Source organism: Ruditapes philippinarum, unplaced genomic scaffold (assembly GCF_026571515.1).
Source record: "Ruditapes philippinarum isolate M1 unplaced genomic scaffold, ASM2657151v2 ctg1784_1_1_1_1, whole genome shotgun sequence".
Taxonomy (NCBI): Eukaryota; Metazoa; Mollusca; class Bivalvia; order Venerida; family Veneridae; genus Ruditapes; species Ruditapes philippinarum.
Window position 1 is genome coordinate 82,075 of NW_026859934.1, and position 72,089 is coordinate 154,163.

At 33.1% G+C, this 72,089-nt stretch overlaps 4 protein-coding genes across 4 annotated transcripts; all 4 read right to left on the reverse strand.

Annotated features, from left to right (window-relative positions):
• Positions 1-30,002: 30,002 nt before the first annotated feature.
• On the reverse strand, positions 30,003-34,377 carry LOC132758348 (interferon-gamma-inducible GTPase 10-like). Its single transcript, XM_060749963.1, has 2 exons — positions 34,249-34,377; positions 30,003-30,674 (listed from the first exon to the last, which is right to left on the reverse strand). Exons 1-2 carry the CDS (start codon positions 34,375-34,377, stop codon positions 30,003-30,005), a joined length of 801 nt encoding a protein of 266 aa, XP_060605946.1.
• A 114-nt stretch (positions 34,378-34,491) lies between these two features.
• On the reverse strand, positions 34,492-34,971 carry LOC132758349 (interferon-gamma-inducible GTPase 10-like). Its single transcript, XM_060749964.1, has one exon. It carries the CDS (start codon positions 34,969-34,971, stop codon positions 34,492-34,494), a length of 480 nt encoding a protein of 159 aa, XP_060605947.1.
• A 21-nt stretch (positions 34,972-34,992) lies between these two features.
• On the reverse strand, positions 34,993-35,322 carry LOC132758350 (interferon-inducible GTPase 1-like). Its single transcript, XM_060749965.1, has one exon. It carries the CDS (start codon positions 35,320-35,322, stop codon positions 34,993-34,995), a length of 330 nt encoding a protein of 109 aa, XP_060605948.1.
• Positions 35,323-67,398: 32,076 nt separating this feature from the next.
• Positions 67,399-68,634, reverse strand: LOC132758351 (interferon-inducible GTPase 5-like). Its single transcript, XM_060749966.1, has one exon. The coding sequence runs from the start codon at positions 68,632-68,634 to the stop codon at positions 67,399-67,401; it is 1,236 nt and encodes a 411-aa protein (XP_060605949.1).
• Between the last annotated feature and the right edge of the window lie 3,455 nt (positions 68,635-72,089).

A 72,089-nucleotide genomic window follows, 5' to 3' on the forward strand; every position in this document is an offset into this window, starting at 1 on the left:
ATAAAATCCTTTAGTTAACAACATAAAACACAAACGCATTTATTATTTATGTCCCTTTTTATTAAATACAGTTTTGAGTAATATTAAAAATAACAACTGCAATAAATCGTTATGAAGCGCTAAACCACTGAAAAGCAAAACACTGTGGTACCATTGCTATTAATTTGAACCTTCTATATATAAGATCTTTTAAGTTCGGTGTCATTAATTCACTTTATTGCGTTAATTAAAATAAAAATGTAAGTCCGATTCATGACAATATACTTGTCAGCCGCCTGGCATATTGTTTGTTTTGCATTTCATTAATTTAACTAACGTTTACTTACAAAATCTAGAAAACATTATACTTTTTTATGAAAGGTACAAAGTCGCAAAATAATTAAATTTTTTAAAAAAGATAATGAACAAAAACACTGCATAACATATTACAAACAACAAACAGTAGAAAGTTCAATTTTATTGTAATAGACCAACCTTACCCCCTCTGGGTAATCTTAACCACCCCCACATCACATATCCGCCTTGGGTATTTTTGTGCCGGGGGAATTGAGATTTGCCCTTGTCCCTCCGTGCGTGCGTGCGTGCCTGCGAACGTTCTCATGTTGTGTCACATAAAGGTCTACAAGTGCTTGAGCAAGAGTCAACAAAATTACAGAAATGTTGATTAGCATGTGAAGTTATGCACTCGGGGTTTCGCTTGTGGATTAAGTCAGTTTTCTCAGAGTTATTGCCCTTGACAATCTAAAACTTGACAATTTTCAATTTATGTCGTGCGTAGCTTAAAGTCATGAAACTTCACAGGAATGTTGGCCAGCATGTGAAATTGCGCACCTAGGGGTTCGCTTGTGGATTTATTCAGAATATGTAGAGTCATTGCCCTTGACTTAGTATGTAATTTCGAACTTGTGTCGTGCGTAGCTTAAAAAGTTTTTGACCTAGAGTCATGAGACTTTCCAGAAATGTTGCTCAACATGTGTAAATGTGCAACTAGGGCTCCGCTTGTATATTTATTCAGAATTTGTGGAGAAATTACTATTTTCTTAGTAAAAACCATTCCAAAACTTTATGTAATGTGTACCGTTAAAAGTGTTTGAACTAGAAGCCACAAACTTTACATGAATGTTGATCAACATGTCAAGCTGTGTATTTTGCGTTTTGCGTGTGATTAATTCAGTCTTGTTGGAGTTCTTGCCCTCGACCTTTTATAAATTTGCAATTTTCAAAAAGTATTTGACCTGGATTCCTGAAAGTTTACAGGAATGTTGTTCTGCATGTGTAGTTAGGCACCTAGACTTTGCTTGTGGTTTTATTTAGTGTTTGCCCTTGACTTAGTAATGATTTACAATTAGCGATATTTGCCCTAGATCGGCCAATCATAGCAGGATTATCCTACATTATGATTATCCTGCTTCACTAGATGTACAGTAAACTGTTGTTTTCAGTCCTGATACCGATGTATTTGTGCATCTTATACCCCATTTATTACAGTATGAAAATATGCACAGAGACCTTACTAGATACAATTATTGTACGTACAGATTACAGCGCATTGACATCAGAATAGTACATATTTTCTGTGTATTGATAAAAACAAGGTTTTATCAGGTTTTATCTAGAGCATCTGATTAATACGCAGATTCAGTCCTTCCCATTTATATTCTAAAGCTGCGGCATTTCAAGTTGTTGACCTTCTAAATGAAAATCATAATTGCATCTCCCTTCATGCTGATCCTTTGCAAAAGCGGGTCAAGTCAAAAGGTTGTCCCAACTAATTATACCTTTTAACTTCATTAATTTTGCTGTTTTTATCACTTATTTATTTGGTGTTTATCAGTGAAACAAAAAGTTCCTCCACTTTATCCCCAAAACTCTGAATATTTCAAAAACATAAAGACAGACCTCTTCAATCCATAGCTAATTATTGTGTTTCATTTGGCTATAAAGAGTGATGTTCCCTTGCATAAGTATGACTACATCTCAGATGTTCCAGATATGACCGTTTGCAACATTGGTTTGATTACCGGCCGATTGTGATTTTCGAGAAAGATATGTTCGTCCAACTAATCAAATCATCTGTTACGAAGATGTTTTTGACAATCTTTAGATCAGTCATTATTTTTATTGTAGGTTACCTATCTAAAATGCGTTGTCTTCCTATTGGTGGCTGCCAGATCTTACGTCGTAGAATAATTTAGAACAATTTCAAGTACATGTACTGCGCAAGTAATTGCTAGATGTTCTACTAGGGTCGGGATTAAGATCAGGATCAAATTTAAAAACTTTAAATATTGTCCACTGTTTATCCTCAAAGATTAAACGAATTTTGGATTGAAATATCATATTTATGAAATTTTAGAATCAATGTATTGTTATTTAACAAGATACGGCCATTTTACAGTTGGATCCATATATTAATATTGATCCAAACCTTGATCCTTATTTTGATACGATAATGTTTTATTTGTTTTGTTATTTGTCGATTTTATGCCAAATATACGTTGCTTCTTTGCAAATAAGATTTTCATTTGCATTTTGTTTATGTACCATTTAAATTTAGCAAAATACCATGAAAAACAGTTGTATAAAACAATGAAAATAAAAAACAGGATTATATGATCCTGATCCTGATCTTTGAGTTGTGAGCACGTGACCAGAAGGTTCGGGTGCTGATTAAATTTGTTAAATTACAACTTGGCATTTAAATTTTATCTGACAAATGTTTGTTTTTTATTTTTCATTTATGCTGCCAGTCTGGTAGCCATTATGGATTTCTTTAATCGCCAGCACTAAAACATATTTACTTGACTATTTAACATATCTCTGCTTCTTGCAATGACCATCCAACCTATACTAATTTGTATAGATTTAATGCAATTTGAGTCATATAAGACGGAAATGTAGGTCATTTTCGTAGGTCATTTTCGTCATATTAGTATCATATTTAATCAGTAATAAACAACAACTAGTCTTTTTATCTACAAGACACATATTTATGTAAATATTTAATGATATTATTGCCTTTTCTGTTTACAAAACAACACAGTTTATATCAAAATCTAAATTTTAAAAAAATGGCGGCCATTTGAATTTAGTGGCCATTTTGACAAATAGATACATTAATATTTTGTGGAAACAATTAAAAAAATTCGTCTAAAATTCACTTAAATTCGACCAATCTTTAAAAATTATTTGGTTGAAAAATAAAAGGCAATTTCAATTGTTTTTTATTGGAAAATTGTGCTAGGATAATTCATATTGACCCGTGACTCCGTCGGGCAGCAAGTTGTAATTGATTTCTCATAAGTAAATCTTCAAAAAAACATCTGTCCCATAAAATATCCAAGGGAGTAACAGTTCCAATTTCTAACATGAAACCAATATTGCGAAGCAGTTAACGACACAAATAAAATGATATATAATATAATATAATATGATATGATATGATATAATATAATATAATATAATATAATATAGTATAATATAATATATGTAATAGTTAGACATGTAATACATGTAGTTTGATACCACTCCCTCCTAAATTTTATTTACGACAGACTTTGTGCCGACAGCTGTTGCATCAATCGTTGGTTGACAGCTAATGCGTCAGACACAAATGCATTTAATATTGACCTCAAAACAGCAACAGTACTGCCGTAAGATATTGTTGCACCAATAACGCTCCCAATTATAGGAATAGCAATTGAAGATATCGACTCAGCAACCTCTGATAAGGCCAGTGTGGAAACAAAGGCAGCGAGCGTCTTTGCAGACGCTCCCAACAAATGACTGCGAAGATTCAAGTCTGCTTTTAGATACTCAACAGTTGTATCCAGTGACCGTGCATTTTGCAGAAAGGATTCGTCATCAAGACCAAGCTGTTTTCTGTAAAAACAAATTTCTCCAAAAACGGTTGCTGTATCAAGAACAAGACCCACTCCTGGCAAAGGTATTGCTCCACCTATTGCTGAACCTATTGCTACTATCATAATTCGTTTTTGAAGAACAGTTTTCTTTCGATAAATAAGACTTTTAGTAAGATTTGTCATTGTTAATGTCATTGCCTCTTGTTTCCATATTGGCACTTCATTAATCATTGTTTCGTTGAGGTCTGGAAAGTCATAATCCAGCGGAAAGTGGTTGTCGATAAGGAAAACCCTGACGCCTTCAAAACCTGCATTTGCAACATGCTTTGCCATTGCTTGTCGTACCTTACTGACTGTGTCATCTTTACAAATTCCAGGGTTATCACGTCCATCATTTGTGACATCGATACTCATTTTTGTACGGATGAAAAAGAATTTTTTTCCAAGCTTTTGAACCTCATTTGCTAACCAAACATCATTTTCAGTGAAACGGCTGGCTGTTATGATGAGAAAATAATCATACTTATCAAAACCGACTTTTTGCAAATAACCATTTTTCGGAAATTTCAGTGTACCGACTCCAGGAAGATCCCAAAGAGCAATATTGTTATTTTTCGGATGCATGTACTTCGTTGGTTCTTCAGTTGTTTCATCTACACCAACTGCAGCCGCACCTTCAGAATTTGCTTTGAGTCCTCTGAAACTGTTAATAAATGATGACTTGCCAACCCCAGTATATCCTGTAACAGCAATGTTCACTGGAACATTTTTCCACTTGTCTATGTCTTCATCAACTTTTTTTTTCAATTCTGACATTCCACCATTGTCAAAAGCTATTTTGTAGTTTTTAAACTCATCTGGATCTAATTCTTCGAGATCTTTGATGGCTGGTGGCAAAGGCTTACTTTTAGATGCACCCATTTTGTTGGTAGTTTCAGTACAGCCTGAAATATTCATTAAGAAAACATAATATTATGTTAACAGTTTGTTGTATATTATTTATGAAAATTAAATGATGCAAATATACATGTATATGTCACTTGTAATAAGGTATTTCAATAATGTTATTTTAATCGTTTAACAAAGAAAACCAACCAACTTTTTCTTCAATACAATACAATACATAATACATACATACATACATACATACATACATACAATAATTAATAATAATAACAACTGCTTACCATAACCATATTGATGAACGATAAGGGCTTTTTGTACCATTTTCGGATCTGCTTCCTGGGTTTTACCAGTACTGATGACAAATATGAGGGTTATTTTTACCGCTCGGTCCTCTGAAATACTAAATTACGACCATGGAACCCCTTGAGGTTTATTGATGTTCATTCACTCAGGATCCCAAAATTAAAATGTAATCCTTTTAAATATCATTATTTAAACTGTTTGCACTGCTTTTACATAGTGCATTGTCTTCAATTATAAGTTACACCAGTCTTTCACAAAGGTCTTACTACTGGCAAATAATCTTTCTTTTGCATTCAGGTTTCTTACTGCAGATTTTCCCAATAAAATAGCCAAATAAACTGGAAAAGATAACAAGGTCAAACTGGGCAATAATATATAATTAGAAAAGTTATAACGGACTAACGCCAAGCTTTGTATTTAAGGTTTGCAAGTTACTTTACACATAATTTTGTATCATGTTACCATTGTTTTCGGGGAATTGTAGATATTTAGAAAAGGATGATCCCTCTTAAGAGCAACTACAGATAATAAGTGAACATTGCAGATTAGTTTCATTTAGTCCGTAAATGAGAGATTTTGTTTAGTACAGCATCTCTTCTACGCACTATTGGATCTAATATATTAGATATAAGTTATTGGAAACAATGATCAACTGTTTCTTTTACAGTTTCTTCGAAAATGAAAATGACAAGGGGGCAATGTAGGCATTAACTTGGTCACTTGTCTCCCATGCTCTAAATGACAATGATAGATACTGCACAGCAAAAGCGGACACAATGTTAGGAATGTTAGTCGGGCAATAGGTAAAAATTTAGGTTAACTAAAAAACTGGCTAACTGAAAGTTTTTGTCCAAATGCATATTGTGCCTTAATAAGAATACAATATATCCTAAAATAATAAACACGGTAGGGAATCACGTGACTTTTACGGTTACGCGTACAGACAATATGGCGGCCTAAAAACCTCGCTTCACATGTGTTTTGCAGGTAATTCTTTATTATATCCCTTTTACTTACATACGAGACATGTTGCAGCCTACGCAGAATAAAGAATTGTTGCCGCCTATACCTTATTTTCCACCCCTGTGCTCATAGCTTTTACAAACACTCAAAACTTCAACAGAAATTTTCAATGTTGACAATTATTTTTCGGGTAACATTCACGCAAATTTTGTATTTTTTATGAATTTGATTAAACTACGTCGAGTTAGCAAAGAGAAAATGTTCATAGAATTTCTTTATTTGAAAATGTAAATATTAGGCATGTTAAATGTTGACTTATCATTTTCTATTCCATTACACGAGAGAAAAATGATTTGGGTAACTTCCACGCATACTTTTATTGTTGATAACTCCCACGCAATATTTTATGTACAAGCAATATCTATGCAAGTAATAGCCTAGATATTGATTGAAAATAATCATGATTGATGCATTTAGCCTTAAACGTTCATAAATTTTTGAATAATATTTAAAATATCGCCAATAGGTCCTTGATAGAATGAACCAAGCAAGCACATCAACGTTGAACAACGTTAAATTTTGATCAGATTTCAACGTTGAAATAACGTTGGATTTATGCTCGAACTTGAAAGTTTAAAAAACGTTGAAATTCAACGTTGGCACAACATTTCAACGTACTTTAATTCCAATATAAAGCAAAGTACTGTAACAGAGTTTAACAAAAAAAATCAAGACACTATTAAATACTTCAGCTATTTTATTTCAAAAATACAGTTGAAGTTTAGCTTAAATTCAAACGATTCAAGAAGCCCATTTAGTTGAACAATTTAGCTACAATCTGTTCCAGTCTACCACTAGTACTTCTTCTAGATCTCTCTATGTATGTCTTAAGTGTTTCATGATGGTGTTTGAATACTTCTTTTGCTTCTGCAAATAAAATAAGAAGTTACTAGTTAAAACTGACTTGATCAATCTCAAATAATATATATAATTAATCAACTTAGTGATTTGTTTGATCTTAAATGTATTGTATGCAGCATTTTGTAAACAACAAATATGTAAATTTTACATTAATAACGTTTCAAAAGTATTCTGAAAAATAATATATTATTAACACAGGATAAATATCCAGTAGATGAAATATTTATACATGTACTTTGTAAAGAAATGTAAAATATAAATATATTAAATATAATTTCAATTTAACAAATCTGACAGTTCTTTTCGTGTTAAATTTATGGTATACAAGCTACAGCTGCAATACTCTCAATTTCAGCCAGGACCAGGATCTAGAATATAAAAATAGATTTATTATTCCCTATAGATTTACGGCAATTAAACTTAAAATTTAACACTCACTTTCGCTATTTAACCTCAAACAGGTTAATCAATAATTGTTTTGATAATTAATGCAATGGATATAATGTATTTTTCAAACCAATTCACACTTAATTTTACTATCACTAAGATGTAAATACAGCTAGATTGACCAATCGTCTTGGGCGTAAATTATATAGGCCGAACAACACTTGTTACAATAATATGATAAATAAATTTCAAAAAGGCATGACGTGTAAAATCATAAATTGCCAAGGACATCAATTCTTTCGCGTAAGGCCTACCAAACCCAAATCATTCAATTAGGTCGCGTTTTAATACAAAAGTCTAAAATATTAGATATTGTTTTGTATTTCTGTTTTTATTTGTATAATTACAGTTGTCATTTTCCATATTTTACAGATATGGAAGGTTCCATCTCGGACATTGTTTGTGATAAATGTGGGAAACATTTCATTCACGGATAGGTCTCAATTATTGACCACACGGCACAGGATCTCATAAATGTTGTTGTAAAACATTTTATAGTCCAGCAAATCGGAAACGTTACGGGTTTTACTGTCAATATTAAGATGACATTCAAACATAAGTCCTCTAGATTTTATTACCTAGTTTGTAAAATAAAAGACCCATTCTAATAATCTTTAGGTTATTTTCTTTTTTGCTTTAGATTAAAAAAACACAACATATTAATGTTAAACACAGACACTAATTTGAAAAAAAGTTGGTTACATAAAAGAACAAGTGATAAAATGATTTGAATGTCTTTAAAATCTTAATATTACGAATAACAGTAAAATGCCATACCTGTGACATTTCGATTTGCCACAACAAATGCAAGGTCCTGTGCCGAGTAGCCAGTTTGTGTGGTCATTAAGACAAATGTTTTCCAACATTATCCACAAACAATATCCGAGCTGGAACTGTCCATATCTGCAAACTATGAAAAATGACAACTGTAATTGTGCTTAAACTGAAATCGACCTTCTTATATTTGAGACTTTTATTTTAATTTCTGTGATTAATTCATCTGTATCGAAACTTCATTTAATATATTCACGTGAGTATGTATTCTGCTATCCATAGGGGTTCTATCCATGACCTTTTGGCGGTATTTTAAATGTTATTCAAAATTCTATAAACGTTTAAGGCTAAATGCATCAATCATGATTTTTTTCAATCAATATCTAGGCTATTACCTGCATAGATATTGCTTGTACATAAAATATTGCGTGGGGGTTATCAACAATAAAAGTACGCGTGGGAGTTATCCAAATCATTTCCAAATCATTTTTCACTCGTGTAATGGAATAGAAAATGACCAGTCAACATTTAACATGCCTAATATTTACATTTTTGAATAAAGAAATTCTATGAACATTTTCTCTTTGCTAACTCGACGTAGTTTAATCAAATTCATGAAAAATACAAAATTTGCGTGAATGTTACCCGAAAAATAATTGTCAACATTGAAAATTTCTGTTGAATTTTTGAGTGTTTGTAAAAGCTATGAGAACAGGGGTGGAAAATAAGGTATAGGCGGCAACAATTTTTTATTTCGCGTAGGCTGCAACAGGTCTCGTATGTAAGTAAAAGGGATATAATAAAGAATTACCTGAAAAACACATGTGAAGCGAGGTTTTTAGGCCGCCATATTGTCTGTACGCGTAACCGTAAAAGTCACGTGATTCCCTACCCTGATAAAGGTATAGCAATTTTTAGCACAATCCAAGAAAATTACTTTGAGAGTCAAGATAATTTATGCCAAAGTTAATATCAAATCCTTTACTATGTAAGTAAGTAAAGTTCCTGTCGATAGCTCCTGTAAATGTTGTAAAAATTGATGCAGAAGTTTTAGAGAAGAAACGCAAAAAGGCTGCAATGAGAGACGGACAATCTTAAACCAGTAAACCTCCCGATTTTTGACATTTATTAATAATCCTAGGTTTTTAGACACTTAACATAACTAGTGATGTCATGTGTTTCAAGTATTTGCGATGTCTTTATTGATTGTTCAATAATATAATGTAGTTGTTGCTGATAAGATTCTTTCAAAGCTAGTGTGTGAGTTTTCTTAATTGTTTCACATTTGTGTTTGTTTCTTTTTACGGCGAAACTTAACTGTAATATGTTTTGATCAGCACTAACTTTATTTTGATTCATTTTTCTGTCATTTTAAATCTCACTTGTTTTAAACATAAATAAGCATCTATCTGCCTACACAGTGCAGTGTAAGGTTTCGACAATATGTTATAATGATTAATGAAAAAATATTCAAGGCTGGCAGGATCCATAAAACACATTATTAATATAGCTTGCTTTGATAAGGAGACATATGTTAGATATATATTCATAAATTGTGTTGGTTTACACATTTAAACATAAATTGTACATGATTTACGTCATTTTGATATTGATGAACGTTTATACACATGCAAAACATGTGTACAAACGAAAAGGGAATATCTATTACAAAGGTTTGCAAAATAATATTTGCTTTAGGTTGCAGATAAAGGCAGATCATTATATTGAAAACAATTTATCACAAAGTCTTCATATTTCTTATACTGATTAGTCATAATTAGTGATGACCCCTATTGATTTTGGGGACACTAAGACAAAGGTCAAAGTCACGGATACCCTGAAAGTCGGAATGGTTTCCGCTTATTATCTTTAAAACTATTTATTACAAAGTCTTCATATTTCACATAATGAATAGTCATGTAGTAGATTACCCATATTGATTTAAGGATCACTAGTTCAAAGGTGGAGTCACAGCAGCCTTAAATGTAAGAATTGTTTCCGTTCATTACCTTGAAAACTTTTAATTACAAAGTCTTCATACCTCACATATTGATTAGTCATAATGGGGTCACAAGTTCCAAGGTCAAAGTCAATATATATCACACATTGATTGGTTATAACTCTTAGCCTTAGGTCATTTTTGTGATAACTGAACACTTCCATGAACACATTTATGGCAAGTTTCTATAACAAAATTAGTATGAGAATCAATGGCTATAAATGGGGTACAATTGTAATTCGACATTTCTGGTTTAAACTTTATCCTTAATAATAAGAATGTGAGTCTATGTTCAAAAGTTACGCATCACAGATAAAGCCCATATTAAGATTACTATAAAAAGAGGGGAGTTGTCGTATTAGACTTCATGCACTATATAATATAAAATAAATTAAAAAATTTTAAAAAAAAGCCCAAATTTACACCCCCTTTTTAAATTTAAATGGATTCAGCCAACTTTTAAACTTTTAAAAATAGGAATATGGAAACTCAGTGTGGGCAAAAATTTAAACAGGATCCTCGTAAATTTTGCCCAAAAATATGTCGTTTTTTTGGGGCCCCCGAAGAGTTTTTGGATTTTGCCCTTTTTTGCAAATTTTTTAAATTTTTACATTTTAATATTTAAAGGAAATTGTTGCATTGTCGCCCCTTTTTGCATTAAACGTATTTTGCTTTTACCCCATATTTTTTGATACTGAATGATAATTTACAAAATGCAATTGCAAAGCTTGGGAATAAATGAACAGGAAAGTAAATTGTCGAAACTGCAACTGTTGTTTTAGTTGTATGGTATCATATTTTGTAATCTTCAATGTTGTTGATGTGCACGTAACACATTGTAACAACAAAACGTGACAATGCAACTGGGGCAAAAATGTATCAAAATAAATATTCGACAACTCAACAATGCAAAAATTAGCGAAAATGCAAACATGGGAAAACACGAAAACACAAAAAAGTTGGACTGTTAACATGTCAAATTGAAGGTTCCATGATAACCACAATATGAACAAAACTGCAGAATTTATGAATTCGAAATTTCACCATTTCATGTTTAAATAAGAGTTCTTTTTTTAGCCGGTACCGGAGGGTGTGGATGATCATGAACAGGCTTATTTTAACCAAGCCAGTTACATTTGTTTTAACATCTCTGGCGTCCTCGAGAGATTCTGTCTTCCTCTGTTAAAACGTTTTATTGTCTTAAAGTTCGTGTTTTCGCATTTTCACCGTATTAAATAGTTGAGAAAGCGTACAAATTAAATTCCATGGCGTAAATCAGACGCAATAAATATTTCTTACTAATATGACTTTGTTGTCAATAATTATTTTACACCAATGCAGCTTTTATTAAACATTTTGCTTTTTAAAGCTACAAGTGCCCGCACTAAACAAACACAACATTGCTTATATAATCAGATACTGGTATTGACAACAAAGAGGGGGACGCACATGACCAATTTTTGAAATATTTGAAGTGTTGACATATGAATGATTTTTAAAAACGATACATACAGGGCTGGGAATCAAAACTGCGTCGTATCCTACAAAATGTAAACAAACGCCGCCATCTTGGAACGAAAAACGTATGTTTTTGTTTATAACTCTTTTTGTTGGAAATGACTGAAAACCAGATATATGTATTAACACGCTACACTATTTTCCGCTTCGTTCGGTATATATAGCTTGCACAACTATTTTGTAAAACAAAAGTTATAGCGAACTTGCAACTCGAAGCGGGCCAGAATTTTTATGAAAATGTGTGGATACGACGCAGTTCATATTGCTTTATCTATCGTTTTTTCCTTCAAATCAATTATATATTTGTTTCAGAGTTCACCATAAACTTCGAAACATAATTTTGCATCATTTACTAAAATTTCATTAAAAAGAAATGTTTATTTTCTAAGAAAATAATGATTTTTACGAAATGATACGACGCAGTTGAAAATAAAATATGATACGACGCAGTTGTATTTTTGGCAGTCTTTTCAACAGGCAATATATTTCTATTTTATGGAATAATCACTTGCGCTAGATAAAAAAACCAGATCATTTGCGGTGTATAGCAATGTTCTGCTGTATTTGATTATTTAGAATACATTGTGTCATGTCCAATATAACATTTAATTTGAAAGTTTACATTGTGCAAGCTACTTTTCAGTTAAACATGGACATGTTACCTAATTGATCAAAATATTTGAAATAATTTCTTATATTTTCCTGTAAATTCAATATTATTCCTAATTTTTTTCGCAAAAAAATGTAGAAATCTATTAACTTGAATTCATGTTGGCTAGCTACGCTCTAAGTTAATTGTGGTTCTGCATGTTCTGGGTACTGACTGCTTTTTGTGGTTTGTTTTCAAACTTTCACTCTACACATTAGCTTAATTAGGGGCGAGGACCTCAGGTGCGCCTTTGTGCATTATTTCAGGCAAAATGTTGCAGAGAACCATCGACATTTTGAAACTAGCTTGATAGGTTTTCCACACGAAAGAATAAAAAGTCCATGGTGGTTTTCGAATTCATAGCAGTTCAGTTCAAGTGATTTTAATTCAGTAAACATAAACAGCTCCGCCTCGGTCGTACACACAGGTCTGTTTTTGTTTTTTCAACAAAATTTGTTAATGTCAGCTGTACAAATAAGCAGCTTTTTATTAACTTCTGGCGTGAAGTTTTAAGATTATAAATATTTGAATTAATTATAAAGAGAATAACATTTAAATTTCTTATTTCGGTATGACTAGCAGAGAAATTTTCAATGTAAACAGGGGGTAATCCTCTGTGAAGTCATTTTCTGAAAACTTTTGTTTAAGTTTTCAGGCAATTCATCATCAAATAAAAATCACACTTTAGTATGAAGGTATGTTAAGATGCAATGTCTTTAGTCTGTTGAAAATTCGATGCGATAATCTGACCTTCATTTTCTGTTCAATATTGTGAAAACTTTTTTAATACTGTTGAAAGATCATGTCTGCCTATATCTGTATCAAATTTATCGGTGCACAGCGTAAAATACATTTGCAAAACGGACACCTTCTTTACAAAATAATTTGTAGTTGTATCATAATTATGTAACTCGATTTTGAAAATTTAAAGTTTTTAATGGAGAAGAATGATACTTAAGTGCAAATATAGAAAATATATTCCGTAGACCTTTCCTCATCGGAGATAAAGAAATGCAATACGACAAAATCAGCGGCGCTGAACATAAAATGACTAAACGGAACGCTTAACCTACTTGCAAAAATATATTGTAGCTTAACCATTTATAATATAATTCTAAAAATTTAATGTTCAGTTCCGAATAATAAAGCTCATCTGTTCTCACCGATTATTAAGAAAATGAATACAATAAAATCGGCACGTAAAAGGCATAAGTAATAACGGAAATGACGGAAATTATTGCTAATTACAAGTAACAAAGGTAGGCATGCAATGTGCGCATAGCTCTCTTCCGATAGCAAGAGACCTTTTCAAAATTTGTAATTCTTTCTCTTTTTTTTTTTAAAGAAAAGGTCATTCCTGATTAATACAGGGTCCAGGAATACACTGGAATATTGAATTTTGTATAAAAAAAATAGTAATCACTCCCATTTCGAACTCACGGGAACAATTTTAGAAGCATGCTAAGGCAACACTGGAACATGTTGTCATATGGGTGTGCGATCACGTGTTTCAATGTATATGATACAGCTTTTCGGAATTTGTAGATCTATGCTTATGATAGGTACTAAAATGCGACCGAAAAATGCAGCCTTAGTAGAATTGCATTTCATTTCCATTTTTATGGAACTAATGAGTGACCTCTGCTTTGACTTAAGTTGTAAACAAGAAATGTTATTAGCATACCTAGCACATCATTTAAATAGTTTAACCAATATGCAACCTGCAATGAAAATACAACTGCGTCGTATCATATTTTATTTTCAACTGCGTCGTATCATTTCGTAAAAATCATTATTTTCTTGGAAAATATACATCTCTCTTTAATGAAAGATTAGTAAATGATGCAAAATTATGTTTTGAAGTTTATGGTGAACTCTGAAAACGAGTATATAATTGATTTGAAGGTAAAAACGATAGATAAAGCAATATGAACTGCGTCGTATCCACATAATTTCATAAAAATTCTGCTCCGCTTCGAGTTGCAAGTTCGCTATAACTTTTGTTTTACAAAATAGTTGTGCAAGCAACATATACCGAACGAAGCGGAAAATAGTGTAGCGTGTTAATACATATATCTGGTTTTCAGTCATTTCAAACAAAAAGAGTTATAAACAAAAACATACATTTTTCGTTCCAAGATGGCGGCGTTTGTTTACATTTTGTAGGATACGACGCAGTTTTGATTCCCAGCCCTGACATAATAACTGCAATGTCAACAAATAAATATGTATGGCTTCTAGTGAGTTTCTATCGTGATTGAGATATATTAATGCAGGGACAGAACAGAACGAGCTAGCAATATACAAATATATAAATATTATTGAAGTTATGACTTGATTCCGATTATTTCTGAACAACTCGTATTTTTGTGAGATACAAGTTTGTCTGATATGTCTAATTATGTATATAGTGTTTAATCTTTTGCAATAAAGTAATATAATCTAGAATTATTTAAATTAACATTTTGAATTGATTAACTTGAAATAAAAGAATTAAAAATAGAACTAAATATATCAGTTGTCATCACTTACCAATAAAATGCGTCCACTTTTTTAATCTTCCTTTAAATTATGTGAATTGTTAATGCACTGAAGATGAAATATAAATTTCAAATATAAACGTATTATCCAGTAGCACGATGTATTTATACACCTGTCTTTACATCCCATAATGCAACAATTTAAGTTTACTGGCAGGAGTGTAGCTACCCTACATTTAAATTTATCACACGGTGTCTATAAGATATGTTTCTGAAATAAGATTTTAATCTAGAATGAAATTGAAAGAAATAGTGCAACCTACGAGACGAGTGAATGTAATTTCTTGGTCTTCTGAAGGCTTATTAACTACTTTAAACTGAGAGTTTTATGATCATAAATAAGCAAATTCCTCCTTGTCAGAGTGTGGAGAAGGTACATGCAATTTATTTAATAAAAATGATATTTGCACGTCAGTCAGGTAATACTTTTACTATATCGCACTGAAATCACGGGATTTATACAGTCTACGCAAAGTGAAATCCCTTAGTCGCCCATATTTTATTTCAATATATTCCACCACTAAATATAATGGTTTTATCTATATACTTAACAATGTTTTATAAAGCATCAGGCTAATGTTACAGCGCCTTACTCCAACCTTGAATGTCCAGTACAGTATATGAGCAAGGTGTTAGGTTACCTATCTTATGACCAAACACTGCCGAGTCCATGCGTTGGGTAATATTTAACACTGATTCCTATACTGCTCTCTTTTCAGAATGTAAAAATTAAAAATATTGGTTATACATTCATATGATACATATTTAGATGCTGATTATTCTCCAGTACTTATTGTCTTTTTCACCTGTTACTCTTTGAAGACGTTTTACATCCTTTACTTCTGATAGTTGCTTTAATAATCATATTGTGCATAAATGAACTTTCAGTGATGGTTTGTGTGTATCACATGTTTCATGAGAAAGGTAAAACATGCAGATTAAACTGAATGCCAAACCAGTCATCATAAGTTCGTTCAAACTTAACGCAAATTGGCAATTATTTCTAACATTTATAGCTCTTGTTTATCTATGTATATATGTGAACATTATGTTTAACGCCGATAATGCAGCCGTGAGTAACTTATCAGAATGAACTTCGTAGCGAACACATCCTATATCTAGAACCCACAACTATGTCACATTATGTTATATTGTCTCTGTTGTTATATATTAAATGTTCACTTTAAGGGTTTCTCATTTTCTTGAATTGTCTCTCTGGTGATGCAGATCCTTACCTGGATCAGCTAATTCAAGATAAAATTCAAGTATTTCCTTTGAACATGAATCAAGAGTAGATTAAATACGAAGTTCCTCTCATTTTTTATGCATTACAATGTTATGAGCGTTTTATTTAGCATTAACTAGACACGCTTGTTGCAGAAGTTAAGGTCCTTTATATCCATTTCTATCTTTCTTTAAAACGTAGTTAAATAGTTCTACACCGAACAGTGAATTGGTCTTTGAAGGCTTCCATAATCAAGAAAGGAAAGATCGATTATACAGTCAGGGAGGAATGCTTGTATACCAAAAGCCTCTAGAAGATCTTGAAGGATCGGACATTTAACATCTCTGATTCTATGTAAGGTACGAATTTTACGGCCTATAAATGGCACAAACAACGCTGATGTGGCGATAAAATAGAGAAAAGTAGAATCACTGAAGAAAGCCGAATAATTATGTATTTGTAATGTGGCAACTTAAGGAATGAATAAAGATGGAGTTGTAAGAAGGAATCACTTTAAATGAGCATGAACGTTTGAATAATCAGGGGTATCTAAATGCTGTCGAGCATGTTTTACTGACTGTAGTATTATTGTTGATTCTAATAATTGTTCAAGTACTATTATACCTAAAGAATTTCCCATTAAACGTGATATTGTATATCTTCAGAAACCATTTAGCCTTTAAAATTGTAAAAATGTGAAAAACCTCAATATGTTGGTCAAACTCAGCAAAAATGAATAGTCTCAAATTTGATATTAAACAAATTCCTGACACAATATATAATGTATCTGAACATTTTAAATTACAAGGGCATCCTATTAAAGATGTTTCAATAATGCCAATTAATAAAGTGAAAAACAATTCAAAAGATTATTAAATAAACTTCATAGATGTATTTTGGTACATTAAATCTTGATGGCATGACTGTTAAAATTATTTTTATTTATTTTGTAGACAACAAATTCTTTATTTTTCTATTTTTTTACTAATATGTAGTGAATGCTGGTTTTCCATTTTTACATTGCGTTTACAAATGTGCATGTTATTTGGAAGAGTTTGCAGTTTGGTTAATAATGTTAAGGCCATGCATTCATAATAAACTATGCGTTCATTTGTCATTTCATTCCATATTAATGAGTTACAATGAAGAACTCACATATTATAATTGTGTAAATATACAGCGAACGGTTTAGTGTTGCAAACTACTAGAACTGTATTTCAGTCACAGGACAATGGGTTTTGGACAGGAGATTTCCCAATTTGGTACTGCTACTGTCCGCGTCATGTATAACCGCGTGAATCAAAAACAAAATTTTTCAACAGAGACTAAATAAAATGAAAAAAGTGAAGAAACGAAGACAACAACAACAAAAAAACAACACATGAATATCAAGGAATTATTGAAGGGTAGAAAAGCCTTTCGTATGTTTTTTCAAAACCAGATATTATACAATAAGCAAACTCAACCGAAATCAGAATTAGAAATGTGTCGTCACGCCACAGATGCCCCCGCATGAACCAAAATTTGAGATGTTATAATATTTAGTTCCAAATTTGTTTGCACGAACTATTTTTTTTTCATTTCAAGTTCAAAGCCCTTAAAACTATTCAATGTAAACACAAACCATTTTCATACAAAGTTTAAAGCACTGTAACTATTCAGTTTTAACCGTTTGTAAATTGTATATTGCATATTTGTAGCCAAAATAATGACTACATACATTTCCACAAAGTATGAGTGCTGAAACTGAAAATTCAAATGTTTTTTCCAACATTCAAGAGGATAACTTTGTCCAAAATCATTGAACCACGACCAAATTCAAACTTGAACTACTTATTCCTTAGTTGTATCTATATGTCAAATTTGAGTTGAATGTGTATAACCATTGGGGAGATTGAACGGAAACTATAAATTTCTGATTTTTTCAAGGTTCAAGAGGCATAACTCTGCCAAAAATCATCAAACTATGACCAAATTCGAACTTGAACAGTGTATTCTAATGACATATCCATATGTTAAATTTGAGTTGAATGTGTAATACCGTTGGGGAGATAATGAACGGAAACTGAAAATTTCATATTATTTTCAAAGTGATAGGGGCATTACTCTGCCAAAAATCATTAAACATGACCAAATTAAAACTTGACCTGCGCATTCTTTCGACGTATCCATATGTCAAATTTCAGATGAATGTGTAATACCGTTGGGGAGATAATGATCGGAAACTGAAAAATTTCATAATATTTTCAAGGTTCAAGAGGCATAACTCTGCCAAAAATCATCGAACTATGACCAAATTAGAACTTGAAAAGTGTATTCTGATGACATATCCATATGTTAAATTTGAGTTGAATGTGTAATACCGTTGGGGAGATAATGAACGGAAACTGAAAATTTCATATTATTTTCAAAGTGATAGGGGCATTATTCTGCCAAAAATCATCAAACATGACCAAATTAAAACTTGACCTGCGCATTCTTTCGACGTATCCATATGTCAAATTTGAGTTGAATGTGTAATACCGTTGGGGAGATAATGATCGGAAACTGAAAATTTCATAATATTTTCAAAGTATAAGGAACATAACTCTGCCAAAAATCATAAATCCATGACCAAATTCGGACTTGACATGCACATTTCTTTAACGTACCATTACGTCAAATTAGAGTTGAATGTGTAGTACCGTTGGGGAGATAATGAACGGAAACTGAAAATTTCATATTATTTTCAAAGTGATAGTGGCATTACTCTGCCAAAAATCATCAAACATGACCAAATTAAAATTTGACCTGCGCATTCTTTCGACGTATCCATATGTCAAATTTCAGATGAATGTGTAATACCGTTGGGGAGATAATGAACGGAAATTGAAATTTTCATGAAGGAGCATAACTCTGAAAATCATCGGGCAATGACCAAACTCGAACTTGACCTGTATTTTTCATGATATATCCATCTGTCAAATTTGAGTAAAATGTGTACAACCGTTACTAAGATAATGAACGGAAACATATGATCACGGAATGACGGAACAGGGTAACACTATCTGCCCCATCAATTTTATGGCGGGGCATAAAAATCATTTCTTTCTTATACGCTACGCATGATGATATGGATTGTATAGTTTCATATGTATAGTTTCAGAACCCCAAATGTCGTTTTAACCGAAACATATTTATAGTTGGTGATAACTTGTACATGATATTAAGGCAAAGGATCGATAAACATCTAAGTTATCAGCATTTCTATCTGATATTCCCTTGTCAAATACTTAGAGGCAGGTTTTGTACATGTAACTTAATATCGTATGAGATGTCTGTCGAGTGAATTTAAGTGTTATCAAGCTGGACTATTAAAAGATTGTCAACATTTAACAAATATATCCACAATTAAATGTTTTGTAAACGCTCCAACACCATACTTATAAACACTTACATTTTTGGTAAAAAAAAATAAATTTGCTTATCCTTCAATAATTTGGTTAAGAATTAACTAAACTTATAAATTTACTGGTTTATGATTACTAAACTGGTATCGCTACTTATCATATTACTATTTCTTAGCTCAATTGTAAAAGTCGTCATCTCATGACAGTGCTTTCAATTACAACCAATTTAAAATTTCCGGGGTCTGCTAGTGTATATATACTCAATACGTCGTGTACTTGATTTATTTGAGAAACACTCAAACATGTTTACAAATGTCTTTAAAAAGTTCATTCAATCAACAATTTGATTAATAAACTTCCCGAGTAGCGGTCTGTCACTCGTCCAAACACCCAAATCACTTATGTTGTAATATGTATGTTATACTATCTACAAAGTCAAATCAACACTAGTTAAAATCACACAAATAGTATTTTGATAAATTTGTTAATTTAGATACTTTATGAATGTCATTTCAAAACCAGATCAAGCATAAAAACAACAGTGACTTACCTAAAAGGCTTTTTAATTTCTTTGTTTAAATGAGAATATTAATTTTTATTGCTATTATTTCATAACATATGTAGTTAAATATGTGTGCATTCGTATGATATTTTAAGGTTTATATAAGGTGGACAATTCATTTGAATATCTTTAAAACCAAAGCACTGCTTATTCATTTATGAGTTGCAAGCAGAACAGAGCACATAATTTTTTCTTAAGTAAAGTACCAGGAAACAGGTATACACCTCGTCAATTCGGTGCAAATAAAGTCGAAATTATGTCATTCTGTTAAACTCAGACTTAAGTCAAGAAAAGGAAGGACTAAAAACAAGGAAGCATAATAATATTAACACTTTTACTGAGGGATCAGACACGTCAGAAATACGACAATCAGGAATGATAATATGACTAAGAATGCAAACAAAGTATACAATAGAAAGTAAAATAGAGAAAAACAGAATATCTAAAGAAAGTCCAACACAACAAAATTGAAAATTTTGCAGGCTCGGTTTGATTGAGCCTGTTCATGGACGGTACTGGAAATTGCAAGTTACCGTCCACGTCCCCTAGCACCGGCTTAAGCAGAATTCAACATATAACACGAAAATGGTGAAATTTTGAATTTAGAAACATCCGCAGATGTGTTCATACGGCGGTTATCATGGAACCTTCAATGTGACACGTTCGTGCCATTCCATGAAAAGCGGCGTATGGTCCCCAAGTAAAAGAATGTTTTTGCCCTAAACGAGAAAACAATGGGCATATTAATGAGCAAAGCATAAGTGAATACAACAATTCCGCACATCAATAATTAAGCATCATAATTGAAAAAAAACACTTCAAACATCACATTATTAAACAAAACATTAGACATATCAAAACACAAATACTATATTCACATTCCAACATTTAACCTAACAAGCAATCATAAAAATGGGTGGGAGGGAGTGGCGAAATTGAAGAACAACTAAGAAACGACTGGTTACTAAACGTGTCTGACAAAAACTGTGCAGATTACGCGCAATGTTGAATATTTATAGACGGCGTAGGAATACAAAAATTCAATAAACCAAAACAGTTAACCCAGGTAAATACAAATGACGTCATCAACTCTTAATATAGATAGGGAAAATCCTACGCCAATCCATAATTAAAAGATTTTCTATGAAGAAAATGCTATAAATTATGTCATTCTGTTAAACTCAGACTTAAGTCAAGAAAAGGAAGGACTAAAACAAGGAAGCATAATAATATTAACACTTTTACTGAGGGATCAGACACGTCAGAAATACAACAATCAGGAATGATAATATGACTAAAGAATTAGAAAGTAAGTCATATTAATGAGCAAAGCATAAGTGAATAAAACAATTCCGCCAAACCCAGCCAAACACAAAACTAAGCAGCAAAAAGTATATATAAGCTTGCAAATAAAATTAAAAAACAAAGCAAATAAAAAAGCAATTTTCATTCCACAAACACAAGCACAAAAGAAATTTCACGTGACATTATCTCCCATCAACATAAGAAATGACATTTGAATGTCACAGTTAGTATAAATTAATAGTAAATAAATCCAAGCAAAGGTGCAGGATAAATCAAGTTCCATAATTTAAATTAATTCAACTAGAAGATAATGCCACTTTTAAAAAGCACAATTATAACAAAAATAATTCTAAATAAACTTACAAGATATCTGTCTGATAAATTATCCTAAAATGTATAAAACATATTATGTCATAACATAAGTTCAGAACATTGATCAGACAATGGAAGCCATGGTGACAAACAAATAAATGTTAAAATACTGACATAAAGAAAAGATGTCATGTAGAAGATCAAAGGTCAAGAGCATAACTACTACCCCTTAAAACCTTTGAAAACATGTGACTAAAATAGCCTGCATGCCAACATTCATTTGCCAGACCACACTTACATATAATTAATAATTAAAAAATAAGAATAAAATAAATTGAAATTTAAACACATTTAGCTACTAGTATATACAACTAATATCATGTGCGCCGCCTTTTGACCTCTTTAAATGACAATATCTACTTTACATGGCAAACTTGCCCTTAACAATATGTGATACGGTGATTATGAAAAAACTTTTGAGAACATCTGTTCCAGCAAAATTAAGATGAAGTCCCCCATCCCTAACAGCATAAAGATTCCTTTTGGGGCTACCCTTAAAGAGGAACGGTCTATATGACTAAACAAACTGACAATTTTTTTCTTTACATTTTAGTTGCAATCTTTCATTTACCAATTTAACATTTTCATTAGTGACATCAAAATCGACAGGTCTAGGTAAAATACTAGATACTATGATATGCGCAGAAGGGTTGTGTATCCAAATAACATTAAGTGATTCATTTGTTAAACTAATTATATCATCAACTGAAAACTTTTCTCTCGAGTTAATATTATTGGTTCCGGCGTGTAAAATAATATACGGGACTTTAAAACCAGAACTAGGAACCGCATCTATTTGGATCAATCATGTCATTTGCAAAGTGGTAACCTCTAAACGGGAAAAAATGGTAGTGAACCATAATCCCTTTAATATATTGCTTTGGCAAAATTGAAATCACTCAAGAATTGTGAACTAAGTACCCTTCTGTAATGAAAAGAGAATGGTACATTAGTTAAATTTTAAAAAAAGTAATTTTTAAATGATAGGTGATCAAATTTTCTGAATTAAAAAGTGGTTCAAACATATTCGAATATAAATGTACTTTAAACTTCCACAATTTCTAAATAAGACAAAAGCATCTGATTTTTCCAGTCAACCATTAAAATTTTAAATACCTTTCAGGGGGAAAATAATTAGAACAAAAAAAATAATGTAGCAAAAACCCCTTCTAAAGGAATGAGTGGAAAATAAATCTGGATTTAACCCAATATTTTCAAAAATACAAAGACATAATTTCTTTTGGAACAGATAATACGATATATACGACCCATCTTTTAAAGAGAAAAATAAATCATTTGTCATAAAATTTTAAACTGTCATTAATTCATAAGCATAAAACTGGACATAACTCTGATTTCTTTCAATCTAAGAAATGGACTGATTACCTCTCTTCTGCTAATTGAATGGGTTTTCGACCAATTAAAATGCCCTTAAAATGTAATTACCAAATATTTGATACCAGTGGTGCTTAAATATTCTAACTTGACAATATCTGATGAATTTGTAGGAACTAAATTAGATTTCCTGGCCGCTTAAAAGAAAGCAAATAAAAATAAACACCAGTAAACTATATTATCTTGTTTCTGAAAAATCTAGAGAAGCATGTATGCTGCGTAAAATGTCTAAAGTAATGGGTTCTGCACGATTTACAAGAGTAGGTGCAAAAACGGATTAGTTCCCCTTAAAGATAAATTTAGCAAAATGAAATTTATATGATTTAATATATAGATAACAATAACAAATGTAAAGTTTTTAACACCCGAAATATAATTTCGAATGCTTCCACTGAATATGAAAAATGTTACTGAGAATTGTGGGATATAACGCAAACGTTTAAGTGGAATGCTGGTAAAAAAAACGTAAATCTAAAAGTAAATAAAAACATCAAGAAACCTTCCCCATTTGTAATTTTTAAATTTTTAATTAAGCTTCTTTCCGCAAAAAGCTGGATGGAAAAAGGGAAGTTTAAGTTCCTGCCAGCAAATCTTTAATCTCTAAAATAGAAAATAAGAAAGTACCAAGTTAATTTAACACCACTTAAAATGAACCTCATTTACAAAAACATTCAACTGGGGGAAAAATGAGAAACCTGAAAAAAACTCAGAAAAATACAATCATCCAAAGCCCCTACTTTGAAAAATCAGCTATACGGTTTTTATCACTAAATGAGAAAGTGAAAATTTTAACTGAAAAACATATACTGGGTGCAATGAAACAAAATTTCCCCTAAAAAATTTTTGTTAAAAGCAATTTCGAATTTTTCCTGGGTTAATAACAATTTCAAAACCCGCCAATTTTTAAAAAAAATATAAAACCTTTTTTTTATATAATTTAGGCCCCATAACTTTAAGATACCAAAAAAAGTCAACATTCTAAAAAAATAAAACTTAAATTTTTGAGCCAAAAAGAAAAATGGGGAAAAAAAGTAAAGAAAAAACCCTTTTTTCCAAAATTTCTCCCCAAAACCCGTTTAACAAAATCTGAACCCAAAAAAAACTATCTATCTGAAAATTCTCCCGTAATTTCAAATTCAATTTATAGAATAGGCAAAAAATTCATTCCACCAACATAAATCCTTTTTGAACTTCTACAAAGGAATTAAGAAAACCTAAATTACTAACCATCAAGCAATAACAATTCACCGCAAAACCAATTCAGTATTCGGTTTAACAAAAATCTTAACACTTGAACAGAAACGCAAGCCCCCCACATATTCATTTACCCAAGCAGTTTTTGAAATATAATTTGGGAAAATGCTGGAATCTCAAAATCTAAACCAATGATTTGGACCAAAAAACCTTAAATTTACTTGAGCCCTTTCCTTAGTAACCTCCATGTCATAGTATCACATTAGGAATAAGACAAAACCTAAAAAAGTCAATTATCTTTTGAAAGGGACCTTGCTTATCCACAGCTCCTCTATCCAAATCCTTATTAAAAACTCTCCGTAACAAACCAAAAAAGGCGAATTGGCAGATGATTGATTTTCAACACCGCCAATATCATCCAAAAATAATTTCGTTCTCAAACAGGCCCAAACCGGCAATTACAACATCATAAAGGCAAAGGCATTTGTCACTCTCTGACAAATATGAGCTGATTGACTAAGTCCCATGGCTAGAAACAGTATCAAAAAAGATGTGTTCTTCCAAGCAAAACCTAATAAATTGTATGCCGAGGGACCAAAATACTACTAATTTGCCTATAAGCTCTCCTTAAATCTAACTTATACATTAAACAACCATGACCTTTTGGCTAAATCAAAGGCAAAAATCATCAATCTTAGGAAAAAAACAAGATCAACCTTTTCTCCAAGATACCAATCTTTTGACACAAATCATTCACCCCTGTTCCATCTTTTGGATAACTTTAAATCCAAAAATTACCCCCTTTTATTATTGATTTGACTTAACGGAGATACTACCATACCATCCGCAAAAGGACCAGACGAAAATAATGCAATAATTGCACCATGAGACGCTTCTTTTTCAAAAGATATTTAATTATGTGGTCTGGAAAAAGTATTAGCACCAGAATGATTTTTAAAACTAACAGCTTTAGAAAATAATAATGATTTATTTTCCAACTCTAACTCAATAGGAAATCCAAATCTAAGCAAGTCACAAACTTGCATATCGAAATAACGAACCAACATTCGTTTCATGAACTCAACATCAATTTTCTCATTGACTGAAATTTTACATAATTCAAAATTAAAATTTTCATGAAGCTTTAAACCTGTTCATAAAACATGAACTTTATTAACAGTGCTATCACTTAAAACTTCAGTGAAGCACAAATCCTGCTACTTTTCTTATGATTGCTTATAACATCAAACTATGGCTTACATTGGAAACCTTAACCTTGATATTTAAAACAGAATGCTTACAAAATTCTGGCAAGAAAATATCAACTATCCCTAAATCTAATTCATCTTTAGACTCAGAAATATTTACCGTACACAACCCATTAGAAAGTCAATCTTGAAAATGCGGACAAGAACTTGAACATTCCGGATGAGCTAATTCTTTCCTATCAGTTTGCCAACAGGTGGCACATACATGTTTACAGAACTTATTTCTGCCATTTAATGTCATTGAATGTGAAGATTTGTAGCTATTTCTTTGATATTTGTTACAAAAGAAAACTTAAGATTCATCACCAGAACTAACAAAAGTTTTATCATTTGGCATAGTATATTCAGGCCTAGGTTTAAAATGATAATTTGAGTTCTGTGTTCCTGAAGCAAAAAGTTTAGATTTAACTTTTCTATCATGTCTAGCTAAAGCTTCTGACTCGACATATTGAAAATCATCATCCCAAGTACTATGGCCTAACTAGATTTCTCTGAGAATAGCAGCATATACTGCTTTAATGGCTGAGAAGTCAGAAGAACTGTTCAAATACATTAATTTCTTGAGTAAATATAAACGACCCTCTTTTTCAGTTTTACCAGTTCTTGATGACATGACAATTTCCAACTCATCTGCTTTGAATAGATTAAATTCAATATTTTCAAAACAAACATTTTTGGAAACAAAATAAAAAGTTTGAATGCGGAAATCTTTGTTTTTGACCATGTCTGAAAACTTGGAAGTGATCTCTGATTTAGTGACCTGTTTCTTAACAGTCTTAGATTTTTTCTTTTTAGAATCTAAACAAAATTCTTCTGCATCAGAGGACGAAAAGGAAAACTAGATTCATCTTCGTACTCCGTACTAGTCTCTGATTCTGTCATTTCAACAAATCCCAATTGTGCTAATGTTTTCTTTGCCTTTCTCTGCAAATCAGTCATTTTGCGTAAAGAATCAATGTTCATACCTTTCTGATTCGAAGGACTGTCAAAGGCAGCTGCAATGCTAATCTTCTTACCAGTACCGATCTTCTTACTCACTTTATCCTTGGAGATGGACGCTGAACCCAGGGGATTTATCGTACATGTACTACTTGCGCCTAAACTTTCGGATTTCACTCGTGATTTCAGAATGGGTGGGGAGAGTGTTTCTACCTCTGACTCTGTAGATAATGACTTTTCTAACGATGAGACAAATGCTTCTCTTTCCAAAAGCTGCTTTCTCAAAATGTTTAACTCTCTCTATTCCTCTAAACGTCTTTGCTACTCGTCTAACTCATTTAAACGAGCTAACATTGCCTTTTTCTCCAAATTTACGGGTTTTCCTGTTTGTTTACTAGCTGACGGTGACTTGGTAAATTTCACTTCGTCTGACTTATCCGCATCGGAGGTTGACAGGATTTTCTCACTGTTCGTTTTCGTCTTTATTGGTTTCGTGCCCAATTCTTTGTCTTCAATTTTAGGATCATTTTCAACCACCACCTTCACTCCTTCCTCAGCTAACATCTTATAATCAACTTTCTCCTTGTTTCTACTAGAAATTCTCTGCGAATTCATTCGGCGGGATATTCCCAATTCCTAGAGTTCCTTCCGATCACACAATACCACAGTACTACATAATAAAGTTTCTTTCTCTTTAAAAATAAATAAACTTAAACGATTCCTGACGAATACAGTTAAAACCGACAAATTTTTTTTAACGAAATTGAAAAACAACTAAGAAACAACTGGTAACTATACGTGTCTGACAAAAACTGTGCAGATTATGCGCAATGTTGAATAATTATAGACGGCGTATTGCATTGTTGTTAGGTTCTGACTTTCATTTATAGCCTGAATGAAAAATTCCGCCATTGACTTCGGAATTTTCATGTGAGAAAGCTATGCAGCTAGCTTACGGAACGTAAGTGGTTCTAGCCGTTTGTGCCTGAAATAATGTACAAATGGGTACCTGATGTCTTCCTTCACCAGTAAAGCTGGAAAGTCGCCATATGACCTAGACTGTGTTGAACTTTAACCCAAGCAAACATAGTCAACATATAAAGTCCACAAAAATACTTGATTTACTCTGCCATGCGCTTGCTAAATCAGTATACCAATCAGCATTGATAAAAAATCTGGCCACATGCGTAATCTACAACTGTTTAATTAAAATTGAGGTCTATGAATATGAGTAAATATGTAGATTGATTCACATATTCACTCTTTACGCGCTTTACGTTATTCTTTAAACGGACTCCAACTGACCTGTTATATTAGCTAGCGCAATGAAAACTCTTCTTTTAATTAGATTTGCCAGGCAAAAACGGGGGATGTGCGGGGGGGGGGGGCTTAAGTATTTTTTTAGAGACGATAAAATACAAGGATTGGTAACAAAACAAAATGTACTCTTTTTTAGGATAAACACTCTAATCAGAAACAACTTGTAACAAAAATTATTGCAACTTGTTGTTTTTTATTCCCGCATGAACCCCAGACTGGGACTATTCGTTTAAATTTATTAAAAAATTTTTAATTTTTGTACATGAAACCCCGGAAAAAAATGGCGTAGCGAGCCCATTTTTAACCCCCGATGAATTTTTATGAGGTCCATTTTGTTATCATTTGATATTATATTATTTAATCTGACTGGCTAAAGGTAGTGGTGTACAGTAAGAACTGTTCAAATGTTTGTTAATTGTATATAAACGGCGATAACAGACACCTTTGGTGTGTCGTATTATCACGCCTGCTAATAAATATATATTATTTCTCGATAACATGGATAATGGTTTGCGCTGTTCGTTATATTCCGTCCTGTAAGTACTTATTTTAAAACTTTTCTTGAAAACAATTAATGGTTTGTGCTGATATTTAAGTAGGAAATGGTTAAAATGCTTGATTTAGAGGAACTGGTATTGATCAAGATATAATTTCATCTTACAAATCATATATAAACACGTACCTGGACTAGATATCTATCTACACTCTAAGAATGATCATTCGCACTTGTATGGCTTTCTTTCAGCCAATTTACAGTAATAAGATAAACAGATGCCAGTATTATATATATCTAAAAAATAAAGTGTCATTCTATTTCTATATTAGGAATAAGAGGTGTGTGTCTAATCCGTTCATTTGAAAGTATGAGTATATTACATGAAATTAAATCTTTCTGAATTACCTTTTAACTGTACCTTTTATAACAATTGTCATAATGCCAAGTTTTCATTAAAAAATAAAGACAGGAACTATTTTTTAGTTGCTGTAAATATCATTACTTTGCACTTCGATGAAACATTCATTATATCGTATAGTTCGAGATGTTCAGTATTATCACATGGCCAGCGGTTGTCCTGAAAGGTGAGAAACCGTAAGCGTCACAAGGTGATTGTACGAGAATGTGACATTTATAAGTATGACAAATATACTAGAAATTATCAATTTATTGTTTTCATATAAAGACGTGGCGTATATAGTGTCTAAATAAATTTCACGGAAAAAGAATAATTACCTTCGAATGTATTTTAGAAACATTTGAATCGTCATATATAACGAGATGATTTGTTTTTGTGTCGGGCGTGTCATTCTCCTATAATGAATCACGTTTCAGGATTAATACTAAAATTTAAGGTATGATGTTTGTTCATTCGTGATAATGCAAGTCTTTGGGAAAACAGGAGAGTAATCTAACCTAAAATATACATGTATTATACATACAAGATCTAAGTCGAGGAATCGCCGTTTATAAAAACATTTCATGTCTTTTTAACTTAGAATTATGGCAACCACTAGCACCTCAAAAATATCTGAAAGGCACGGCCCATGAGGTGAAGTGAATATAGTATTGCGAACTTAATTGAATTTTACAGATAACTATTTTTTTAAATTTAAAATTGAGACTCTTAGTGATCGACTGAGCCGTCCGACAGTCTTGTTTTTTTTTCATACTCATTATTAACATGTAGAAAATATATTTGTTTTTTTTTATAAAACTCATAAATCTATACGTCTTTATTGAATTCCATTAAGATTTATAGCATAAATTAAAGAATTAAACATGTTTTGAGACAAGAACATACGCATATACAAATAAAAGTTTTAAGTATCTTCATTAGATAAATGTTCTTTAGGATTATTTCAAAACGCAAATAAACCCAATTGTAAATTGCAAGATAAGCACTGAAATACAAACATAATGGATAATGATCCGAATTTTTAGGAATCACAGAAAGGTGACAATAATTGCTTAAACTGTATTTGCAGATACCATTTTAATAATTTCCATACAGAGCTTTCTTTGTTCCGATAAGGATTGTTAACAGATATTTCTCCCTTTACAAACGTGCCTAAATATGACCTTACTGTCATGATTTTGTTAGTTGCGTGACTTCATACTGTCATGAAATTATAAGTTGTGTGACATTAGAAGATTATAAAGCAAAATTAGCCATCTGATCAAAAAAGAAAGGACCCAATAACGCATCGATGAGCAAAGGAAAATCGAAAGCTTGTGGAAAGTGGCTGTCAATAAGAAACACTTTGATTGATGAAAAACCTCCATTTTCAACATGTGCTGCCATAGCTCTTCGTATTTTAGAAACGGTGTCAGCTTTGCAAATTTCAGGATTGTCATTTTTGTCATTTTCAACATCGAGATCGATTTTTGTACGTATAAAAAAGAATTTTTTCCCGAGCCTTTTAACTTCATTAGCTAGCCACAAATCATTTTCTGTGAATCTGGTGGCTGTAATGATAAGAAATAAATCAAACTTGTCAAACCCAACGTCTTTTAAATATGTACTTTTAGGAAATCTTTGTGTACCCATTCCTGGCAGATCCCACAAAACAATGTTTTCATTAAAAGGATGTATATATCTCATTGGCACTTCAGTCGTTTCATCAACACCAACTGCAGCCGCTTCTTCACAATTTGCTTTTAGACCTCTTAAACTGTTTATGAGTGTTGATTTGCCTACTCCAGCATTACCTGTTATTGCAATGTTGCATTTTGACTTTATCAAAACATCGCGTTTTTCTAAAGGTTGCTGTTTTGGCTGACTTGAAGATGTTCCCATTATGCTGATGTATTGTTTCAAATCAACCTATAAAATATCATTTAACATTTGTATAAATGTATTAATATAATTGTAAAGAACACTTCATTTACATACATGATGAATTTAATCTTATAATTAAATAAAACAAAATATTTAATATTATATAAGGAAAATGGCAAATAGTTTGAAAAAATATTTCTTGCCTTTCTAAGACGAGTTATTGAGAACCTTGATACTTCAGGGTGATGTATCATTCATAATATTGGTGATTGAAATATCTATTCATTTTGTGCAGAGCGCAAGAATTGTGTTGCTACCTCCAAGGGCAAGGTCACACTTAAAGGTCAAACGTTAAAAAGTCTTCATTTCATAATAAAAAGTCTACATTTCATGTCCGCTCAATAACTTTTAAAACGCTTAAAAATTGGAAATAACTTGGCACAAGTGATCACCAAAATGAGATGATGTGCAGATCGCAAGAATTAGGTTGCTACCCTCAAGGTCAAGGTCTAACTTTAAGGTGAAAAGTTAAAAAGTCTTCAATACCTAGTAAAAATCTGGAAACAAAGTGATCCCTCGGAAGCATTAATCACAACAAAATTACGTAAGAATTCCAGTCGCGGTTTGATTGAGAAAGTCTACATTTCATGTCCGCTCCATAACTTTTTAACCGATGAAATTTTTTTGAAATATCTTGGCACAAGTTATAACCATAATGAGACAACGTGCAGAGCGCAATGAATAGAGTGCTATCCAAAAGCAAAGGTCAATGTCACACTTTAAGGTCAAACGTTAAAATGTCCGATCTTTAATTTTTAACCACTGAATCTTTTAAAGAATAACTTAGCACAATTGATTACCATCATAAGAACATGTGCAGAGTGCAATTATTTAGTTGCTTCCCCAAGGTCAAGGTTACTCTTAAAGGTCAAATGTATAAAAGTCTACATATAATGTCTCCTCCATAACTTTTAAATACCCCCAGGGTCAACGTCATATGTTCTCCATAACTTTTTTACTCTATGGAAGATTTTAAATAACTTGGCACAAATAATCACCATCGTGAGACTATGTGCTTATGATATGCATGGCACAACATTAAGGCCATGGTTGGTAAAATGTCAAAAAATACAGATTTATGTTCACTGCGGAAGGGGATTTAGCTGTACTTTAGACTGCCTTGTTAATATAAAAATAACTGATAATATTTACATGGGTTAGCATATCTTGCTTATTTAAGAAAAGCTGATTTATAATGTTTTGCACCAATATTTACTTGACTAATACGAAAACTGCCTCTGATGATACAAATTAAACATTCTGCAAATATTTGCATAAAACATGCAGAAGATTACTTTAACTGTGTTTATTCAATCTTTCCCTAAATTAATGATATTGATATGTCAGAACTTTTCTTTTATCTCATTTACTTTATTGCATTCGGCTGCAACAAAACAAACCAATTGGAAATCTTGAGTGTAGTTTACATAAAACAGCCCATTGTACAGTGTTTGATTTATGATCATGTTAGTGAATGAAGATGTCTTTATAGAATATATTTGAGATCTTGTAACATAATATGCAGAAGTGAAATAAAATAACACCTCAATCTTGAAACTTTATGCTGGGGTTACAGATTTAGGTATTTGATGTTAATATGGTTAGCAATTTAAAAGGATCAAAATAATTATTTTCTTGTCTGTTGAACATACTTATTGATTAAAGAATTAATTGTAGTTGTTTTTAGTTTTCAATCTTCAGGGTCACTTTTTTACAATCTTAAATGTATCCGAATCAATTGAGCGAAATCAACAGTATTGTCAGGGCATTTACACATTTGTGACATATGTATCTATACAAAAAAAACACGAGAAATCTAAGACTAATATATGTGTGGAGTTGCCTTTTGAAGGGGAAGTGTATGGGTTCACCAATGCACTTCATTTCTTCCTCGTTTTATGAGTTTTTTCTTTATCATATTTATACATCCAATACTTTAATTTATAAAATTTGTTCTGTTTATTATTTATATTCATTCCCTTTTTAATACAAGAATTAAAAATATAAAACGTGATGAAGTCCGTAACAAATGTACAGCAGATTAACAGTTTTTACATTTCATTCATTACTTTAACACAATGTAAGTATTATACTTTTATGAAGGGTATAAACAAGATCACACAATGGTTAGAATTCTTAAGAATCAAATAAGAAACCCCACAAAACAAGACTACGTAACATAAAAAAAATTAAAGAACTCAATTAAGGTGTTCATTAAGAAAATGTGCTTTGTAAAGACAATCCAAATTGGACCGGATGACATGGTATATGTTTCAAATGGAAAACACAATACATCTTCGGTCCAATAAAATATCCAAAGAGTAACCGTTTCAATGGCCAGCTCATAGCAGAAAACGATATAAAGAACAATTTGATTATTTAAACAAGAGGGCCATGATGGTCCATGATCGCTCACCTGAGAAGATGGTTGCATTATTAAGACAATGATAGAAACATCAATTTGACAATATTCAGTGTGCAGGGGAAAGTGTATTAAAGATAAAATTGTTGTATTAAATACCTTTCATATTTTTATAACGCAATTGACTCGAAACAAAGTATATTTACACTTTTATATGGGGACTAGAATTTTTATTCTAATATTTATAGCTCTGGCGTAATTTTTACAAAGAACCATCTAAGGATCATTCCTTAATAGCTTCATCAAAGTATATTCAATAGTAAAAAGGATGTCATTTTAAGGTTTTTCTTTAGCTATGGCGGCCATTTTGATCAGAATACAAGAGCCATCTGAGCAATTTCTATGGAAAACTATCTGAAGATCCTGTAGAGTTTATTACAAATTGACCAAATGATAAAGGAGAAGATGTCATTTTTGTGTGTTATTTTTACCTCTGGCAAAATGATTTGTAGTTTTTTCAAAATCAAATTGGCAGTTGAGGACAAGATGTCATTTTTTATATATATTTTAAACACTTTTGGCCATTATGTTAAACAGACCACAATCATTTGAGACAATTTTTGAGGGGACCATCCAAGGTTTTTTGTACATTTTGATAACCATTGGCATAGGGGTTAAGGAGGAGATGTCGTTAAAGTAAAAATGTTAACGAAGGACGGCAAGCACCGGTTGACGAAGACGGACGTCGGACACAGGGGTATCGGAATAGATCACCAAAAGCACATAGTGCTCAGGCGAGCTAATAATGTTGGTTACAGCATATAACATATATTGAACATTGCATGGAATTGTAGCTATTAACTCATAAAACGACGTAAAAATGTCATGTAAAATGCAAGACAACAAAATATTATAAACAATATGAAAACAATTATATCATGTACACAAATTATTATCAATATAGTAATGATTCAAATATTTGTGCTTCTTTTCTATTACAATAATTTGGTTTTCCTCACTTTCAAGATTGATTTACGAAAAACTCTGTGTTTGCAGCTGTTGCATCAATCGTTTGTTGACAGCTAATGAGTCCGTCACAAATGCATTTAATATGGACCTTAAGACAGCAACTGTGCTGCCGTAAGATAGTGTTGCTCCAATAACGCTTCCAATAATAGGAATAGCAATTGAAGTTACCGACTCAGCGACATCTGATAAAGCCAGTGTGGAAACAAAGGCAGCAATCGACTTTGCAGATGCTCCCAATAAATGATTGCGAAGATTCAAGTCTGCTCTTAGATACTCAACAGTTGTATCCAGTGACATTGCATTTTGACGCAACGAATCGTCATCAAGGCCAAGCTGTTTTCTGTAGAAACGAATTTCGCCGAAAACAATTGCTACATCTACAACAAGGCCCACTCCTGGCAAAGGTATTGCTCAACCTATTGCTGAACCTATTCCAACTATCATAATTCGTTTTTGTAGAGCAGCTTTCTTTCGATGAATAAGACTTTCAGTGAGATTTGCCATTGTAAATGTCATTGCCTCTTGTTTCCATGTCGGTGCTTCATTAATCATTGTTTCATTTAGGTCTGGGAAGTCAAAATCTAGTGGACAGTGGTTGTCGATAAGGAAAACCCTGACTCCTTCAAAACTTGCGTTTGCAACATGCTTTGACATTGCCAGTTGTATTTTATTGACTGTTTCATCTTTAGATTTTCCAGGGTTATCTTTTTTGTCATTCCTCACATCAATTGCCAATTTTGTACGGATAAAAAAGAATTGCTTCCCAAGTTTTCGAACTTCGTTTGCTAACCAAATATCGTCAGCTGAGAAACGGTTGGCTGTTATGATGAGGAAATAATTATACTTGTCAAAACTAACTTGTTGTAAATACCTTTCTCGCGGAAATCGCATGGTGCCAACCCCCGGGAGATCCTAAAGAGCAATGTTCTTATTTATTGGATGCATGTATTTCGTAGGTTCAGCAGTTGCTTCATCCACATCAACTTTTGCTGCTCCGTCTGAATTCGCTCTGAGTCCTCTGAAACTGTTAATGAATGACGACTTGCCAACCCCTGTATACCCCGTGGCAGCAATGTTCACTGGAACATTTTTCCACTTGTCTATATCTTCATCAACTTTCTTTTTCAATTCTGACATTCCACCATTGTTAAAAGCCATTTTGTAGTTTCCAAACTCTTTTGGATCCAATTCTTCGAGATCCTTTAGAGCTGGTGGCAATGGCCTACTTTTTGATGCACCCATTTTTTCGGAGTTTCTGTCTGAAATATTCGTGAACAAAATTAATATTGTATTAACAGTTGTTTATTATTTGTAAACTGATGTAAATTTATTTGTTATTAGCAATTTAGCATTTTCAATGATAATATCTTAGACGTGTAACAATGAAAGCAAACTAGTCATCGTTTACTTCTTTCAAATATATATCTCATTATTCATACTTTTGTTTGTTTGTTTTATTTGGGTTTTACGTCACATCGACACAGTATAGGTCATATCGCAACGTTCCTGCTTTACTGGTGGAGGAAGACCTCAGGTGCCATTCCGTTCATTATTTCAGGCACGAAAGCGCACCTGAGTAAAACAACCAACGTTCCGAAAGCTAGCTGGAGAGCTTCTCACATGAAAGAATCCAATATCCCTGTCTGGATTCGAACCCACAGCAGTGAGAGGCAAATGGTTCGAGTTCAACGACCTTAACCAATCGGCCACGGACGCCCCATATATCTTCATACATAAGATAATTAGGAATCATTACAAAAGTTTAATAACCCCTATCTGAATATCAGATTGATAACAGATTTAGGGGATTTGCACCACTGTCGAGTCTGCTTCGTAGCTTTAACCAGTACCCTCATTGTTTTATTTTTTATCGGCTGCTTTTAAATTGTGCAATTTTGAGGAATTTATCCGGCTGAAGTCCATAAAAATATACCTGTGTTGGACGGCGTTATACAAATATCAAAATTTCATTCTGTTACATTATGAAAATTAAGCTGTATTTTAGGCTGATAAAAGATAATCTGTAGTCATAAATTGAAATCCATGAGTAAACAGACAGATGCTATGCTTGCTATTTCGTATTAGTTTTCTTTCAAGATAATAACAAGAAAACATATTTCATTTCAGTTCCTTCACTATAGTCTCAAATCATTTTAATGAAGTAAAATACTTTTTACAATGTGGTGCGACATCATTTTAATGATTTACTTGTTTATTTTTAAACATTATGAGTAATTTATTACTTGAAAAAAAGCATATCTTAGAAAAGGACATAAAAAATAAATGCCGGTGTTTCTGATAAAAAGTCATCTAAGTAAATAGTTGTTTTTATATGTAGTTTTGAGAACTGATTACAGACAAGACAATGCAAAGAAGATGCATTCGATTTTCAATAATATTCAAGTAGAATATTAAAACACACCCTTTTATGGAAAAAATATTCTTTAAAGAAATCTCATAAAGACATGCCGATATCTCTATGCAAAATATTTAACAATATTTGAAAATAAATTTCGAAACAAGCCCTTTCGCACACACTACGAAAAGTCAATATATAACTTCTGAGCATTCAAATGACCAACGACAATACTATAATACATGATTAATCAAGAAACATAATCTAGTACAATTACAAAAAAGCAAGCAGAAAAAAGTTCGTTTCTATTAAATATCATTCATGACAAATACATTTCTTATCATCATAAAATATTGTATGAGCTGAATGAACAGATGGCATCCACTTGATATGGAAAAAGTAAAGACAATAAAAGATAAAAAAAACAATTCATAATTTAACCCTTTCCCCCATGAGCATATGGTGAAAAATGGCCGTTTTCACTGAAAAGCCTCTTGTTACAAGTTCAAACTGCAATGAAACTATGAAAAATGCTTCAATACTAATCAAACTTGACACAAATGTTGACTGGATCATTGCCTTAGTAACGACATGCTCAGTCTTAAATTTCCTGCTACCATGGCAACGAGGGGACATCTCAAAATTGCCAAAAATCAATATTTTGCCTCGATTTCTTCCATCAAAATTTATTTCAAAGTGCTGCAACTTCTCAAGGGATTGAGATAGAGTCAAAGGCTTTTCAGCTTTGGTTACACGTTACATTATAATCGACCTGGGGTCATTTTTAGCCTCTCACAAGTCCAAAATTTTCTTGGCGATGAGGGGGCCTCCGCCCCCCTTCAAACCCCCCTAACAGAAGGGGGCACATCCCCCTTCTGGCAACCCCCTGATGTATCTTTTGGATGGGGAGCGGCGCCGAAAAAGTGCTCAATTTTTTTAACAACATTTCTCAAACGAAAACATGTGTTTGGGCCAAAATAGGACATGTTTTCACTCTTTGAGGCCTAAAAAGGGGGAGGGGGGGGTCGAAAGTGCGTTGCTTCGCGTATATATGAGGTAAAGGGTTAACGAAAAATTATGAAAAACTTCGGAATCATCTAAAAACTAGTTTTTCCATGTTAGCATGTGGTCTTTCACCTAATTTTGGTGAAAAATTGTTGTTTTGTAATATTTATAATTTTTTTAGTTAACATCTGAAAAAGTAAGTTTGATTTTAAAGAGTTTGAAAAATACACATTGATTAGTGTTTGATATTTTCTTGTTTTATTTATGAAACAGATTTAGGTATATGCAGTCTTTACCAAAACTATATATTTCATTTCTGTTCTTTATTCAGTTTAAAGGGAATACTTAAGAAAAAAGTAAAATTCATCTTCAAAAATGAAACAGCTGCACATTTCATATAGGAAAGATACAGGTTTTGGTCTGTTCCACCTACTAGTCTACGTTGGCATTCTTTCAGCTAAACTATTGCAATTCTAAATCTTACAATGTTAATACAATTAAAGTGATTGTGAAGTTTAGAATCTGCAAATGAAACATAAAAAATGCGAACCAAAGTAATACGTTATTTACTTTTTGTTTTTCTACAATATTTTTGCATTGACAACCATTTGAGATAGTCTAACACTTTGAAAACAAGTCATATAAGTAATATTCAGTTCAATATATCATTAAGTTTTTACTTTAATCAAATGTATCGATTACAGAAGTGGGACATTAGGCGACTTGTTTTGCGGGATCATGGATGCCATTTTATTTTATAATTTTGAGATAAATATGGTAACACAGATCATCAAGGAAGGGCTGCATTCAACTCCCAACAAAATCAAGTAACACAACAACATCCAAATTGTCCAAGAAATTAGTCTTGTCAAAACATACGACATTGTTTAGATATCTTTATACATGTTTCATAAAAATATTCTTTATTTCATATTGCAATTAAAGCTACAGCAGAGCCACGGAAGAGCCCCGGTAGACGTCCGGGGTGATACGGGAATGACCGGGGTTCGACCGGGAACAACCGGGGTACACCCGTAACTCTGCCGGCAACGTCCTTGGTGATCCGGGATGATCCGGGAACATCCGGCATTCGGCCCCGGATGGAATAAAATATTTAATATCACCGGGGTGGTCCGGGATGATCCGGGAAGGTATAGCTTTGCCGGCTTCATCCTTAGCTCTGCCGGGAACGACCGGGGTTATACCGGGAAAGCACCGTAGCTCTGCCGGCACAAAGCGGGGATGATCCGGGGTATGATATAGCCGGTAGAGCTACGGTAGATCTACGGTAGAGCCCCGGTATATGCCGACAGAGCCCCGGTAACTACAGGCAGAGCCCCGGAGGATAAAGGTAGAGCTACGGTTGATCCCGGTAGAGCCCCGGCAAAGCCCGGATCATTTCAAAAGAATAACGACAATTTGCGATGATTGCACTTGTTTGAATTAAAAGCCTTCCCATTTCCCTTCTATCTAGTCTGGCATAAGGATTTTTCAGAAAATCATCGTGAATTACTATTCTGGAACAATAGATATTATATTAAATAAAAAATATGTATCAATGTTATCATTTTCGGGCGTTTTCAATCCACCGGGGTTCTACCGGGGCTCTGCCTGGATCGTCCTGGGCTCTGCCGAGACTCTGCCTGGATCGACCGGGGATCTGCCTGGGTCAACCGGGGCTCTTCCGGCGTCATCCGGGAACAACAGGGGAAGCACCGGCATGAACCGTATTTTCACCTGGGCTCTGCCTGGGTGATCCGGGGCGCATCCTGGGTGGTAAGTAGGGAACTACCGTAGTGCTGCCGGGGTAAATGTGACCGCAACAATAATTTCATCCCGGATCGTCCCGGATCATCCCGGTAACTTACCGGGATGGTCCTGGGCTCTGCCGGGAGTAAGTGAGACCGAGGCTTAATAAATATATTAAAATTCAACATAAGTCCAGATTTCAAAGTAATTCTAAAGTAAAATAGACTACTCAACTTTTGCTAAGCACCATATGTTTGACTGTGAATATTGTTTGGAATATGTAGATTTAAGCTGATACATAGATTGTCGGCGTGTCAATGCACACGTCCGAACAATGCTAGTATAATATACCTCTATAAATGAATTAAACACACAAAGAGAAGAACTTAACGCTGAGAATTATTTTCTTGAAGATTTGAAATTAGCGGATTTATAAATGTGGAGGTGTAAGTGATTTGTTCAGCCGTATTGTTACCAAGTAACTTATTTGGAAAGGCTGATTGCAATGGCTATTAAACATATCTGGAAAAGAATATTAATTTCACGGTGTGAAATATTTTGTACATCGTTTACAGTACTCGAGGTAATGGTCATTGGTCAGTTGTGCATGAGAACATGGTGTTTTTTTCGAGTCGGTTATCTAATTCTAGTTTATCAGTACGAGTGTAAAGTTTTTTATTCACTTCTATCCATACAATTTTCAACAAACTATACAAACTTTTTGAGGGTTTTTTGGTAGTGAAACCATGAAAGAACAAAACCACTTGCAAAAATATTTACACAAAAGTATGAGGACTTTGAACAGTTTCGGACGGCGTTTACTAGAAGCAGATCCGAGAAAACGGATTAACGATGCAATCATTAACTTCTGGTACAAAGTATTGTTCCCTGTGGTCTGGAGACCGCAGGTATTGGTACGCGTTTAACTTTTGAGGCATGGAGGAGCACGTGACCTGTTTTCGGTACATGGAGGAGCATATGATCTGTAAACCGTACATGATTGGTCAATTGACCTTTTCGAAAACATAGCTAAATACCGTTTGCCGGTATGTTACGGATTTACCTGTAGAGAATTAGTCGGAATTACAACTTATTAAGAACAAAAAACTATTACGTGATATTTCTAATTTTCTATAATTATTTTACCGTTTAAGGTTGAAAAACTTGAATGATGTATTTGAAAATTATCAATGTTTCTTTAATATCTATCTCAAATTTTAAAAACAGTATATTGTTTATACTGAAAATTTACAAAATTAAAATATTCGTAGTGGCATCTGCCATAATAAATAGAGATATTTTCTGCGTAAACTTGTGTGTTTACTTAATTTATTTTTGCTCGGAATTATTCATAAAATGCTAGGCCTATTTAATCATTTTCTTAAAAAGAAATAGTAGTTTTATGTTCGACCTTCTCCGGTCTTCAACGGTCACCAGTTTCCAAAGACCTTCTTCTATAGAACAACTTATGATAAAACAAAACAATAAAATCGCAAATAAAGCACAGAAAATGATTTCTTTTACAACTGTAAGATACAGTATCAACCACAAACATTTAATCAGAAATATTAACTTCACAAATGTATCAAAACAACTTACATTTTCAGATATAAAAACCAAAGGGTCAAATATGTGAATCTTGACATTCAAGATAAAACCAATCAATACAACTCAACTAATATCAACCAAATATATTTTATGATAGCTTGCAATCATAAACAGGTTCAATCAAACCTTGCCGCGTCATTTTCAATTTTTCCGTTTACGGACATTGTGTTTCTCTATTTTCCCAACAAGTATAACTCGACAACCAAATTCATCGCAACAATTTAAACAACTAAATACAACCGATGAATCTGGTCAACTTAAATTCAACTAACTTCAAGCGTACTTCAGTGTTGTTGTATTTTTCTGGTCTTTCAAGATCATTGATTCCAACACTTTTAAGTATTTGAAAATTGTGTACCGCCCAAGCAGGTGCTAAGGGGTGTGAGGGATGTTGTACTTTTTCATTACCCCTCATGCACAGACTCAATAATACAGAGTATGCAATTTTCATGTGATTTTGTTGTGATTTATCATTTCCAGCGATCACAATTTATCAAGATTTCACTAAATCAACGAAACTTTCTTCAAGACATTATTATTTTCTCATAAAATAAACCTGTTACACACTCCAAGTGTGCCTTCCTTAGATTGATGTAAATTTCACAAAAAACTCGCATGGTCATAAAATATATGCTATCTTAACGATTTGGTATGACATACAAGCTGCAGATAGCAACAGGGTTAAAAATAAATGTACAATGAAACGCGATATATAAACCACATCTCAAACAATGTATTATTTCAGGTTGTAAAATATTTCAACAGATAAAACTGTTCGTTTATTCTGACACATTATAAAATTGTTATGACAAAATTTAGGAAAATTCATTTATTTTGCAATAAATGTTTAAGTCATATTAACATCCAGGTCAAGTTTGGTAAGTCTTATCTGAACGCCGCCTTTCCTTGTTGATCTTTTCAATCATATATTTTTACTCAAAGGTTTTCCATGAAGTTTGTTTTGCCAAAATATTTATACAAAACATTTATGAATAACACAGTTATAGCAAATTTTAGCAAATTGCAATAATTTAACTATTAAGTTCAAAGTTATATGAATCAAGGTCAATCGGACTTTGACTTACAAAGGAACGTTTTGCCTGATACATCCAGTTATAACGAAGTTATTGCCACTTATAGCCATCATCAGCAAAATCTAAGTAATTAATCCTAAATGTCAAGGTCATTTATGACAAAGTTTATATGATATGTGCTTATGAAGTTCCTGCCGATAACTTCTGTCAGATTTTCATTAAAATTGATACAGATGTTTTAGAAAAGAAGGGAACACAGGCTGCCTGAGAGCCGGATAGCCTTAAACAAGTATACGCTCTTTTGGACTTTCATTAATAGTAGTAGGTATTTACACATTTAACATTACTATGTCATGATGTCATGTTTTTCTGTTGTATTTCACGTATTTGCAATGCTGTTAAAAATTGTTATATTATGTAAGGAAGTTACTTATAAATTATGCTTCATTGAAAGCTTGTTTGAGAGTTTTGATTCATTTTTACACCTATGTGGTTTTTCCCCTCTCGGTCAAATGTAACGAAAATATGTTTTGATCAGTACCAATTTATTGTTATTTACTTGATTTCATTCAAAAGCTAACTTGTTTTAAACCTGAACGATATCATAACCCCCATATGGGTGTCTACGCTATGCAGTGTAAGGTATTGCAAGGTATCGACAATATGTAATGATTAATGATCAATAACTAAAGTCTGGCAGGATGCAATATCAATATTATTAAAATGACTTAATTTGAAAGGGAGACAAATGGTAGTTATATACTGTGATTGCTTTTGTTTACACATTTAAACATACATTGTACATGGTTTACTTCTATTTGATACAAAGTTATATTCACACGCCAAACTCCCGTGCAAACAAACAGGAAATATCCATGATCGTCATATTAAAATAAACTATCAAAACAGAACTGTCTTATTAGACTGATTCATAAACTATATAAAATGAACAACTTGACTTTTAAAAAGCAATCTATACGATTTGGTCACTGGATGTACCAAACTATTTGGAATATGAACGCTAAGTAAAAGAGATTATCGCAGGATCCTAGTATTTTGCAACAATGTATCGTGTCGAAAGCCTATTATTCGACATGCTTTTGAATTACGTTGGTTTAAAACATTTTTACATTTACGTATTGTTGTACTGTCGCATTTTTTTGCATTATCGCTTAATCGCACTGTGGCGTTCTTTACAGATTCTGACTTCCTCATTTAAAGCGTATTTATGTGTTTTCGCATTTTTACCCCATTGCCGTTTATAAGACAAAAAGAAAAAATAACTTCTTGGCGTAATTCGGCCGTAATAGTTATTACTTACAAACATTTATTTTGTCAAAGATTATTTTACACCAAAACCGTTGCAGCTTTCCTGAAGCATATGCTTTTTAAAGTTACATGCACTTACACTGAACAAACAAAACATTACTTGTAATATAATCATATACTAGTATTAACACCAAGGATTTGTGGACGCATGACAATTTTTTTATTTTTTGGCGAAGCGTTGCCCCAAGAATGATTTTTAAAAACGATACTAATTGCCTCTTGCTGTGTCAACAAATAAATTCGATTGGCGTCTCGTTAGTTTCTGTCGTGATTAAGATATATTAAAGAAGGGAAAAAACCAGAACGAGCTTATGATATACGAATATATAAATTAATATTATTGAATTTTTGACTAAAGTCTGGTACTTCTGGATCAACCTTCTTATTTGTGAACATAGTATTTAATCTTTTGCAACAAAGTAGTATAATCTAATTTTTGAAATAACATTGGAATTTGTTAATCTCTTTAATTCTCATGTTATTGTTTATTTAACTTATATCTATGTTATTGCTAATTGTTTGATTGAAATATCACGATCTGTATTAAAATCAAAACAGTACATTCAAATACGACTTCCGGTGACCTGTACTTTCGATCATCACATTTTCTCTAAACCATAAGAAAGTTTTTATATGGTGTGTTTTTTCTGTTTATTTATTTTCGCAATCCGTCTTACGCCCTGCAACGCACTCTTTTTCATATAGCGGGGCAAAATTACGAGTGCTAAAAATGAAATAAAGTAAAATAAATAAAAATAAAATAAATAACTGAAAAAAATACATCGACAAACAACAATCATTAAACAGGAAATATTGTACATGAAAGTCAATACATCAGTTTTCATCACTTACCTATGAAGTGTGCGCTTATTTAATCTATCTTCCTTTAAGATTAGCGAATTTTCATTACACTGAAGATGAAATTTAAACTGCAAACTACACGTAGAACAATATGTTTATATATCTGTCTTTACATTCATAATGCAACAGTTTTAAGTTAACATGCAGACAGCTACCCTGAACTAAAATTTGTCACATTGCGTCTCTTATACATGTATATGTTCTTAATAAGAATCATATCTAAAATAAAATTGAAAGTCTAGCGCATTTGTTTGTCTTCTAAAGGCGAATTCACTACATTGAAACGAGTGTTCTATGATTAGGAATCAACAAATAAATCCCTACTTGACAGAATTTAACTTTTTATTTTGAAGATGGTACTTACAAGATATATATTATCTGCCATCAATTGTTTAGGTATTTTACTGAACCACACTAAAATCACGGTATTTTTACAGCCTATTACCTCTTCGCCGCCCATACTGTAAGTAGCTTTTTGTTTCGGATTAATATTTGACAATGTTTAAAAATTGTTCCAGGCGCCCTACTCTAACCTTAGACTGTACAGTAAATGAGCAAGGTTTTTACCTACAATATGGCCAAGCACCGTCGGGTCAATGCCTTGGTTAAACGTATAGTATTAACCCCTGTCACACGCTGCCCAGTGTGATGGATAATATTTATGCTTAGAAAATTAAGATATGTTTTGCGATAACAGATTTAAAACTTCACAATTAATTGCTATGCTTTTTGGTCATGACTTTCATTTAATACTTGAATATTGCCCATTTTGTATATTGATATAACTGTTTCTTGCTGGTCAATCAACTCTTTTGATAACTTGCTTTTATTTCAATCAAAATGGTACTTTAGGGCAAAAGTCTAAATCCAATCAAACAAATAAGGGTTAAATTTTACACATAATTCTGCATGCACTTGGATCGAAATAGTGACGCAATCTAAAGTATGTTTATAGTTATTTCATATGCTCCCTTCTTTGTGATTTAATGCTACGGTGCCGAAATACTCACAAAACAAATGCATAAAAGACAACATCTTTTAAAGTATATGACCGAAAGCCCAAACCGCACGTTACTCCGGATATTTGCTAAAATTAAAGTAATTGAATGTAGATGATCCATACAAAGTTTTTGTTACTAAATTATATGACTCTTTTGTCTGGCCTGTTCTTAGTAAGGGGGCAGCTGTTCGAGGCATAATACTTTCACCTGTATAAATTCAGTGCAGAATGATGCTTTGCTATTCTTCCGATGAGTTGGGAAATATGTCTTCAACATAGGTGTCGCTTACGAACTGTTTGTATTCGTAAGTGGAAAAATTGATAATTATTTCACAATTAACTTTTGTCGTCTTTCAAAAGCGAATAGTATTATTGGCTTACTCATTATCTGTTAGCAGTGAAAATTAATTTTAAGGTGTATCTATTATTTACCAAACTATTCAAATATGACATACCTACCAGCAAGCATATGATTTTGAAATTTATTGAGCAAAAATGTTAGAAAAATATAAAAAAGCATATATATCAGCCCACTTCAAATTAAAATGTGGAATAACTTCATTGAAATTAGAAAGCGGGATATATGAAGGTTTCCCAGTTTGCCGAAATCAGGTATAAATGTACGAGGTATGATCAATTAGTTCTCGGCCCAATATACTTCTAGACACTACACTGACATTTACACACGATACGTTGATACTGATATCTTATTGAAGATAATGACCGTGTTACACGCGGTTTTACACAGATTAAGTAACATAAAACACACTTTGATCAGTAGAGGGTTATGTCAATTTGACCAAACGGAGAAAATTGAAATCAGTACCTCTGTAAGAGAAGAATGTCCCTAAGGAAATCCATGAAGATTTTATAGATATACTTTGGAAGGAGTCCCCTTTCTATAGCTCTGTGAACAAAATGGGCTGCTGAATTTAAGAGGGCAGGGAGAGCACTGGAGATGATGAGCAGCCTGGGCGGCAAAAAGAGGCCAACAACCTTGAATTTACCGAAGCAAGCTGTGAACGATCTGGCCATGTGCCACATAAGGCCAGACCTACGAAGCTTTGCTAGGGAAGTGGGTATAAGCATTGGTTCAGATCAGGCAATTCTGACTGATGTCAATGGCATGTCAGTGGTTTCCGCTAGATGGGACCCAAAGCAGCTAACTGACGACCAGAAACGGACCAGGCTTGACAGGTATGAACACATCTGCGGATGTTTCTAAATTCAAAATTCTACCATTTCATGTTTAAATGTTGAATTCTGCTTAAGCCGGTGCTAGGGGGCGTGGACGGTAACTTGCACTTTCCAGTACCGTCCATGAACAGGCTCAATCAAACCGAGCCTGCAACATTTTCAATTTTGCCGTGTTGGGCTTTCTTTAGGGATTCTTGATTTATCTATTTTTTGACATCTCAATTTATCTTTTGTCTCGCTACGAGAATGAATCTTATTTTATCTACAATATTGTATCTCAGGATGAAAAAGGGGTCCTAAACAGAGCATGCAGTGAAAGCACCGTGGCTCACTCCTCCGAAGAAATTCAAGAGGGTGCCATCGGCAGGGAAGATGATGGCTTCAATTTTTTTGAAAAAGACACGAATAATCATGATTGACTATCTTGAGCAATGTCGTACCATAAACGGTACGTACTAGGCAGACGAATACAGACGTCTGCGTCAAGAAATCGCGCGTAAAAGGAGGGGAAACTGACTCAAGGCGTTCTACTCCTGCACGACAATGCGCCAGTTCACACATCACAAGTTGCGATGGCTGCTGCAACTGACTGCGGCTTTGAAATTATACCCCATCCCCCATATTCTCCGAACATGGCCCACCTCTGACTTCTAACTGTTTCCGAAACTGAAAACCAAGCTTCGTGGCAGACGTTTTGGAAGCAATGATGGTGTCATGAAGGCAGTCAATGAGTTCTTTGATGACCAAAATAGAGAGTTCTATTTTGAAGGATCAAACAAGTTGGAGCACAGGTTGGCAAAGTGCATTGATGTAGAGGGCGATTATATTGAAAAGTAAGACCATAAGTTGTGTTCTCTGAGTACCGGAAGTACATTGGGCCAAAACTTTTTGATCAATCTTCGTAACACTAATGAATGGCATGTTCTTCTTGAATGTAATCTGTTTAACAACCTAAACAATAAGTTTTTTTTAGAAAGTCTCAAATATCAATCTGGCATTAACAATTTGTGTAAAACAAATAATTTTAGATTCCTTTTTAATACGGAGAATCTGAATTTTACAATTAAAGTAAAAACCTGTTTTATTATCCTTAAGCGAGGACAAGTTCACGCATGTAAATAGTAATCATACTTTTTAGCATGAACATAATACTTATTTGTTGATGATTTTAAGTGTTATAATTTCAGATTTTATAGAATTTCTTTTCTTAAGTTATGATTAACAAATAGTCATCCCTTTATGTAGGTGCAACGTTTCTAAATTTCATATTTCTTTGTATCAAATATTTTTTATTTCTTCTGACATACTATAAATATTAGTACATACAATTACAGACTAACAGAAGTTTAATAATGTTTTAGGTCAAATCGAAGATCGCAATTTTATGTAGATCATGTCTCAATAAAAATAGTTTCTATAATATGTCAATAGAATTGAAAACTGTATAAATGTTGTCTGCTGTTTAAATTTCTTTGGTGACATCATTCTGTTATACATATATGTAGATTTCAAAACCTCTGAACTTTTCTTTAATTTTAATTATATACAGTTCCGCCCTTTGTTTTCTCGGGAACACGCATTCCGCTACTTGGTGACCATACGCCATTTTTCCTCACAATATAAGATATCAATTCATCAGATTGAAGGTCTGCGAAGGTTTCTAAATTGATAGTCAACTCTTCGTGTGAACATTTTTATCCAACATGTCATAACCATCGTGAAATGAATACTAAGTATGATTTAAAACAACAGCAAAGTTATACAATCGAAGTTAGAAAGTATCAGAAGAAGTTGAATTGTGATCTCTAGTTCATCAACATTTGTTAGCAGATGTCTTATATTTTAACTGGCTATCAGCGTGTCATTTCCTTTAAGATGACAAAAACAAACAAAAAATGGTATCAAACTATATTTAATTGGTAACATCGGATTGAGAAATGAAATATTCTATAATAAGACTTGAAGTTTTGCAAGTATTAACTTGAATACTCTGACAGTTTAATCTGACGGGAGATGGCTTATCAAACATGCTGAGTAAAAATTAATATCTATGTCAATATCAGACTCATGCTTGTACCTCAAAGTATCATGACTAGTGAATAATTTCATGAATCAGATTCTGTTGACCATCGGACGAAATACAATTGTTATCAGTTGTTTTTCTTTTATTAATTAATGAGGTTCTTTCATATTAATCGCGTATAAATTTGTTTCTATCCATTTGTTGATTCTTTCAGAATCGTTAGATTTAGATTAAATACATACAGTTGTTAACAAGAAGTATCTTTAAAAAAAAGATAATAGGCCGTAGTAAAACTGGTGAACTTGCATATGTTGGTTAAAACATATATATTTAAGCTCGATTGCGAAACAAATTCTTGCAACTTATATTAATCACGTTCAAACGTATGCTTGTACTTAGTTGTCCATACAAAGTCATATAAAAATGTTAGCAAAGCTTGCATAACAATGACATAATAATTTCGTGTAAGTTATTAATCTTTATAAATGTCCTTGTTTCATAAAGGCAGGAGCTATCCTTTACATTTTAAATTAGAACTACCTTATACTGACAAGAACTATCATTTACATTTTATTTTAGAATGGCTAATGAAATTCCCGGATTTCATTTTGACCAATGAAAACTCTTCTTATATTCAGTTCTTCCCTGTAAATTTTACAGGAAGTCAAACTGAAAAGAAGCCGGCATTTGGCCAGAAAAAATGAAATATATTATTGATAATATAGGTATACCTAGACGGCTAGAGTGTCTGTCGATTAACTCCCACTGATTATAAAATGGCTAATAAAGCTGGTTCTGTTGAGAATACTTTTAAATGAATAGGCCTTCTTTAAAACATTTATAAAATGATATTGTGAATCCTTTTCAATTGTTAAAGTTATAGTAAACTATCTCAAATTGTTGGTTATCGGGTAATTTCCAGAAGATGGGAGTGTTTTGAAAAATGATTTGCAGAAATTAAAAATATTAAAAAGCCTCCTACGATAAATTCTTTTTGTTTTGTTTTTCGCATTAATAAAGACAATGTGTTTGTTTTTATCCTCGTCCACGGGCTAAAATTATTAAAATTTTAATGATAATAATGATTTTCAAATAATTAAAAATTGAAAATGACAGATTCGATTATAAAAGTGAGATATAATTTTGTAAGTTGGCCATGTTTGAATAATCTGTGGTACACGAAGGTGTCTTTTTCCTTAACATTAGCATAACTTTACAAGCGCTAAAATGTTATATTAGAGAATCGTGTATAATGTTTTTACAAAGAATAGTAGACACGTGTGATTATAACGCGATGAAATAATAACCAGATATTAAGAATATGATTTGATTTTATTTTGAACATTTTACGTGACTAAAATATGCTTTTACTCTTGGTTTAGATAAATCGTTATTATATATTCTGAAAATGTTTTAAGCCATACAAAATCCTAAGCTTTTTATCTTTTTCAAAAGAACTTCTGCAATCATTTGCGCTATCTTGTTTTCTCATAATTTGCACAAGGGTACAGATTGGTACCCGCCATTCATCATTTGTATACCATCTCATCTAGCAAAAACACAAAAAAAATGTCTATGCTGGTCAAATCTAGATTCTACCGGATTAGATAGGCATTTATTTTTCACTGTAAAATAATTTAGCTTAAATATATCGAATGAAATTTGAACATTCTTTCATATTGACAAAATGCGCAGTTTTAAGATTATTTTTAAAGATGAATATTGTACTAAACGTCATGTGTCGTGTGGATACCATAGCTTATTGTTAAAATAAAGCAATCTGTTGTGTTTATTTTATCGTCAATCAGAAAAATTTTAAAGCGATATTTTCCTTATTTCGGTATGCTGAAACGAAACAAAACAATAAAGAAAAAACTGCCTTGCTGAACATCTTGATTACAATATAAACATCTTGCTATGTGTTTCGTCTAGTGTTGTATAATATTCGTTTAAGGAAGAATTATACGAAACATAATTTTTTATTCTTCATTGATAAGATACAACGGCATGTTTGAATTACATGTATATATATATATATATATTTCAATTATGTATTAAAATCACTCAATACTCCTGGATAACTGTCAAATTATATGCATTTTATGTTTCATTATCAAGTACCAAACTTGATCAAAGGACATGCTTTAAGATTTCTGATTATTGTATCACTTCCATATAAGCTAATGTGAATGAATAATTAGGCTATGTGCGGATAACTATCGTGGCTGATTTGTAACGCTTTTGTGCATCGCGTTGTCGCTAGCGACAGCACGACAAAGCGTCAAACGGCGCGTTGTCTGACTTTCGTCTTGTCGTTCTTTCGCTTATGATGCACGCCAAACGGCGCGTTGACGTTCGGCGTGTTGTCACACTATCTCTAGGCTCACATCGGAGGATTGTCTTATATGCCAAGCGACAGGGCAACATCACGCCGCAAGACAACGCGCCTTTTGGCGTGCTTCACTATATACAGGACGACAGTGCGACAATCAGCCACCATAGATAACCTATATGCGTAACATCGTATCTGCATCCGTAGTTTTCGAGATAGAATTTTGTTTAAGTAGGGCTCGATTTGTAAGTAGGGCTCGATTTGCAATGTAAATTTTATTTAAGTAGGGCTCGTTTTGCAATGAATTTTTGGCATGCCTATAAGAAATTGCCTACCCTGACCACATCCTTGTTTGACATGGAATAAGAAACTCCCAGCCAGGATTTTTAAAGCTATTCTGTTGATGACAGAGAATACAGATATCAATTTTTAGATTCAAGTCAAGACGAAGAAGAAGAAGAATTCTATATTTCAAAATCCACATATGAATAACAACAGTCTGGTTTAGGAAAAACTACAACATCCTGAGCGATACAATACATTACACAATACGGTACAATACAATGACGGACATTGAATAATTAAGTAACTCACTTTCAACATATTGTTACAAAGATGTACTCGTATTTTCAGAACTGTATGATATCATTGACAGTCTATATAAAAGATACTATTGTATATTTTCATACATGTATTTCTCTTTGACTGTTTTGCTTATTACCTTGTTTCGTGTGCGTTGTTGTTACTACAAATCAATAATGATAAATGTCCACTTGTATGCACATATATAAATATTCATAATGTTTAGTATTACTTACCCATAAACATAATGTTACATAATGCCTTGCATCAAAAATGACAATACTTTTTACTACTAAAACTCCAAATCTTAACAGTTTTTTTTATGTCAGTCATAAATATGTCAGATTTAGACACACATACAAATATGTATTTTAGTATTTGACAAATTGCCTTGTATCGAAAACGAAAGTGCAAGACGGTTATTACTATATCCAGAAGTCATCAATGCATGCCAAACCAGTATGACGCAAACAAGAGAAATAACCATGTCATTCATTATGTCAACAATAATCAAGATTAGTTTACCTTTAGTTTTTAACTGTAATGAAATTGTAACATGGATTAAAAATTCATACAATTTTAAGAAATAAAATGAAAAAAAAAGAAAAAAAAAGAACTGCGAACATTATACAACATATCATAAAAAAATATAAAAAACATAAAAAAGGTACCAAACAAAGTTTGAAAATAGGAAAATGATTCTATAAGTGTAGAAGAACATATGAAAACTCAGAAAGCAACTTTTCAGGCTTACGGTATATTTTAATTTTTACTCTCTAATATTGTAACGTAGACTCTTTCCGAACCTTGAAAAGATTTATTTACTATTCAATTTTTGCTAAACACCATAAGTTAATTCTTGTGTAATAACAAGTAAAAAAACCAGATTTCTTTCCAATTTTTGAAAATTCTGATTCAGCAATGTATTGAGATAGTCCACTGACATGAATCCGTCCGTGTGAACTAATCCGTTACAAATGGTCTATGTAGGTAGCATGGAAAGCATTATCCCCAGTATTTTCATGTTTTGATGGGGTGTACAATCACATGTCTTTTGTTATACGCCGACATTACCGGCTTGATCCCAGACAGTGGCTTACATTTCTTTCATATCGCAAAAGCTAACATTAGGCGGTATTTGAGAGATGCAGAGTTATGGAGAGATGCAGGGATGGTGCAGAAGGAGGCCACCTTCCATCAGGTTGGTGCGGCGCTTGGTGTACACAACACCTTCATCACCAGCGGCTGGGAAGGATACCGGCTACATGGAACACCCGCCAGGAGGCATGCTGGAGGTAGGCAAAGGGTCACAACACCAGCTCAGGATCGGTTTTTGGTCGTTCAGGCACGTTGTGCAAGGTTTTCGACAGCAACTCCTCCTTGAGATGACCTTGCTAATGCTGCGGAGGTCCGTGATTTCTCGCAGATGGTACGTAGACGGCTGCACGAATGTAATTCGCGATCTAGAAGACCTTGCATACGTGTCCCCTTGACGCATCGACATCACCAGGCCCGTTTGGAATGGACCATGGGGCATACACGGTGGACCAAGCTTCACTGTAGACACGTTCTGTTCACTGATGAGTCCAGGTTCTGCTTAGACTTCACAGATAGGCGTGCTAGAGCCTGGAGAAGACAATGTCAACGGTTTCAGGCAGCAAATATTGTTGGGCATATGGTGGGGAGGCATAAACTGGGAAGGACGAACATACCTGGTTGTGCTAAATAGAGGCAGATTGACAGGTCATCCATACATAGACATCTTAGGCAACCAGGTTTGGTCTGGAATACACGGCAATCAGTTCATTCTAATCGACAATAATGCTCCCCCTCCCCCATATAATAGGGCCAAGGCGGTCCAGGACTACGTAGAGAGGGAACCTATTGAGCGCATTTTGTGGCCAGCTCGCTCATCTGACTTAAACCCAATAGAATACATGTGGAATGAGCTGCAGGTTAGAATTTCAGCTCGTCAGTTGCAACCCAAAAACAATCCAGTAGCTTGTAGCCATGTTGCTCCGAGAATGTGAAGCCTTACCCGTTAGAACGATCAGAAATCTAATAGGGAATATGAGAAGCGCTGCCAAGCTGTCATTCATATAAAATAACAATAACAACAAAAATCAGTCCAAAATCAGTGAACATCATTTATAGGTTTAAATTCGTCCTTCAGCTGATTTGATAAAACGGTAAACCAACATTTAAAACCTTTCGCACGGCGTTAATAAAATCATCCTAAAAATATTCACACTTAAATATATGGTGCTTAGCAAAAGTGAAGAAGTATATAACATCGTCGACAGCTTGAAAAAATGAGTCTTCAGTATTATTAATTGCTTTGAAATTATTCGTATCAGATTCTAGTGATATATCTTTTGGTGCATTTGGTGCAATTGATTCCTTAAAAATTCGCCAATAAATTTAAAGTCTAGCATTTTTAAAGTTTGCATTTGGTAATTTATAAGTGACTTGTTTGTCTTTTTCATAATTAAAGTCCCTAACATTCATTATTCTTATAAATAATTCTTGCTTTTATCATTACCTGTCTATTGAGGTAATTTTCATTACGCCAAGGTAATTTTGTGTTTGATAAAAATCATTCCTGCTATTGTTACAGCTATCATTGATTTGTTTTTAGTACTTGTTTTTTTTATTTGATATGAGTATTACATTTAACTGTTTTTTAAACATTGGTGAACAAACTTGATCAATACAACTACCAAAACATTAAACTTTACTGTCAATATTATCATAACGTTAAGCATTCTCTACAGATTGGTAATTGCAGTTATAAACTCTTCACTATTTATTTTTTTCAACATATAAATCTTTATAATCATTATTCCTTTTGTAACAACTACTTAGTTCTTAAACTCTGCTTTGTTATGGATATTTACAACATCAATGGTTTGGTACATTCTGCCCTTTAAGGTTAACTCAGCCAAACAATGGTCAAATAATAAATTAGGTTCATGTATTTAAATAAATGATTTAAATTCAGTTGAATATCAACAATACAATACTCTATAACACTTGACCCATTATATCTTACAAAATATAAGACCCCGACTGTTCAGGAATCCCTACCCTCCTATAAGCCATTCTTAATCCAGTTTTCTTTAAAATATCAAGCACCCATTTGAATTAGTATATTCATCCTGTGAAAAACGAGATAATGTTACATGTACATCAGCTGTATAATCATCTGGAAGTAAATCATGATTAAATAAAATATCAATATCATCAACAACGTAATCGGGTAAGATAAAAACCCTCGAGATAAAATCGCTTAATAGCATAAATGTACATTTTTTATCTCCATACATATCTTCTTTGGGGCGTCCGTGGCCGAGTGGTTAAGGTCGTTTAATTCAAACCACTTGCCCCTCACCGCTGTGGGTTCGAATCCCGACAGGGACTTTGGATTCTTTCATGTGAGGAAGCTATCCAGCAAGCTTACGGAACGTCGGTGGTTCTACTCAGGTGCCCGTTCGTGCCTGAAATAATGCACGGAAGGGCACCTGAGGTCTTCCTCCACCAGTAAAGCTGGAACGTCGCGATATGACCTATACTGTGTCGATGTGACGTAAAACCAAAAAACAAACAAACAAACATATCTTCTTTGACCTCTGTGATTGATGCGCGTTTTCCAGTGGTTGATATTATGACGTAGATTTCACTGGACTAGTACGAACAGACTGTCTGATGATGTCGACCAACATTTTAGTCTACCACGTGATTGTTTGTTTACTTTCTGTGAGTTTTACCCGTTAAAAGTTTGTTTCATCTCTTTTTGTGATGTTTTTTTAATCTGAACTGTGGATTAATTATTTAAACTTGATTGTGACTCAGAGGTTGCTTGGGAGTACATGACAGCATCGTTTATAGGACAACAACCCTGTACACTTGTAGGAACAGACGGAAGATTCATATTCTGAAGACTTTCAATATGTAAATGATTGTTGTTTATTGTTTTGTGATTTGTGTTGTTGTCTTAAGAAGGAAAAAGGGTTGACATCGTTGGCTGCTTTGTTATATATTGTTCCTAATCAGTTCGCGTTTTAGTGTGTGTTCCCACAATTTCGTCCCGGCAAGGAAACTTGTCTATCATGACCCTGTCATTTACAATAAGCGTTGCTGGTTATTTCAAATGCACACGCTTTAAACGGTTTTTACGGTACTCTTTGTACGCTGGGCAAATATTTTTCCTAGCAGTTCAGACTTAAGGTGGGTAATCTCTATTAACAGCCTATTTTGTACCTGGAAGATTTCTTGCATTTCTCATCACACTATCGAAATTGTGTAATGAAATACATACTCCATTTTAGTTACATTTATATAATTTAACTGGGAAAACTAAGAATGATTTTTATTTTCCCTCCATATTTTCAATAGGTCTTTTGAAAACTTTTTTTTCTTCAGAAAACTGAGGTTATATAATTATTATTCATAATTATTTGATATGAAGTATTAAAAATATTTAGAACTGTAATGAAATAATAACTTACTATTTATCTCACAAATGGTTATTAATTTCCCTCCATTTTTTTTCAAAATGAGAAACAGAGTTTAACATATCTAATGTCCCATATCATGCGTTTAAGTTCAACAATAAATTTCCCAAGAAATTCTGTATACTAGGTCGTTGCATTCTTAAATTTCATTATCAAAACTAATTTACATTTGAAATATAAAATTGAAAGTTGGTTGATTTCAATTTACACCCCAATCTTTCTAAAACATGACCATGCTGGTGACAATTTTCCGAGTGTAATATTTGCTTTAATGACATTATTATATAACTAATATTATAAAATCCTACAAACTATCCTAAAATGTTATTTATACTTACCTTGACTCTTTGGCATATAGGTACATTTCATTCATTCTTGATAAACATGTTTTGTGATATAAGCAGCTATAAAAACACAAGATGAGGTATATTTTGATATAGGATGACAAACCATATACTGATACAAGCAGCTTATATACTAGTTTTGCCTATTTATGTTTCTGGAGATCACTTTTTATCACTCATTTCAGTCTATATGAGTATTACACGAATTGAATATTTTTGTTTCTTTATTTCCTTGCATAAATCCTTTAACATTGTGCGGAAGCGTAATTGCACAAGCACAAACACACTTATGTTTCCAAAGCAAAAGTAACTTGATTTCAATCCATGTAAATGTATTTACTCGAAATATTTGAATTTGTTCTAAACACGTTAATCAAACCGAGTCTGCAATTCTTATGTAATTTTGTTGTGATTAATGCTTCCGAGGGATCACTTTGTTTCCAGATATGTTTACTAGCTTTATATAGACGCCATGTATTTGCAATGGTTTTCTTGTTGTTTACAAATAGCAAGCTGATTATAGACCAGAGAAAATATATAAATTCACCTATCTAAGGTACCTGACACTGATATATATTTTCTTCTTTCAAACCAGTAATATAAATTTTTCCGAGATGGCCATTTTTTCAAGTTTATCAGTCTCTGCAAATTGTCTAAGACTGCACTCTATTTTATTGGTGATAAATTATTTTGTTGCTTGCAATTTGGTTGTAAGCAGACCATTTTTTTGGCGACTAGTCGTCTTTTTGAATGCATTTTGGTTGCTGTTGCAGAGTATATTTTAATATGCTGGCTTTTTATTTCGATGCGAATAATTATCTACCTTGGATTTTTGATATAAGTATTTATTCATATACATCCACGACCAACCCGGACGAAAGCAGACACACTGAGATGCCTTGCCAAGATAGCAGAAATAAGGAAATTGCGATTATAGTAATGTGAACATAAGTGAGTCCGAGTCATGAGTGTCAGATGAGAGCCGTGCAGAAATGATGGCTTAGACAAGTTGCTTTTGAGGTCACTGGGTCAAATGTCAAGGTCACAGGGGCATTGATTCCCAAAACTTGTCTGCCCAATAACTTAAGATTCTATTGACCCACAGTCATCATATTTGAGATGGAGGTTAGTCATGGCCATTTGGTGACCCCGTTTTATTTTGAAGACACTTGATCAAATTATTTCCTGGGTATATTAAATGCGTTCCCAGTTCTGCATAGTTAAGATATAGAATAGCTGGGTAACAGAGGGGAACCCGAGTTTCTAATTTTGGAAACAGAGCATGCCCATTAAGGATACCCGGTTCAGATGAAATGTCGAGAAATTTAAGAAGTGTGTGCAAATAGCTTAATGTGCCTACCTATCGACGTTTCGGATTAAATATGGACTGGTAAGCAAAAGTTGATAGCTGCCTTACAGTACCTGTTTCAGTAGTTTGAATAAGAAATTGTCTTCTAATGGCTCGGTCAGGCGATGTCCGACCTAGTCAAAAAGTGCATTTTTTGTTTTAAAATTAGATCTTTTGCCGTATAAACCGGTATAATAACACGCCCGTTTAACTCACAACGAGTGAAAAATGTCCATCGGTTAAAATGTTGTGAGCAACTTCCGTTCCTCGTTGTGAGCACCCATCTTTGACGTGTGACACGATAAACAAGGTGAGTTTTTCATAATTTTTGAAGAATACAGACATTTATATAAAAATATCGGAATGCAGTTAGCTAGCGATGTGTTTTCCGAGTATGCACATGTAAAGATATTGCCTGTTGGTGGACAATTTGATTGAAATACCGTGCGACGCAGTCACTCGAGGTAGCTGGAAAACTGGAGACAACTTCTCTTTGGACCTAATTTAACATTGAAAACGTCGATTCTTGTGACGTTTTGTGCATTCTAACCTAAAACAGATGCCCACAAGTCTTCAGCGTAAATTATTATCTGAAAGTCTTCATAGAAACAAAGATATACCCCTTTTTGCTTTAATCCTCGTCGTGAGCACCATAACCTCGTTGTGAGCAAGACAAGCGCAGTGCGTGTATGGTTTCAATATGTAATTCAGATGGCGAAAATATAATTTTCAATCTACCAAAGCAATTTAAACGTTTTTGCACAGCAGCATTTCTTTGCAAGACGTTGTGCATACCCCAAAGGGAGGCATATTAGTTTTGAACTGTCCGTCTGTCAGTCCGTCAATCTGTCCGAAAACTAAACATTGGCCATAACTTCCTTATTAGTAAACGGATTTGATTCATATTTGAACACAACATCCCTTAGCACAAGACCTTCCTACGGACCTGTATTTTTTTACCTTGGCCCCTGAATGGCCTTTACCTTGAAGGTCAAATTGTCCCAAAACTTAAAAATTGGTCATAACTTCCTTATTAGCATACGGATTCTACTCATATTTTGAAACAACACCCCTTTAGACTGAACTGTATTTTTTTTACCTTGTACCCTGAATGACCTTCTAGAACATCCAAAAACTTTAACATTGGTCATAACTTCTTTATAAGTAAGTGGAATTAATTCACATTGGTCATAACTTCTTTATAAGTAAGTGGAATTAGTTCATATTTGGACACAATGCCCCTTTGGACAAGACCTTCCAACTGCCCTACATTTATTTCACCTTGACCTTGAATGACCTTCACATTGAAGATCTAATTGTCCAAAAACAAATTATCTGGTCCATAAATCAAAGGACAAAACACCACTTCAGGGGCATGTCAACTTACCGTGATAGTTCTTGTTGTACATAACTTGATCAGTCTTCAGCTCAGGATAAACACATGTATGTGTGTATCACACAGATTGTGAAATTGTTCAAATATTCATAAACTCCCCGTGATGTTCACTCGTGCCACACTAGAGTATACGAAATAAAATACCTGGATTACCTCCACTAATTAGTTCTTCTGTTAATCTGATGACTTGTGAATATGAAGAATAATTTTCAGAAAAGAAAAAGAAGAACTATTGCAAAGAAACACTATTGTACAAAACGTTTTGATTGCTTTTTTGTAGATTGAAAATTGTATTCTTGCCATTTGAATTACATATTAAAACCAGACAAGCACTGCGCTTGTCTCGCTCACAACGAGGTTATGGTGCTCACAACGAGGATTAAAGCAAAAAAGGGTATATCTTCGTTTCTATGAAGACTTTCAGATTATAATTTACGCTGAAGACTTGTGGGCATCTGTTTTAGGTTAGAATGCACAAAACGTCACAAGAATCGACGTTTTCAATGTTAAATTAGGTCCAAAGAGAAGTTGTCTCCAGTATTCCAAATACCCCGAGTGACTGCGTCGCACGGTATTTCCATCAAATTGTCCACCAACAGGCAATATCTTTACATGTGCATACTCGGAAAACACATCGCTAGCTAACTGCATTGCCATATTTTTACATAAATGTCTGTAATCTTCAAAAATTATGAAAAACTCACCTTGTTTATCGTGTCACACGTCAAAGATAGGTGCTCACAACGAAAAAACGGAAGTTGCTCACAACATTTTAACCGATGGACATTTTTCACTCGTTGTGAGTTAAACGGGCGTGAATAATGTACATGTTTGGAAACAAAAGTCATTTTTGAGTCAATATCACTAATTTGGTGAAAATTGGTAGATCTCGGACTTAAAATAAGGCCAAGTGATAGTTCCACCGGTGACCCTTTCTACCTTGTCTTTATTTATAGTATAATGGATGAAATTAGAAAAAAACAACACATCGATTGCCTGCGGGTGGTTCTATCAATCTGTTTTTAACAATGTAATAAAAAATTTACAGTTTGTGATATCCATGTATATCCAAATCCCTATTTGAATAAAAGTAGTTTAACTATTGTTGCCCAACAATTCCTTCAAGCATTGCCAAGAGCCTATTGCATTAGGTAGCATTGTTTTGGATATCTGTGAGAAGGCATTTGTAATTATTAATACTAATAACGTATAAAAGTTGTGTTATACTTAATGCATATAGGTCGACGTTCACATTCTCCTAACACCATACATGTATTTGTAGTTTTATATATAGATTCAATTAATTTTGGAACTACATTTTGTATATTGATATCCCCATACTTTCGGAACCTGAACATAAAATTGGTTTGAATTATTGAACAATTCCTTAATTGGGAAATAACGAAATGGTTTCTGAAAATGGCGTATAACATTAAGTGCTCTCTGAACTTGACAAGCTAATTTTTCATGAGCCTGATTCCAAGATAATTTTGGAGTGATTTATAATCCCATGTTCTTATCTAGTGAAAAGGTATTTATAGGGTAGTCTCCATAGAACCATTTTTCATATCTTTTAAGGGGACCACCATTACGAAAAACATAATTTCAGTTTTTTCAAGATTACGCGAGCTGGATTAGGGAACGTCGGTGGTTCTACTCAGGTTCCCGTTCGTGTCTGAAATAATGCACGGAAGGGCACCTAAGGTCTTTCTCCACCAGTAAAGCTGGAACGTCGCCCATATGATACATACTGTGTCGGTGTGAAGTAAACTCCAATTAAACATGAAAAACATAAACTTCTGTGAGGTCATCATATTTGTATATACAATCGTCTACTATAAGTTTATTAAACATGACAGATGCGTAGTGTCCGTTATTTTGTCCACTTATCGTGCGTTCTCCGAGGTGTTTTCGATGGCGCCTTACACGATCTGAATAATTTTGATGTATAGAATACTGAGTGCGCTTGCCAGATTTACAGGTTGATGATCACCTGTTCTCTCTACATTTACAAAGGAATTCAATTTCTAAAAACAACTTCCTAAATATTTATAAATTCATTGAACAGCTTTTATTAACAATTACCTATAAGCTCCTGATCATCGCATACAACACTTTCAGTGCTTTTATTTACATATCAATATGTTTGAAATTACATTTCTGATGTCATAGGTTAAATGGGATGGATATCCTTGAGACGCTTTTGGCAGATTTGCGATCATAAAGTCATGTCGTTATAAGATATGTATTCATCTGGTTAACGCGGTTTATTCTGTGTCACCGTATTACAACAATTACCTTTATTTCCTAAGTCGCTACGCTCAAACGTAAATACCTGTACATTATTTATCCCATAATATAGGAATCGAAGGAAGAAAGAAAAGCAAATACATAAATTCACATTTAGGATTGTTATCTGCATTGCCGTTTATCTACATTGCTAATACGTGTTCTTAAAAACAGCACCAAAGTCTGTATACATGACAATAACATCTCAACATTAAATCGGTATAATCTAAAATGTCTTTCTTGACAATAGTCTCATATCTTTATTACGTACATCAACATGGAAAAACACAGTTATGAACTTACTTTCCATGTCAGTATGCTGCGAGCCAGCTGTGCAAACCTGCTCCATTGTGGGAGGGGGCGTAGCAGGAAACCAAAAACTCAAGACCAGCCACTTTCCGTAAGTGTTCTGACATAATTTAATGAGAAGACCCATAAAAAAATCCTCTTACTATGTAAAATGTAATTAAAAGCCAAATTTGTACGCTCAATAACTGCAAGCCTTCCGTGAATAAGCTCAGAATAAACAGACACAAAAAGGTGAAATAAGAATCCCGAAGTCGCACAAACACGAACATTCAGTAATTATTGATTGCATTTTTTTATGAATAAGTTCAGAACATTTTACAAAAAAAAAGAACAATTCACTTCTAATATAATGAATATAAAAACTGAACCAATTAAATTTGAAATCCGAAAAGTTCTATGTATCGCATTTCAGTAACAAAAGAAGCGTTCTCAACAATAACGAACATTCTGGAATAGTAGTGCATCTTACTCTTGGAACAAAATCTTTTAAATATACAATATTTTCAGCTAAATTAAAATCGTAACCAGAACGTCGTAGCTTGCGTTAATCAATTTATAAATGCATCTTCCTAATACTATTTTTCATTAACCATTTATATTTATAAATCTATTATAAACCTTGAAGAAATTATTCTGCTACTATATGAATATTTTTGTGTTTTTTTCTTTGTTAGTGTTTTCACCAGTATTTAAATTGGCCATTAAATGTAGAACCAAAGAAAATCACCGTTACTTTGCAAATTATCTCTACTTTGTGCGTGCCAATTGTGTGTACTTTTCGGGAGGGTGGGAAGGATTCAGTGTACGATAGAACAAAGAGCGGGTGCAAAGAAATTCTTTATGATATTACAAAATTGTTCAATGTTAACATAATATAAATCAATATCAATATAATATGCATTTCATATTTGATTTTAAATATTTAATATCAGATGCCCAGACTCTTTGTAACTAATTCCTAAATTGGTAGCTGCTGTGGCTTCCCTCGATCTTAAACTTTGTAATCCAAAATGAGATCTAAACTAATGAAGAAAACATATCAAGAATGATTTCCCTTGATCTCGTATAAGATAAAGACGGGTCTGTGCATCTTAACTTATAAAACTGTTTAGATGTGCAGTATGTAAGTGAACGAAATATAATCTCGTTTGAATCATCATTAATTCAAGCATATTTGAGATATAATTTATGCAATTATACTGGACATGTTTTCTATCACACTCCATTTACCATCTCTATAAATGTCAGTTTTACTTTTTCATGCGATCGTCATGAAAAGTAATATCAGAACATCTTATAGAAGTTAATTCAGAAAATCTAAAGAAGCCTGCATATCCATGTAAACACATTGTAATACTTCTTAACCTAAAGAAATTATTTTTATCGTTGCTATACATAAACACTAATTTATGAAACATTTCCGGTGTAATAGGTTCTTTTTATGAAAATGCATGTCCAAGAATTATGTTAGCTGCCTCCCGTTCTGACCTTATAGAACATCCGGCCAAATCACGAGTCCATTTATCTCTGTAAAAGGCATCGTCAACACTAGACGCTGAATTACATTTTGAGTGATAGAAACCAAAACCTGGTAAAGAATTAAGTTTGTAATTCGACGCCCACTGACATCAGGCATTGAACGATCGTTAGTACATTTTGCTAGTATTGAAAGCTCCAGACTTTAAACAACGCTTGGAAGACTAGCAGCCAGGGACGACAACTCTGGATTTCTTGTACTTCTCCAAATGACTATATAACTATGAAGCTATCATACCTGCAAAACGTAAAACGACAAGAAAATTTTATAAAAATATTTCCGACGATATAAAAATGTAATCCTATAGTTCCGAATTTCAGACAATACTAGTATAAACAACCAAAATACAAATAAATATAAACGGAAAGCTGAAAATAATTAAAACTGAGTCCATATGAACCGTTCATCACGCTTTATTTCTAAGTCTATTCGTTATCCGTAAAAAAGACTAAAAATATTACAATCAGCGGAAAATCAACCACAGTCAAACCGTTATTATGACCAAACAAAATCAGCTAATAAAATAGAAAATAAAACCTATCAAACAACAATATTGTAAATCTTAAGATAAAAAAAATCTCGCACATCGATGTTTTCCACTGTCTATCGACTAGCGTACTACACAATTAATTATGTTTTGATAAATCTCAATAGGCGCTTGTCACTGCCCAACTGCTGGAGTATCAAACAATAACAAATTTATTGTCATCGTTATAAAAATAAATGAACTATCTCGCTATACATATAACAAGAAATAATTATAAAAATATAAGAGTGGTCATAGTGCACGTGTAAGGCTGTGATATGATTTCACAAAAATGATTAAACTTATTATATTAAAACAGAACAATCTAATCGTATAGCTAAAACTTTACTGTTGAATCTTTCAGACACAAAAATAGTTTGTCTATTCACATATTGTACAGAATGTCTTGTCTTTAGGAAAAACACAAAATATCAATGAGGTATATTTCGGGTATACTGCTATTACCAAACAATATTGGCCAAAAACGGTGCCGATGGCCAATGAGGTACAATTAAAACTCATTGTGCTTTACAAAGGACCAACTGATTAATAGTTTTAGGCACAAACGTAACAGGGGGAACCAGCCAGTTATTTTCCCCTGACCAATCAACTGAAAAGGCATCGACTTGCTCTGTTCCCGGAACCCAGAACAAAGAATCAAATTTTTTTAACTTTACAATTATAATATTTGGCAAATCGATCTATCGAAAAGGCCCCCACATATCATCTAAAAAATTGAAAAATTCTGTATTAATGCCCCAATCATCAAACATCAAAAAACGTTACTAATTTGATCTGAAACTTATTTTGCGCCCTTGGAACCCAGTCTATATGTTAGCGTATACCTTCTTAAATACAAACATCAAAAATGTACACAGCGATGGAATGTAACTTTTGTTTCATACTCTCCCCGTCAATGATTGTAACACAGTTTTGATTATCGGACTGATTTACCGGAAATAAACATAACGAAACTTTGTAGATCAAAATATATAGCAGACAACTTCAGCCATGTTGAACTCTCAGTTTTATTTCACACTCAGACCAATTCATATGACAAATACATTTATCAGAGTTTAACATATAAGACCCATATGATGGCATCAGAGAAGATATTTATATTATACTTCTGTTCAATGAAATAGAGCTTAAAAGGATTGCTTTTAAACTGATATCTCCAAAAAATGACTGATGTACACATCCGTCTACTAAAGACATTGAAAACAGTACATTATAAAATGGTACGGTGTGGATTTTTAGTAATTAGTTTGAAAACTTCCCCTAAAGTAGGCATCACACACATAACTTTCCCGTAAAACGTGCTAACTCTCATGCAGTCGTGAAAAGTAAAATATTCAATTTTTTAAAACTCATCCGACAAAACTTGCATCTTAAGACCCCGATTGGAATGATTTATTCACATCCCAGCCGTCGTCCAAAATACAACCAATCGGATACTATATTCCGTGCATGTTTCACGATGCACCTTAAACACTTAGTGAAAATGAGTCGCTGATGTTAACCCAAATTGCAATACGGTTAAAATATAGTACTTGTGAATACCGTTATAATTCCAAGAAAAAAAAACTAAAAATGTCTGCTGAGAAGTAAAGATATCGATATGATGATACGCTGACGTAATATCAAATTGAACATTAACCCATACCCAGCTTAAAGAAGAAAATCAAATGCTACTTTCAAAGCCTCAAACTTAAAATGTTCTTTCCAAACGTTATTATTTAAGTTTCATAGATCTAAAATTAACCTTTTCGTCCCAGAATTATTAACTGAAACAGACAACGGACTTACAGTATAAGGCAAAACCGATCCCGACCTAAATAAACCGGTAGTAGCCTCAGTAAACAAATTCACCGAGTACTCGAGCAGATTTATTAATGTTTTTTTTTATAAACGAACATTTCGAAGTATTATAAAAGGAATTTTTATACCCATTCTTTATGACATCCAAAATAAAATCTGGGTTTTTATCGTCATCTCCCAGAAATGATATTGTTTTAGTAAACTCCCCTTGACAAAAGAATTATTTGACTTGCATATGTAGTTATTATGAATAAAGGTTTTCTGATACTCAAAATAATGTTCATGAATATAGAAATTCATGTCTATGTAAAAGAATATTCTTTACAGTTGAATAAATCTACAAAATCAAACTTATCTTTAACTTTGCCTTCATTTTGAATTTGGAGTATGTCTGAGTCTTTGGGCTTGAACCAGCTTTTAGGAGCTGCCGACTGTGAACCTGGCTGAGATCCGCTGAAGCCTGAGAAAAACCGATGATAAATGACTTCCTTTGATCTTGGGACATTCAGCCCGGAAATGTCCCTATGCGAAACACTGTACCGTCCTGCTTGTCGAAAGGAACAAAAAAGCCTGACATTGGTTTGAATACCAAAAGGAGAACTAGGACACTGGTAACGGTTTCTTCGCTTTTCGTTTAGAGAGCGCATGACTTTCAGCGCGTCGTAGCCTCTTCTCGTCCTCGCTGTCACTGGCCAACTCGTCAGACTCATACTCGCACAACGTTTCCGAACCGCAAAACTTTTGTCAGCTATTTTGATGAGTTTGTTGCGTTTACAAACTGTCTTTTTGATTTCATCAGCTCAAGAGATTTTCCTTGTTCTCTCTGTTTTATAAGTTTTGCAGAAGCATCCAAATTATCATAAACGTCCTTTTTGAATAAGAACTGCTTCTTATTCCCTATGTACTTGAAATCTGGCGTACAGGTGCTTTCCTTAAACCTTTTGAATGTCGTTGTTGAAACTGCTTGTACTTCCTGCCAAAGATCTCTCTTAAACAATTTGAATTTTATTGTCGAAATACGTGTTGATAGAATCAAACAATTCCGAGTTCGAATCTCGTCTGTCGCTGAAAGTGGCTGAACTCTCGTGGGCAATCGTCTATTAATTCTTCGTTAGTAGCCATTAAAATTCAGTGTACGATAGAGTACATTAAACGTGTGTAGCAATGCAGAAAACCTCGAATGATGTACACATCCAACCGAATTTAATATACAATGTATATTACTGGTGCACGAAAATATCGTGCGTATCATTTTCAATGATTTTCAATACAATAAATATTCGATTACTTTAACCCAGGATAGATATATTTCTTGTTTTAAATAACTATCATTTGATAATATAAAAATTAATTTGTAGATATATTTTTTATTATACGATTTCTTTACATCTCGGCGTGGTTATTAAAGATCCTGTCTATTGTAATTAAGGTTGTTACCACACTTAAGCGAAATTTTATGTATGTATATTATTATTCTTCTAAAACAATTTTCAAGCAACGAAGAATATGTAAAATATGCACTGCAAATATTTGCCCACATTATATGTAATCATTTAAATATATGCATTCATTAAAAAAAATGACTTTTTAGAAAATAAATTTCTAATTACCTCCCTTTATCAACATGAAATTTAAATTCGGTAATATCTTTACAAATAATGCTTTTGGAACTTACAATATGGATATATCTTCATTTGAAAATTATAATTTTGATATAAAATATGATTTACAAGATCAACAAGGTAAGGCGACATTCAATGAACGCAACAAAATTATTAAATAATTTTGTTACAGGATCTTTAATGTCGAGATGATCATATTGATATGGGGTTTGTTAACATAAAGAAGATCTTATGTCGTGGTGTACCAGGACATACTGACATGAAACAATACAAAAATATCTATATTTTACTAAATAATACCAAAGTTCAAACTCATAGCTTCCGTACTATGTAGATTTTAAAACGTTATGATATTTAACATACTAGCAAATCATTGAATAGTAAGAACTTGTAACAAAGCCAAAGACGGCAATACGTAAATAACATGATAAAAAATGATATGAAGTAAAATTGCAGACCCAACACGCGATATAATTACAAAAATCATACATTCATTTTTATTGTATCTGTGATGCTTTACGTCCCTTACAATCAACTTATTGTTGAAAGTCTTGATTCGAATATCTTTTGACCAGTTGTTCATTGATAGTTTGTGCATCGGCAACGCATTCGTCTAATAGGGACCATAATATAGAAGCAGTGCTACAGTAAGATATCCCTCCCGCAACAATACATCCAAATACAGGCAAAACATAGGCTGTCATTTTCTCTGTAATTTCTGATGCAACCAATGCGGTCGTAAAATTAGTAACCATTTGTACAGTCGACACTGCTGTTCTCAAACGTCCTTTAAGATTTTCGAGAGCTATTTCCAGTGCGAGTGACATTTTCTGCAACGATTCATCATCAAGGCCAAACTGTTGTTTGTAAAAATCGACTTCATGCATAATGATTTCTTTATCTACAGCAATACTAACTCCTGGCATAGGAACTGCTCCACCAAGTGCTGAACCTAGTGCTACTATCATGATTCTTTTTCTAAGTACATTTTTCTTTCGATTTATGAGATCTCCTGTGAGACTTGTCAGTGTTAATGTCATCGCTTCTTGTTTCCATACTGGCGCTTCTTTGATCATTTTTTCTATGAGGATTGGGAAATCATAATCTTGATCATCGCGGTTGTCGATAAGGTAGACCTTGACGTTTTCAAACTGTTCTGTTGCTATTTGTTGTGCCATTTCATTTCGTATTTTATCAACTGTGACAAATTTACTCTCATCATTATCTTTTTCGTTGTTGTCTACATCATAATTCATTTTTGTACGGATAAAAATGAATTTTTTCTCAAGTTTTTCAACTTTCTTTGCTAACCAAATATCGTTTTCGTGAAAACGAGTTGCCGTCAATATCAGAAAAAAATCATACCTTTCAAAACCGACTTCTTCTAAATACTTTTCCTTCGGAAATTTCTGTGTACCAATCCCCGGAAGATCCCAAAGTGCAATACTGTTATTGTCTGGGTGCATATATTTAGTTGGTTCCGTAGTCGTTTCATTTACGCCAACCGCAGCTGCGCCTTCAGTCCGTGGTTTAACTCCTCTAAACTTGTTTATAAATGACGACTTACCAACCCCTGGACTTCCTGTGACAGCAATATTGACGGGGACATTTCTCCATTTGCTCATGTCTTCCTTGATTTTTTTATTTAATAATGACATTCCACCAATTTTAAAAGTTTCTTCGTATTCAGCAGCCTCTTTTTTGTCAAAAGTTTTAAGGTTTTTGATTACCGATGCCAAAGACTTACTTGCAGATTTGTTTCGTTCACTCATTTTGTTGATAGTTAAATAACAACCTGAAATAATAGTTTACAAAATATTGAAATTACCAATTTGACAAATTATTTGTATTTTATTATTTTTTTGACACATGATCAGTAATTTTGATCAATGTAACATTATATATTTTCCTTTTCTGAAATACTACTACTAAATTAAAGAAACAAACTCCAAACAAATATATATTTAAAAGGAAATTGTAACAGATGGAAAATTGAAGGATTTATTGCATTACTGAATGATATAATAGAAGACTTTATAAATTGAGCTATAATATCAAAGCAGTTTATTCACTCTTTTCTCCCTTTTTGCATATTAAGAAAGCTTCTAAATTTTCAGTTAATGTCTTACATCTTCAAAATATCCTGACGTAAATCACAAAATATTTAATTGAGTATCGACTAATCAATGTAAATGCTATACCTATCATTTATCATTGTATCTATCATTCTCTTGAAAATAAACAGGCCTTACACGTGGTTAAAAAATTACAACAACTTCATTAACCTTGATCAAACGACCTAAAACAAACCTAAAGGGTAGAAATCCTTCCAAATAACATACTATTATCATATGGCGCGGTTTGTTTTCATAACTACCTTAACATATTTGTTATATTGTAAACATGTAAAACAGCAACATTAAAAGCCACAACTGATAAATTATTAATACAAGAGAACCATGATGGTCTTGATAGCGCACTTCTGAATATAAATACTCTTAATGACAATTGAAAACCATAAACGAAAGATATAAAATCTAAATTTTAAACTGATTTCATAAAGTTTACAATTGTATTTGAAATAGTACATATGTAAAATATCACTGGTCACTATTGCTCTGGGAAACTTAAAGAAGTAACTTGTAACTATACACAATCAATGGTTTCCTTTAGAGTCAGTGTCTGCTATGAAACTCAATTGTAGATTCACTATTGTTACTGAAAGTTGAAGTCAATTGTTACTTTGCAAAAACGTAATTCTTGGTTGCTGAGGAAATTTACAGTTTGCTATAAGTCAATGGCTGCTATGATGTCACTGATTGCTATGGAAGTCAACAATGGAAATCAAACGGTTGCTATGGGAGTAAAATGTTGCTAGGTCAACGGGTGCTATGGGAGTCACTAATATGGGCAGAAACTTTTTGCTTTGAAAATCAATTGTTGCTTTAATAAGTCACCGGATGATATAAAGTCTTTGGTTGCTATGGACAGTCACTGATTGCTATGGAAAGACAATGGTTACAATAGATGTCACTTGTAGCTATAGAAGGTCAATGGTTGCTATGAAGTTATTGGATGCTTTTGAAAGTCACTTGATATTGTGGGAAGGAAGTCATTTGGTTCTATGGATGTCAATTGTTGCTATGGAAAGTCAATGGTTGCTACGGAATTTAATGGTTCCAGTATTAAGTCATTGGTTGCTTTGATAAGTCACTAGTAGTTATTGAAGTTTATGGTTGCTTTGGAAAGTCACTTTTTGCAAAAGAAGTCAATGGTTGTATGGAAAGTCAATTATTGCAAAATTTATTACTCATAGCAGCCTGTTACTACGGAAGGTCAATGGTTGTCAATGGTTGTCATCGAAAAACTGTAGTTGTCATGGATAGTCACTTGTTGTTCTAGAAATATATGGTTGCTATGAAATGTAAATGGTTGCTTTGAAAGTTAATGGCTGCTATGTAAGTAATCCTAAGTCAATGGTATGTATTGTAGTCAATGGTTGCTATTGAAAGTCAGTGGTTGGTATAAAAAGTCAGTGGTTCCATTGTAAGTTAATGGTTGCTATGTAAGTCGATGACTTATATTGAAAATCACTGGTTGAAGCTAAGTAAATGGTTTCTTGGAAAAGCAGTAGTTGCTATGGAAAGTAAATGGTTGCTATAGAAATCACTAACTTTTATTGAATGTCACGGTGGCTATTGAAGTCAATGTTTGCTATCGAAAGTCAATGGTTGCTATCGAAAGTAAATGGTAAGTTTGTATTGAAAGTAACTTATTGTTGTTGAAGTAAATGGTTGCTATGGAAAGTCACTTAATGTTGTGGATAATCATTGTTTGCTATGTAAAGTGCCTGGTTACTAAAGAGGTCTATGGTTGCTATTGAAAGTCCGTGGTTGCTATGCAAGTCAAAAGTTGCTAAACTAGTCATTGCTTGATATGGAAATATATTTGTTGCTATCGAAGTCAATCGTTTCTATGGATAGTCAATGGTTGCTATGTAAATTAAATGGTAGCAATATTTATCACTTGTTGCTATAGAAGTCAGTGGTTATTTGAAGTCACTGGCTGCTATTGAAAGTCATTGGTTACTATGGACATTCAATGGTTGCTACAATGGTACTATGGAAAGGAATTGGTTCCTATGCAATGTCACAGGTGGAAGAAGTCCATTAGATGTTAAAGGCAAAACAAAGACTTTAACCTTCGTGGTGTTAAAGAACAACATGTTTTAAAGTTTTTACATTTTTGTTCCCTTTGGGACAGGTCCAATTTTGGCTCCAGGGCAATAATATGATTTTTTTTGTTAAGATCCAACAGGCTATGTTTCATGCTAAACATCTTTGATATAGTACAAACAGTTTTCAAGAACAAGATTTTCAAAAAAAATTTACTGTAAAAAAGGAAAGCCATGACCCTCTGGGGCGAGGATAATTTCGACCCTTTGCCTCTCATGTGAACAAACTTTTTCTTTTGGGTATTGTTTCATATAAAAACAGGCTTTAGCTCTTGAAATTTTAGAGAAAACTATATATATTCGGAAAAGCCACGATCTCTTAGGGCGGGGATAATATAGCCCTCCAGGGGAATAATTTGAATTGGCAGAAGAGGTTCATTAGACATTGCTTCATGCCAAACGACTTTTAAAGATTAAGCTGTGGTTCTTGTATGTTACATTTCCTTTCAATGTGGTTGGCCATTGATGAATAATTATTGGATAACTCTGTAATTACCAGTAGTTTTCATGTTATGCTCCGGTAAAGGAAAAGTAACAAAGGACAGTAACTCTGTAATTTGTCAAAATGGAGTAATGATTCTTGTCCACTGTACTTCCTCTCAATACACTTGACCATTGTATGAAGTTGTTTTAAATTCCAACCAGTAGTTTTCAAGTTATGCTCCAGACAAGGAAAAGTAACAAAGGGCAATAACTATGTCATAAATCAAGATGGAGTTATGGTTCTCATGCACTGCAAGTCCTCTCAATGTGCTTGACCATTGTTTGAAGTTATACTGAATTCCAACCATTAGTCTTCAAGTTATGCTCTAAACAAAAAAGGCAATGGAAAAGTAACAAAGGGCAATAACTCTGTAATTAGTCAAGATGAAGTTATGGTTCTTGTGCATGGCACTTTCCCTTATTGTGCTTGACCATTGTATGAAATAGTTTTGAATTCCGACTAGTAGTTTTCAAGTTATGCTCCGGACAGAGAAAAGTAACAAAGGGCAG

Bases quoted from the DNA above. Each gene is read 5' to 3' on its own strand.
- LOC132758348 (XM_060749963.1), bottom strand. From the start codon at position 34,377: ATGTCACTGGATACAACTGTTGAGTATCTAAGAGCAGACTTGAATCTT. The intron at 30,675-34,248 runs GTAACTTCAATT...GATATTTTATAG, and splicing joins TATCAGATGTCGCTGAGTCG to GTTGATTTGAAACAATACAT.
- LOC132758349 (XM_060749964.1), bottom strand. From the start codon at position 34,971: ATGCGATTTCCGCGAGAAAGGTATTTACAACAAGTTAGTTTTGACAAG.
- LOC132758350 (XM_060749965.1), bottom strand. From the start codon at position 35,322: ATGGGTGCATCAAAAAGTAGGCCATTGCCACCAGCTCTAAAGGATCTC.
- LOC132758351 (XM_060749966.1), bottom strand. From the start codon at position 68,634: ATGAGTGAACGAAACAAATCTGCAAGTAAGTCTTTGGCATCGGTAATC.